Here is a 72,089-nt window from a genome sequence, read left to right as displayed (position 1 = left end):
ACTGATTGTGGAGACTTCACACTAGACCTCCAGCAGCTTGGATTGTGGCCTCTCCACTATTCCTCCAGACTCTGGGACCTTGATTTCCAAATGAAATGCAAAATTTACTTTCTTCTGAAAACAACACTTTGGACCACTGACAACAGTCCAGTTCTTTTTCTCCTTGGCCCAGGTAAGACGCTTCTGGCGTTGTCTATTGGTCATGAGTGGCCGGACACAAGGAATGTGACACTTGTAGCCCATGTCCTGGAGACGTCTGTGTGTGGTGGCTCTTGAAGCAATGACTCCAGCAGCAGTCCACTCCTTGTGAATCTCCTCCACATTATTGAATGGCCTTTTCTTAACAATCCTGTCCAGGCTGCGGTTACCCCAGTTGCTTGTGCGCCTTTTTCTACCACACTTTTTCCTCCCACTCAACTTTCCATTTCCATCTCTACATCAACACATCAGGCTGTAATAATTATAGGAGATAACTCAGGAGACTCTTTGCGTGGAACCAGACAACTACAGGACACAGTTTTATAAGTGGTAAAGTTCATATTATCACACGGTGATTCAAACAGGTGCAGAGAGAAACTCATGTCCACAACACTTGGTGCAAATATCAAATGCAGCTCAGCAGTCTATAGGAAACTTCAGAGGGAAATGCAATCACGCAGAAAGTCTATGAAGCACAATTAATCTTGAGGATACTTGACACGAATAAGTCCTTGCTTAGTCCACAACACAGATAGATATGCTTATAAGGCAGTTCAAATAATATCTTAGCTCAACCAGGGAGGCCTGGGTAATAGTCTCAGGTTCTTGCAAAGCAGAAACAGCTTACATGTCCAGCAAATGCAGATGGAAGTAAACACAAGCAGCAGATGAAGGAGGATTACTGGAACTGGTGTATGCAGCAGGAACTCAGAGCAGAGTAGCAGGATAACCCCACCGGTTCACAGGAGCAGGTATATAGCCAGGGAGTCACCAGAGGTCAGGAGCTGGATGCAAGGCAGAATACTCTGGCACAGACTGAAGGCTGGGGTGGAGGTTTATAGCAGGAAGACACAGTGTACATGAGACCAAAGACGCCATCTTGGAAAAGGGCAGTAATGCACAAAAAGGTAATAAAAAATGTTCAGAGTCCTGACATTACTCCCTCCTTAGAAGCGGCCTCAGGATGATCCTGGACCTGGTTTCTCAGGGAATCTCTGATGAAAACGAGAAACCTTCTGTTGGTCATTGATGTTTTCCACAGGTTCCCAAGAATCTTCCTCAGGGGGATATCCCAGCCATCTGATCAGATATTGGAGCCGATTCCTGCAAATCCTGGAATCAACAATATCCTCCACCACAAATTGTTCTTGCCCATCAATCACCACAGGCTGCGGAGGTGGCACAACACGTCCCTGGAAGGTATTAGGAGATACAGGCTTTAGTAAAGATACATGAAAAACTGGATGCACCTTCATAGTCCTAGGCAGCTTCAGCCGGCAGGCCACAGAGCTCACAATACCGTTGATCTTGAAAGGGCCAATGAATTTCTGTCCAAGTTTTTGTGAAGGAATGTTTAACTTCAGATTCTTAGTTGCTAACCACACGGAATCTCCTACCTTGAACATGGGTGCAGGTTTACGGAATCTATCAGCCGATCTCTTATAACGTTCTTGAGCTGTGGTCAGGGATTCCTTCAGAACCTCCAGATTTTGCCTCATCGCAGTCAGCCTTTCCTCCTCTGCCGGAACCGGAGAATTAATTGGAGACCTAGGTAAGATACACGGATGGTAACCCAGATTGGCAAAGAAAGGTGTAAATTTAGTGGAGGCGCTCTGAGAATTGTTATATGAAAATTCGGCTAATGGCAGCAACTCCAACCAATCATCCTGGAGATGGCTGACATAGCATCTTAAATATTGTTCCAGCATCTGGTTGGTACGCTCAGTCTGACCATTTGTCTGGGGATGGTAAGCGGAAGAGAGACAGACATTAATTTTGAGTGCAGAGCAAAACCCCTTCCAGAATCTGCATATAGCGGATCTAAGGAACTCTAAATTGCGATGGTCAGTTAGCACTATGATCTGTTGTGCTGCTCCTTGCAGATGATGCCTCCATTCTTTGAAAGCCGCAATAATAGCCAGCAATTCCTTGTCTCCCACGTCGTAATTCTTCTCTGCTGAGGTTAGTCTACGGGAAAAGAAAGCACAAGGATGTAGCAGACCCTTCTCTCCAGTTGTTTGGGAGAGAATAGCCCCCAAAGCATTATCAGAAGTGTACACCTCCACAATGAAAGAAAGTGTTAGATCTGGGTGTATCAACAGTGGTGCTGATGTGAAACAGATCTTAAGCCGATCAAAAGCTTCTTGAGCCTGTGATGACCACTTAAAGGGCTTTTCCTTCTTTGTCAAGGAAGTAATGGGACGGACAATATCAGAAAAATTTCGAATGAAGCGTCTGTAGAAATTTGCAAAACCAATAAAACGTTGGACCTCCTTAACGTTATTGGGTACCGGCCAGTCAAGGATAGCCTGAATCTTACCAGATTCCATGTTCAGCCCCTGGGGAGAGATGATATAACCTAAGAACTGTATCTCAGAACGATGGAACTCGCATTTCTCCGGCTTAATATACAGATGGTTCTCTTTCAGACGTCTTAAAACAGTTTTGACATGTTCTTCATGTTCCTGTAGAGAGTCAGAAAAAATTAGTATATCGTCCAAATAGATCACTACAAACTGGTCCAACAAATCTCTGAAAATGTAATTAGCAAGGTGTTGAAATGTTGCAGGGGCGTTACAAAGCCCGAAGGGCATCACAAGAGATTCAAAGTGTCCATACCGGCATCTGAATGCTGTCTTCCACTCATCCCCTGGACAAATACGCACCAAATTATAAGCCCCACGAAGATCCAGTTTAGAGAACACGTTAGCATGGCGGACTCTTTCCAGTAATTCGGGAATCAGAGGCAAAGGGTAACGGTTTCGTACGGATACCTTATTGAGTTCCCGATAGTCAACACAGGGTCTCAGGGTCCCATCCTTCTTTACAAAAAAGATAGGTGCCCCTGCTGGTGAGGAAGAAGGACGTACGAAGCCTTTGGCCAGATTTTCATCAATATACTCCTTTAAGGCTTGAAGCTCAGGTGCCGCCAAAGGGTATACGTTACCAAAAGGAATAGCTGCCCCAGGAAGCAACTCAATGGGACAGTCATAAAGCCTGTGTAGAGGAAGCTAATCTGCATTCTTCTTGTCACAGATGTCAGAGAACTCTTTATATGCTGGAGGTAAAGAAAATACCTGTATATGTGGTTCCGTAGCCGTGGACTTAGGGACAGCTTCTGTTAACGCTGAGTTGCTCCTTGTTGCAAAGATAATCTCCTTGGTCTCCCAGTTGATAATTGGGTTCTGAGAACGCAACCAAGGAATGCCTAAAATCACAGGAAAATGAGGAGAAGAAATTAGCAAGAAAGAAAGTTGCTCCTGATGATTAGGATCCAACAAAGTTTCAAGGGGTCCGGTCTCCTGGTCCACAGGCCCAGAGATTAAAGGTGACCCATCCCCTGTTTCCATGGTAATTGGAGAGGCTCTTTGCTGAATTTCAATACCATGTTCCTTGGCAAATGCGATATCCATGAAATTGCCACCTGCACCAGAGTCAATCATAGCTGCACTGGAAATCCACTGTCCTGAACACAGGATCTTAATAGGGAGAGAACAGTGAGAGTTCTTTTCCTTCAGCTCCTTGGGGGGTGAAGTCATAGAAAGTGAATGGAATACAGCGTTTAAAGGCAGGCTACATTCAGAGATGTCAGATTCATCATCACAGTTGTCATACTCCCCTACTGCTGCTAGCACCTTGTTAGGCCGTCTAGGACACTTAGGACAATTGATCAAGAAGTGGTCAGACTGGACGCAGTAGAAACATAGACTTTCACGAAGGCGATGCTCCCGGCGCTCATTAATCTCGCGCCTCTGAACGGAATCAATTTGCATGGGCACCTCCTCCACCTCCCGAGATGTTTTACCTGCAGGCTCTTTGGAAGGAAGGGAAAAGTTAGAAATACGGTTATATGCAGCAAACTTTTCCTGCCTACGCTCAGTAAGGCGAATGTCAATGCGCACACAATGCTGTATAAATGTCTCTAGCTCTTGCGGTGACTCAGAGCGAGCTAGTTCATCTTTTACAATACTAGACAGACCCCTTTTAAAAATAGGCAATTGTGCATAACTGTCCCAATTGGTATCTACCGCTAATCTCCTGAATTCAGTAGCGTACTCAATAACAGAACGTTTAGCCTGGCGTAAAGACAATAAAGCAGATTCAGCGGTTGCATGGCGATTAGGATCATCAAACATTAATGCCATAGCGGCCAAGAAATCATCCAAGTTATTTAACCGTGGGTCACGAGACTCAATCATGGGATTCGCCCAGGCGAGCGCTCGTGCGGTCAGCAGCATTATTACACACAATACTTTGGATCTATCAGTAGGAAAACGATCAGCATGCACATCAAAATATAGCATACATTGATTCACAAAGCCACAAAATTTGTCGCGATCACCATTAAATCTGAATGGGGGCAACTTAGGTGGGCTAGCTGGTGGCGGTTGCCCAGAGGGAAAAGTCGCTTGTGCAGCTATTTGCGTGCTTATGTCCTGAAAAGCCCGTCCATACTGGGACTCTATACCAGTAAGTTTGTTTTCCTGGGCTGCCATGCGGGTGCTTAAGTCCTGCAAAGTCTGTCCAAACACTTGTTGATTGATTTCAAAGCTTCCAAACTTCTTTTGCAGACCTTCCACATCTTTCTGCAGTGATCTAATTATGGAAAACACCTGCTCTAGTCTGCTTTCTGCAGTCATTGTTCCAGCAGTCTCCTTTTTTTTTAGGCTAGAGTATCCTGTAATATAGGGGATAACTTAGGAGACTCTTTGCGTGGAACAAGACAACTACAGGACAGTTTTATAAGTGGTAAAGTCTATATTATCACACAGTGATTCAAACAGGTGCAGAGAGAAAACCAAGTCCACAACACTTGGTGCATATATCAAATGCAGCTCAGCAGTCTATAGGAAACTTCAGAGGAAAATGCAATCACGCAGAAAGTCTATGAAGCACAATTATTCTTGAGGATACTTGACACGAATAAGTCCTTGCTTAGTCCACAACACAGATAGATATGCTTATAAGGCAGTTCAAATAATATCTTAGCTCAACCAGGGAGGCCTGGTTATTAGTCTCAGGTTCTTGCAGAGCAGAAACAGCTTACATGTCCAGCAAATGCAGGTGGAAGCAAACACGAGCAGCAGATGAAGGAGGATTACTGGAACTGGTGTATGCAGCAGGAACTCAGAGCAGAGTAGCAGGATAACCCCACAGGTTCACAGGAGCAGGTATATAGCCAGGGAGTCACCAGAGGTCAGGAGCTGGATGCAAGGCAGACTACTCTAGCACAGACTGAAGGCTGGGGTGGTGTTTTATAGCAGGAAGACACAGTGCACATGAGACCAAAGACGCCATCTTGGAAAAGGGCAGTAATGCACAAAAAGGTAATAAAAAATGTTCAGAGTCCTGACACAGGCTCTCGCCTACCACGGAAACCTTCAAAAGGAACCTGAAGAGCCACCTCTTCCAACAAGCCTACAACCTGCAGTGATCCTCAGTCTACTGAACCGCCGCACTACCAGCTCTACCCTCTCCTACTGTATCCTCACCCATCTTCTGTTGACTGTGAGCCCTTGCGGGCAGGGTCCTCTCTCCTCCTGCACTTGTGTGTGCCTTGTTTTACTCATGTTTATTGTACTTGTCTAAATTTGTCCAGTTCACATGTAAAGTGCCATGGGATTAATGGCGCTATAAAAATGTATAATAATAATAATAATAATAATAATAATAATATGCTTAGATACAGCACTCTGTGAACAGCCGGCTTCTTTACCAATGACCTTTTGTGACTTCCCCTCCTTGTGGAGGATGTCAATGACGCCTTCTGGACATCTGTCAGGTCAGCAGTCTACCCATGATTGTGGAGCTACTGAAACAGACTAAGGGACCTTTATAAACACTTAGGAGCCTTTGCAGGTGTTTTTGTTAATTATTTTAATTTACTGAGATAATGACTTTTGGGTTTTCATTGGCTGTAAGCCATAATCATCAACATTAACAGAAATAAACACATGAAATAGATCACTCTGTGTCTAATGACTCTATACAATATATGAGATTCACGTTTTGTATTGAAGAACTGAAATAAATTAAGTTTTTGATGATATTCTAATTTTTTGAGAAGCACTTGTACTTTTATATTGCATTATGCCTATCAGCGTGACGCCGGCGGGCCGTGTGACGAGCGGTCTGCTGACAGGCGTCTGGCCGGCGTAGTAAGATAACAGACATGGCATGGGGACTATAGCACAACCCTTCTCGGATGCCTTTGCTGCACATTTGCACCCCTCTGATCATGTCAATGATGAGGCGACAGAAGGAGCCTTCTCCCTCTGTCTCGCTTGTTGGATCCTCGCTATTGATCACCATGATCGCAGATTCCGGCGACGATCACTGTTTTTGCTGGATTTTTAAGCTAACACCCCTTTAGGGCGTCACAATGTAACTTTATTGATTGAGTTTAATGATCCGCAATCCACATGTTACGTGCTTTAATGGAAGTTGTTAAAGGGCGCGATGTGATCTGAGACATCTCGACGATGTGTCGGGTGATCACGTTGGGTTGGACATGACAGATGTTCTCGAATTGCTGTCGATTTCCTCATCTCCATCTACGAGTAACAGACATTTCCCGAGCATTACTATGTGGAAGTCTTGAGTTGGCTCCCAGGCACAAGATCCATGAATCACAAGGGCAGGACACTGCCGAGATGCTTTGTCTTTTTTTCCCTTCTTCCTCCCTTCTTTAAGCAAAGCATATGGAAGGTATAGCATGACTCAAGTGCACTGCGCCTAGTGGAAATCGGGGTAGAAGGAGCTGCAAATCTGTTTAATGCACTGCTCTTGGCACAGGACCCTTCACATTTCATTCTTAGACTTGGCTCCAGTTTTAAATCACTGGAAGAATGCAAACAATTTTCTTCAAACAAGGCAGTGACTCAAGTGCCCCCTCCCCGCTGCGGCCCCTGCACCCGCAGACATCTCGCTCCCGCTGAGATCACTGTCACACACTGACCATATTAATAAGTCTTACCCTAAGGAGAAAGCATCGCCGATGTTATATACAGTGTGACATCTGCCGTTCTGTAATCTTTTTACTTCCATATTCTAGTTTTTTCATTCTTTTTTATTTCCTGTACATTAATATGAGGGGAGGAAAACTTGTCTGAACTTCTGTGTACAGCACTTAAAGAAATGCTCTACAGCAGCCACATGAACCGTAGGGAACAATAGTCTGTGGATGTTTATTAACTTGTATAGGAGCGTGTTGTGGGCATGCTCTGTGACCTCTGCAGAAAGCACTGTGCAGGGAGGGGAGGAGATGAGCTGTCATATCATCTACAGTGGGGGAAATAAGTATTTGATCCCTTGCTGATTTTGTAAGTTTGCCCACTGTCAAAGACATGAACAGTCTATAATTTTATGGATAGGTTAATTTTAACATTGAGAGATAGAACATCAAAAATGAAATCCAGAAAATCACATTGTATAAATTATATAAATGTATTTGCATTTTGCAGTGAGAAATAAGTATTTGATCCCCTACGAACCATTAAGAGTTCTGGCTCCTATAGACCAATTAGACACTCCTAATCAACTCGTTACCTGCATTAAAGACAGCTGTCTTAGATTATTCTTTTTTTATTATTATTATTATTATTATTATTATTATTTATTTATATAGCACCATTGATTCCATGGTGCTGTACATGAGAAGGGGTTACATACAAGTTACAGATATCACTTACAGTAAACTAACAATGACAGACTGATACAGAGGGGCGAGGACCCTGCCCTTGCCGGCTTACATTCTACAGGAAGGTGGGGAAGGAGACAGTAGGTTGAGGGTTGCAGGAGCTCCGGTGTTGGGGAGGCGGTAGCTCCGGTAGTGGTGATGAGGAGGCAGCAGCGGGGTCAGTGTAGGCTGTAGGCTTTCCTGAAGAGGAGGGTTTTCAGGTTCCGTCTGAAGGATCCAAATGTGGTTGGTAGTCAGACTTGTTGGGGCAGAGAATTCCAGAGGATGGGGGATATTCGGGAGAAGTCTTGGAGGCGGTTGGGTGAGGAGCGGATAAGTGTGGAGGAGAGGAGGAGGTCTTGGGAGGACCAGAGATTACGTGAGGGAAGATATCGGGACATTAGTTCAGAGATATACAGAGGAGACAGGTTATGGATGGCTTTGTAGGTCAGTATTAGTAATTTGAACTGGATACGCTGAGGGAATGGGAGCCAGTGAAGAGATTTGCAGAGGGGGGAAGCGGAGGAGTAGCGAGGAGAGAGATGAATTAGTCGGGCAGCAGAGTTAAGGACGGACTGGAGAGGTGCAAGGGTGTTAGCAGGGAGGCCGCAGAAAAGGATGTTGCTGTAGTCGAGGCGGGAGATGATGAGGGCATGCACAAGCATTTTAGTAGATTGACGGTTGAGGAAAGGAAGAATTCTGGAAATATTTTTGAGCTGGAGGTGACACTAGATGGAAAGAACTTGGATGTGCGGTTTGCCTGACAACGCAGAGTCAAGGGTTATTCTGAGGCAGCGGACTTCCGCTACGGGGAAAGCGTGATTGATTGCGATAGATAGGTCAGGTAAGGAAGATCTGTGAGATGGAGGAAAGATGATGAGTTCAGATTTGTCCACATTGAGTTTGAGGAAGAGAGAGGAAAAGAAGGAGGATATGGCTGATAGACACTCTGGGATTCTGGACGGTAGAGAGGTGGCATCTGGGCCAGTGAGACAGATCTGAGTGTCATCAGCATAAAGGTGGTACTGGAATCCATGAGACTTTATGAGTTGTCCCAGGCCAAGTGTATAGATTGAGTAGAGTAGGGGTCCTAGAACAGAGCCTTGACGGACTCCAACAGAGAGAGGGTGGGATGAGGCGGTAGTGTGGGAGTGGGAGACCCTGAATGTGCGGTTGGTGAGGTATGAGGAGATCCAGGATAGGGCGAGGTCTTTGATGCCAAAAGAGGAGAGGATCTGTAGTAGGAGGCAGTGGTCAACTGTGTCAAAAGCAGAGGACAGGTGGAAATGCAAAAACTGAAAAGTGGGGTGTGCAATATTATTCGGCCCCTGTAACTTAATACTTTGTTTCGCCACCTTTTGCTGCGATTACAAGTCCCTTGGGGTCTGTCTCTATCAGTTTTGTACATCAAGAGACTGAAATTCTTGCCCATTCTTCCTTGGCAAACAGCTCGAGCTCAGTGAGGTTTGATGGAGATCGTTTGTGAACAGCAGTTTTCAGCTCTTTCCACAGATTCTCGATTGGTTTGAGGTCTGGACTTTGACTTGGCCATTCTAACACCTGGATACGTTTATTTGTGAACCATTCCATTGTAGATTTTGCTTTATGTTTGGGATCATTGTGTTGTTGGAAGACAAATCTCCATCCCAGTCTCAGGTCTTTTGAAGACTCCAACAGGTTTTCTTCAAGAATGGTCCTGTATTTGGCTCCATCCATCTTCCCATCAATTTTAACCATCTTCCCTGTCCCTGCTGAAGAAAAGCAGGCCCAAACCATGATGCTGCCACCACCATGTTTGACAGTGGGGATGGTGTGTTCAGGGTGATGAGCTGTGTTGCCTTTATGCCAAACATATCATTTGGCATTGTTGCCAAAAAGTTCGATTTTGGTTTCATCTGACCAGAGCACCTTCTTCCACATGTTTGGTGTCTCCCAGGTGGCTTGTTGCAAACTTTAAACAACACTTTTTATGGATATCTTTGAGAAATGGCTTTCTTCTTGCCACTCTTCCATAAAGGCCAGATTTGTGCAGTGTACAACTGATTGTTGTCCTATGGACAGACTGTCCCACCTCAGCTGTAGATCTCTGCAGGTCATCCAGAGTGATCATGGGCCTCTTGGCTGCATCTCTGATCAGTCTTCTCCTTGTTTGAGATGAACGTTTAGAGGGACGGCCGGGTCTTGGTAGATTTGCAGTGGTATGATACTCCTTCCATTTCAATATGATCGCCTGCACAGTGCTCCTTGGGATGTTTAAAGTTTTGGAAATCATTTTGTATCCAAATCTGGCTTTAAACTTCTCCACAACAGTATCACGGACCTGCCTGTTGTGCTCCTGTGTCTTCATGATGCTCTCTGTGCCTCACACAGAACCCTGAGACTATCACAGAGCAGGAGCATTTATACGGAGACTTGATTACACAAAGGTGGATTATATTTATCATCATTAGGCATTTAGGACAACATTGGATCATTCAGAGATCCACAATGAACTTCTGGAGTGAGTTTGCTGCACTGAAAGTAAAGGGGCCGAATAATATTGCACGCCCCACTTTTCAGTTTTTGAATTTCCACAAAAATTTAAACCAATAACCAATAAATTTCGTTCAAGTTCACAATTGTGTTCCACTTGTTGATTCTTCACCAAAAATTTACATTTGGTATCTTTATGTTTGAAGCATATGTGGGAAAAGGTTATATATATATATATATATATATATATATATATATATATATATATTTATAGTTCAAAAAACAATGCTCAGCAAGAGCTAAAATACAATTGGGTCCATATCAGAGTTAAATTGTGCAAAAATAATGCACAATAAAATTATATGCAATCTATCTTATGATACCCTCCTGACGAAGCCGTAGGTGGTGAAACGCGCGTCGAGGCTAGCGCGTCTCATAGACACAGCTGCACATAAGGAGCACCATGTCCCAAGGTATGTTACTGTAGCCTATTACCTTGTCCAAGATCGTTACATCTGACCAGGTTACAACTTCTGTCTTTTATTGCATAACAGATCATTCCCAGTTAAAGTTTAGTTCATTTTGCTAATCTTATTATAGAATGCTGGAACTCCAATTGGAGCTTAGTACTTGGTCTATTACTATGGACAATTTGTGTGGCTGTGTCTATTGAGACTTGTTTTTCTTTGGCACCACATTTTTCCATCCTCATGGTGCTAATTATCTTTTAGCTGTGCTTGACTAATTATACCCCCGTTCTTGTACACTTGTTTTATCTTTGATATATGTTTAATAAAATATACTGTTTGATTACATCTATTCCTCCTTGCTTCATTTGGGTATCATAAGATAGATTGCATATAATTTTATTGTGCATTATTTTTGCACAATTTAACTCTGATATGGACCCAATTGTATTTTAGCTCTTGCTGAGCATTGTTTTTTGGTTTACATGATTGGCCTTAGGAGGTTTATATTCCGTTTTGGCCACGGAAATTTTTTGGTAGGTTCTATATATTTATAGTTGTTTGCTAGGGCCCCGTCCCTTCAAGTGATCACAATTCAAAAGTAAAAGAGATCAACAGGAATCTGATAATTGTTGGAATGAGATTATTTCTTAATTGCAACTTATGATTCATTTCTTAGTTTCGTGTTCCTTTAACAATCTCCATTCCTTCCTGGCAGAGTTACAGAGCCACGATTAGCTCTATTACTCCCTTTTGTTTTGCAGCACATGTGGGAAATGGCTAAGTCTACGTTCACATTTGTGGTCTGCGCCGCAGCGTCGGGAGCCGCAGTGTCGTCGCATGCGTCATGCGCCCCTATATTTAACATGGGGGCGCATGGACATGCGTTGCACTTGCGTTTTGCGACGCATGCGTCACTGCGGCGCACGCGTCCGGGCGCAGAGGACGCAGCAAGTTGCATTTTTGCTGCGTCCAAAATCAACCAAAAAAAGGACGCATGCGTCGCAAAACGCAGCGTTGTGCATGCGTTTTGCTGCGTTTTTGTTTGCGTTGTGAAATGTGAACGTAGCCTAAGAGTGTAGTTCCCCTTTAGAACATTTGCAAACCTCCTAAAATGTATCAATCCAGTGTGGATGATTCAGTGTAAGAAATAGTTACATGTCAAGTTAACAACATCTCATTAGACATCTTCAAATAAGGGAATAGTGACTGTAGGAGCGTGCCGCTCGCCGAACGTTCATGTAAATTTACCGAGCTTCATTCTGACAAGTCTATTGTTACTTATAAATAGCAAAAATTCCGACGCGTTTCGCTGATTGCTCATTCCTAAAATAACTCTACAGTTCTCGTGCCCCTTCGAACGAAATAATTGCCGACGATACATAACGCACAAAGTTTGCATGAAAATCTTCCCCCCCGCCTCAAGAGAAGTCGCCTCTAAATGTCATATTCCTAAGAGGAGGGGGAGGGGATACATAATGATATTTTCGCTCAAAGAGCAGATGCTGACATTGGCATTTACGATGTGAATGTATAAATAGAATATACTATGAGGATATTCATCATTTTATTGGGTGTCCATCAGCTCAAAATCTCGTCAGTTCGCCACAGAGTTTATATCAGGGACAATTATTAGCACCGCAATCTCCGTGTAGAGAGTTGGATTGAACCTGATATAGAAGCAATGAGTAAGGGGTCCTAATTACACTCATTAACCAACCTCCTAATTGGATTTTTCGACAGGCTGAGATGCCTTGAAATAACGGCGTGGTGCAGTGCTACCCTAGTACCAAGTTCTGCTAATGTTCAACCCTCCCCATTGCCGCTAGTACATTATGGTATCGGCATTCCTCCACCCCAAAACCACTGGGTGTCTTACACTGGAGTCAACCAGACAAGGAAAACATCCAATCAAATTGCTTGGTTTAGGACAGCTAAATTCCAATTATTGAAAAGGATCACAGGACATGGAGAACTAACGCATTTCGATCCAAACTCAACATTTTTTAAATAACCTGAGATTTTTGTAGTTAATACTTGTTACGCACATGCCCCGGTCAGTTTGATTATCTTGTGCTCCAGGTCGGGCTTTCAAAGTAGCCTTGTGCGATCCATGTGTTGTATTTCCTGGGCCTTTACAAGGCCTCCCAGGACACACACCTGTGCTTGGTAATGCTCCTAGACTTGTAGTAACTCTCTTACTTCCAGTCCACGTTCAACAAAACGTCTCCTGCTTGTATGTGGCTTCCAGTCCCTGAGTTACTTGTCGGCGGCTTCCAGTAACATGTTACCTACCTGCCTGCAGATTCCAGTAAGGCTACCTACTGTACTTGTCTGCAGATTCCAGTAACCTTGCTACCTGTCTGTGGGTTATCGACCTACTTCATTTTGGTCTCCAGTACCTTTGCTTACCTGCCTGCAGTTTTGAGAATCTCTATCTACGTGCTTACGGTTTCCAGGACATCTTCCTGGTTTCTAAGGTATTCACAATGTTTAGTTTCTCCGGAGTCCTGTCTGCTACCTGTCCACGGTGTTCTTGGACCTCTTCTACGTATCCGCCTGCGGTTTTCAGGACGTCTTCCTGGCTGTGTGCGGCTTCCATGGTAATAGACTTTCTTGTTAATCCAGAGTTCTCCCTGCTACCAGACAGCATCTCCATGTTTGCCAACATATTTCTGTAACTCTGCTATCTGCTCGATGTCTACAGTAACTCTGCAATCTGTCTGTGGATTCCAGAACTTTATATAAAATTTCTACTTTGCACCCTACGTGTCCATGTTTTGCACTCCATTTGGCTGCTGCCTGTGTGCCCACCCTGACCTTGGACGTAGAGGATCCACCCCACCTTATAGTGGTTGTCCACTACTTGTTCGAAATGTTTGGCCTCCATAAAATAATAAAGCCAATACTCACCTCCCGTGCCGGCGCCATTCCCGCAGTGTCGGCACTCGCTCTACCCGGGGCAGTGTTGTGATACGTGATGTTGACACCGAATCTGCACTGGCGTCACTGTCTCCACCTTTGGACAAATCGAACATGAAGAGGAAGTCTGGGCTAAAGCTGATCTCTCATGTACAAAACTTCCAAAGGTGAGGACAGTGATGCACGACATCCCCCTGGAGAGCGAGTGCCGACACCGTGGGAGCGGCGCCTGTACAGGAGATGAGTATGGGCTTTATTATGTTATTGGGGCCATGAGCAGAACTTGTCCAAGTAGTGCGCAACTTCTTTAATGTCTACACCAGATAATTTCTAACTTTTCAGACGTTTTTATAATATTCCTTTGGGGGAAATATAATATATTTGAGTTCCCTCAATAGCTCAATAGTTAGGCACTGATTTGTAGGGCTATGAGCTGATCCCAAAACTGATAAAAATGAATTAAAATGAGAATTCTACTTTATCCTGGGTGAAAGGGGCAGAATGTACAACATTAGGGATTCAGATTTTGTCTTGGCACCATGTTGAATAACTGATCCCTAATAGAATGGTCGTTTCCAATGTTGCGCAGTAATTCAGCAGATTGTCATATAACTGCCTAACAGCATATGACAACTGTGAAGGGTTAATCCATTGCCACACAATCACTCACCATGGTGCAGAACATCCAAAACCACAAAAAAATTCATGATTCTTGATCATTTTGGCTAATTGCAAAGGTCTATTGCATTTCTCCAAAAATGTCCAATATTGGGACCATCGTCTACCACAATGTAACCCATTTGTTCATCCACTCAGTAACGCACAGAAACCATTATTTGCGATGTACATGATGCTTTGATGGTGACAGCCATACTTGTAAAACAAAGACAGGAATAATTTGCAGGAGATCGATAAATTCTCCAACGTTACGTTTCATTTCACAGGACGGTCACACGATTCATGCCGTAACTCCACATCTCTGGATGTAATAGGAAACAAAGTGATGGCCTGGGAATGTTACTGGAGAGCATTTGTGCAGCCACGCTATCAATTTTATACGGGGCAAAGAATAAAGAATAAGGTCAGAAACGCGTTGTAACACTTTGTCCTGCACATATGGGGCCAGTAATTGTCAATGACCCCGTAACCACGTCCTTTCGGGAGCAAATACAGGATTTTTAAAGAGACATTTCCAAGTCCTTTGGTGCTCAATGTAGAGTCATTAAAATGCTCTTCGCCCATTAATATGTTCAGGATTTACAGATGGCGGGTAAACTTGGTTAATACCTAATCTTCCTGGCAGCTTTGGATGCTGCAATGGTTAATAGGGTCTAGTGCAGGACAATTGGCCTATAATATATTTTATTATATATAACGAGATCCACAATTGTTTATGAGTCAGATCTTTGATTTACTGATCCATAGCTCAAAATGTAGCTTCAGAGAGAATGCCCACTGAGCCCCGAACCCGCAGCTGCAGAAATACATATGGTTAATAACCCAAATTATGAACGGGTGGTAACCCTATTATTCCATGCGGTTTAGGAAAAAGCACAGGTTAAAAAAAAAAAACCTATGCGTTTTGTTTCCCATAATCGGATAACAATCTGAGCTCTTTTTATTGATTCATAACTCCAAACCTATTATGTCTCCGCACACAGCCTTTTGCTCTGTTCTCACTGGTGTCAGGGTTTCCATTTATAGCAAAAGCTTGAGTATTGAAAGTCTCCAGTCACATTGATATATTGTAAAAGATATTTACTTCATGGCAAAAGTACTTTGTTACTAGTTTTCTTTCTATTGTAAGGTGGCATCTGGACAGGTCCTGGACAGAAGATATGTGTCACCGAGGTGGTGAGCCTCGGTGATGTGAAGTCCGGAAAAGCAGGCTTTAGCACCATTAGTTCTTAGGGTTTTTTTTTTTAATAAGCCTGGATTTTGGGTCCAGGTTTTAGAAACAGCCAGAATAGCTGGATGGGACTGGCCGTTCCCATATTTCCACTTACAGGATTTGAACAGTTTATTTAAGGCAGCTGAACTGCGACAGTTGTGTCTGGGAGTGAAGGTGGAAAGACCTAGAGTTCACTGGTCAGTTTTGTCTGGAGGTTGACTAGGACTGACCCTAATTGTAAAATGGGTGAGCCCGCATTGTTGAACATTGTACTGCCATATGGACACTTATCTTTCTTTGCTAACTTTGATGACAAATAAGAAGGAGCACTATGTTCGTTTGCTGTAATAAACCTTCCTGTTTGCTATAAAGTCTTTGTGCCTTCCAGAAAGCGATGATTCCTATAGTATATACAATATATGTGTATTAAGACGATACACAAGTCTAAGTGGATCCTTATTTTTGGCTCCAGTTGGGATAATAATTGCTTTGGTTTGAAGTTTTTCATTAATGTAATCAGCAGGAGGATAACGTACTTGTCCTACAGAGTGTTACACGGTAACTGACAACCGCACTTGAATCCGGTGATCCCCGGAGGGTATTTATCATGTGACAGAACACATTTTCCATTTCCCTTCAATTACTTACCATTTATTCTATTAAAAAACTTCACCTCCTGATCAGGTTCAGAAGGATTTGGTTTTAGCTTCCTGGAGGATATTGCTTTAAGGTGCCTTCTAAGACTTCATTTAGAGTAAGCAATCTAAATTGGCTTTCAGGTTCCTTGACTTGATAACATTGACAGAAGGATTCCCACAATATCTCCGCTAAGACACAGGCTCCAATCACTTTAATGTAGCTGAGGTTTTCAATGTTCTGGAGAGGAAATAGGACAATCCAGCGCTGCTGTGACCTAGAAAACCACAAATAATCAATAATAACGCAAAAAATCCAAGGTCCGGCACAAAGCAAATCTTACTAACAATAGACAATACTATCACATGTGACAGAATGATGAAGTTATGGATAAAAGATGAAAGTGTGAAATAAAACAACTCCAAATGGGTAATCTTGTAGTCACGCCGTGAAGCTCAAGAACAATATCGTTTCTTAGAGGACGCTAATAAGATATTTATACTTTTGTGATCAATGCGTCTAAAAGCAACAAATGAAGCAACTCTGCACATAATGTCTATTGTTTTTGGGGTTTGCCAGTCTGATAAAGCTGTGCTTTCAGACTGTGGGCACTTACAAAGCCATCACAGCCTTGCCAAATATTGGCCGCAGAAGCACATGACCTGGCCTGTATAAAGGCGGGTGCCGCCGCCATTCTGTTCTTATTAGTGTGGGGATATGATGCATCTGGAGTGAGGGACAGATTCTAACTGCGCACTCTGCAAAAAAAATGCCGTGGGTACTCTGCAACCCATATCTGTGGTAGTACTGTGCCACTACTGTGCGTACTCTGCACCACCCGACCTGTGGGAGTACTGTTCCTTTAAGCCGCTGTGTATAATCTGCACCCCCCACCTATAGGAGTACTATTCTTTTAAGCCACTGTGTATAATCTGCACCCCCCACCTATAGGAGTACTATTCTTTTAAGCCACTGTGTATAATCTGCACCTCCCACCTCTGGGAGAACTATTCCTCTGAGCCACTGTGTAGACTCTGCACCCGTCACCTGTGGGAGTACTGTGCTGAAAGCTGCTGTGTGTATTCTGCACCCCCCCACCTGTGGGAGTACTGTTCCTTTAACCCGCTGTGTGTACTCTGCACCACCCAACCTGTGGGAGTACTGTTCCTTTAACCCGCTGTGTGTACTCTGCACCACCCGACCTGTGGGAGTACTGTTCCTTTAAGCCGCTGTGTATAATCTGCACCCCCCCCCCACCTATAGGACTACTATTCTTTTAAGCCACTGTGTATAATCTGCACCCCCCACCTGTGGGAGAACTATTTCTCTGAGCCACTGTGTGGACTCTGCACCCCTCACCTGTGGGAGTACTGTGCTGAAAGCTGCTGTGTGTATTCTGCACCCCCCCACCTGTGGGAGTTACTGTTCTTTTAAGCTGCTGTGGAAGATGATGCGGGGGATGATGAGGTCCTAGATCCCAAATGAAGCAAAGGCCATTCTAGTGACGTGCACAGTTCGGAGGAAGAGGAGGTGGCCACACTGCCAGAGTGGCACAGCAAAAGAGGGAGCTAGGTGCAAAGGGACAACGAGCACCCTAGCCAGTACAGTGATTGCTACTTCCCACCATGCCCCTGAAATAAGCCCACCAAATACAGCTCAAAAGAGCTCGTTTGCGTAGCATTTCTTCAGTGAATGTGCTGCCGACAAGCGACAGGTGTCTGTGATAGTAATGTACATAACCAAAAGTCCTTCTAGACATATTTTTCTACTCTTATGCAGAAGTCTGTGATAGCACTGTGCCAAAAGCTGCTGTGTGCATTCTTTAACCCAAATCTGTGGGAGTACTGTGTTTTTAAGCCGCTGTGTGTACTCTGCAACTCTGCCTGTGGGGGGTTCTCTGCTCCTTTGTCTGGGTGTGAAATTTGTCATCTGCTTTCTCAGGGAAATGTGAAAACATGCTCTGTGGGTGAAATTTGTGATCATCTGTTGGTGAAATGTGGAAGCGTGCTCTGCAGGTATAATTTCTTATGAGCTTCTGTGAGATAAACATGCTCTGTGGGTGAAATGTTTAACTGGACTGTGGGTAGCATGCCTTGCTGTGGACCACCAGCTCGATCCATACTACCAGCTTTTCATCTGCGGCATTTGTAACGCACGGTGGGAATGATGTGTGTGTAAACATATTTTTCCACTCTTAGGCCGGCCTCACACTCAGCGTATGTAAATACGGTCCGTTTTTTTACGGCCGTAATACGCAGAAAAGTCCCCAAAATAGTGATCTGTATGTCATCCGTAGGCAGGGTGTGTCAGCGTATTTTGCGCATGGCATCCTCCGTATGTAATCCGTATGGCATCCGTACTGCGGTATTTTCTCGCAGGCTTGCAAAACTGACATCTAATGGATTTATGTGCTCAAATGTTCGTTAAAACATATATATATATATATATATATATATATGTCATTGAGACACATATATATATTCTGTATTTATATTTAATTCAGCGCGAGATATGTGAAAAGCCGGTAATTCAATTGCCGGCTTTTCATTTCTCCTTCACAAACCCGACAGGATATGAGACATGATTTACATACAGTAAACCATCTCATATCCCTTTTTTTTTTGCATATTCACCACTACTAATGTTAGTAGTGTGTATGTGCAAAATTTGGGCACTGTAGCTTGTAAAATAAAGGGTTAAATCGCGGAAAAAATTGGCGTGGGCTCCCGCACAATTTTCTCCGCCAGAGTGGTAAAGCCAGTGACTGAGGGCAGATATTAATAGCCTAGAGAGGGTCCATGGTTATTGGCCCCCCCTGGCTACAAACATCTGCCCCCAGCCACCCCAGAAAAGGCACATCTGGAATATGCGCCTATTCTGGCACTTGGCCACTCTCTTCCCACTCCCTGTAGCGGTGGGATATGGGGTAATGAAGGGTTAATGCCACCTTGCTATTGGAAGGTGACATTAAGCCAGACTAATAATGGAGAGGCGTCAATTATGACACCTATCCATTATTAATCCAATAGTACGAAATGGTTAATAAAACACACACACATTATTACAAAGTATTTTAATGAAATAAAGACACAGGGTGTTGTAATATTTTATTATTCTCTTAATCCACCTGAAGACCATCGTTCTGTAACAAAGTTAAAAAAACAAACAACAATATTCCATACCTTCTGTTGTTATGTCCCATGATGTAAATCCATCTGAAGGGGTTAAATCATTTTACAGCCAGGAGCTCTGCTAATGCACTCGCTCGTGCCTGTAAACCCCCCGGGTACTGAAAGGAAAGCTGGGTGATCTGTAGTCACCTTGAGTTGCGGTGAGGCGCCCTCTGCTGGATGTCCTCATATGAACTCGAGCGTGGGAACTTTTCCAAGGCTCCAGTTCATGAGGACATCCAGCAGAGGGCGCATCACCGCAACTCAAGGTAACTACAGATCACCCTGCTTTCCTTTCAGTACCCGGGGTTTTACAGGCAGGAGCGAGTGCTTTAGCACAGCTCCTGGCTGTAAAATGATTTAACCCCTTCAGATGGAGTTACATCGTGGGACATAACGTCGGAAGGTATGGAATATTGTTGTTTGTTTTTTTTACTTTGTTTCAGGACAATGGTCTTCAGGTGGATTAAGAGAATAATAAAATATTACAACAACCTGTGTCTTTATTTCATTAAAATACTTTGTAATCATGTGTGTGTGTTTTATTAACCATTTAGTAATATTGGATTAATAATGGATAGGTGTCATAATTGACGCCTCTCCATTATTAATCTGGCGTAATGTCACCTTACAATAGCAAGGTGACATTAACCCTTCATTACCCCATATCCCACCGCTACTCGGGAGTGGGAAGAGAGTGGCCAAGTGCCAGAATAGGCGCATCTTCCAGATGTGCCTTTTCTGGGGTGGCTGGGGGCAGATGTTTGTAGCCAGGGGGGGGCAATAACCATGGACCCTCTCTAGGCTATTAATATCTGCCCTCAGTCACTGGCTTTACCACTCGAGGAGAAAATTGCGCGGGAGCCCACGCCAATTTTTTCCGCCATTTAACCCTTTATTTTAGCAGCTACAGCGCCCAAATTTTGCACATACACACTACTAACATTAGTGGTGTGGAATATGCAAAAAAAAAAAAGGGATATGGGATGGTTTACTGTATGTAATCATGTCTCATATCCTGTCGGGTTTGGGAAGGAGAAATGAAAAGCCGGCAATTGAATTACCGGCTTTTCTCTCTAACACCGTTGCGTATTTCTCGCAGGTCACACTGCTGGTCCATGTGTAATCTGTATTTTTCTTGCCCCCATAGACTTTCATTGGCGATTTTTTGCGCAATACGGTGACAAACGCAGCATGCTGCGATTTTGTACGGCCGTACAAGACCGTATAATACGGATCAGTAAAATACGGCTGATAAGAGCTGGGACATAGGGAATCATTGGGCCGTGTGTTATGCGTATTTTACGGACGTAGTTTATGCGCTCATACGTCCGTAAAACTCGCTAGTGTGAGGCCGGCCTTATGCAACCATGTCTGTGATAGCACTGTGCCAAAAGCCTCTGTGTGTATTCTTTCACTCATATCTGTGGGACTACTGTGCCTTTAGGCCGCTGTTTGTGTTCTGCAACCCTGCCTGTGGGGTGTGTGTCTAGGTGTGAAATTTTTAATCAGCTTTCTCATGGAAATGTGGAAACATGCTCTGTGGGTAAAATGTTTAACTGGACTGCGGGTAGCATGCCCCGCTGTGGACCACCAGCTTGATCCAAGATCATACTACCAGCTTTTCATCTGCGGCATTTGTAACGCATATTTTTCCACTCTTATGCAGCCATGTCTGTGATAGTACTGTGCCAAAAGCCGCTGTGTGTATTCTGCAACTCTGCCTGTGGGGTTACTGTGCTACGTTGTCTAGGTGTGACATTTTTAATCAGCTTTCTCAGGGAAATGTGGAAACATGCTCTGTGGGTGAAATGTTTAACTGGACAGCCGGTAGCAAGCCTCGTTACGGACCACCGGCTCGATCCGAGATCATACTACCAGCTTTTCACCTGTGGCATTTGTATCGTACGCTACTGGAGCAGACATTTTGGAGCTGTGAGGGTACTGGCCCAATGGTCTGTGTGAGACTGTTAACCAGACCGGTATTAGCTATGCTCAGTCTCTGTGAGGGCACTGCTAAAATCTTAATGTTATTAATTTCCTTCCTATTTTACACCTTTAAGTCATTTCCTTATCCACATTTGTTTGCAGGGCAATTGTCCTACTCTTTCTCCTATTTTTCTTCCTTTTGCAGCCCCCTAGCCCTTACTCTGACCATTTTACAGCACTGAAGTTCGGGTCCCCAATGATTTATATTGGGATCTCGTTCATCACATCTAGAGGGAAAATCTAGTGCTAAAAAAAATGCCCAATGTGCATAAAAAACAAACTACTTTGCAACTAGCGTTGATTACAGATGTCCCATCCTTTATTGTATACAGCTACAATGCAAAGCTATGTGTCTCTCTATGGTTACAGACTTCAAATAAACCCCGCGTCTTCGGATTCCGCAGTCATGTGGGATTCCACTCCTTCTGCCCGAACATCTTGATAACCTACAAACAGAGAAAAGTAACCCATGATCTCAGCATTTTGCTGCAGTTTTCCTGCTGCTCCCTTCACATAAAATAGCTGCGTGCCGATGTATGAAACATTTTTTGCAAGGTCACTTGTCAGTTTTTATTGCACTTGCAAAAAGTTTTATGAGATTGAAATTTTTGTTACGTGCATTTTTCCACCACGTGAGCAAAGTCAGCAGAGCCGTCCGTCACGACACGACAGAATGCTGATCCAGCACATCTTACTGCTGACATTGTATCAGCTGGAATCAGCATCGGGGTTCAAGGAGTTCAGGATTTTGGGGAAGCTTGGCTCGTCCTTGGATCCTTCCAATGGGTGTGACTTGGAAATACCTCATAAATTCGCTGCAGACATGTGATATGGAAAAGTCAGGGGTGTTGGGACTACTTTATAAATAGGCTGTTTATGTGATACTTTTATAGGATGAGTAAGGGGCAAACAATAGCGCAAAGGGGGGATGGGATGGAGACATTATCCATTGTGAGACCACAGAGCAGGATGGGCGCGTTTGGAGACGCTTCTAATCAGAAAAAGGCTGAAAATCCGCAGGAAAGTGCACGCGGAGTTGAGTTTTATTGCTCTTGGCCTTGGATTTCGAGGGAAGTTTTCGATGCCAAGTTTCCAGACAGGACATTAATCTAGAGGACAAAGCAAGAAAGCCTTGTTCAGAACGTTACACCTGCGAGTAGTGTGGTACCACGACACACAGGGAGGAGGTGCCAAAACTAATGCAAAGGAAAGTTTAAGATTTGCACAAATTGATACTAATCTATCATGCACAATTTCTTAATCTACTCGATGATGCAAAAAGTTCTAGATCCCAACATCAAGTATCGTCCAAAGCCAGAAGAGGGGTGCTGGAGTATTACTGGAACACAGTGACCTGTGACCGGCCCCTAGTACGTCACGTTCACACATGCAGAATGTTGGTTTTTTTCTGCTACTTTATTGCACGGTTTTTGTAGGTGCTCCCAGCAAAATACATAAATGAAATCTGCTTAGTTTATTGTAATTTTTTGTTGATTTTTTTTATCGGTTTTAGCTTTTCTTTTTGTATGTCTTTGAAGCAGATTGGATGTTACTTGTTTACTTGTAGAGAAATGCTGTGATACTTTACTTTTCCCACTCATTTTTTCATGTTCTTTTATAGAAATGTCAGGCCATGTGCTTCTGCTGTGTATTTTGTTTGCAGAAGATATGCTGCATTCAGCAGTTTAAAGGAACCTGACAGCTTTCCCATGTCCCACAGACGCGGGGAAAGTGACGTCACCACTGGCTCCCTGACAAAGCACAATAATTTGGATGTGTGCACCCCAGCTTCATTGCCACCCCTCTCCCTGGCTTCATCTGCACCCCTGTCCCTGGCTTCATCGGCACTCCTCTCCCTAGCTTCATCAGCACCCCTCTCCCTGGCTTCATTGACACCCCTTTCCCTGGCTTCATCGACACTCCTGTGACTGGTTTCATTGGCATCCCTCTCCCTGGCTTCATTGGCACCCCACTCCCTGGCTTCATCGACACTCCTGTGCCTGGTTTCATCAGCATCCCTCTCCCTGGCTTCATCGGCTCCCCTTTCCCAGGCTTCATCGACACTCCTGTGCCTGGCTTCATCGGCACCCCTCGCCCTGACTTTATTGGCATTTCTCTGCCTGGATTCATTGGCACAACTCTCCCTGGCTACATCTGCACCCCTCTCCCTGACTTCGTCATCTCTCTCCCTGGCTTCATTGGTACCCCGCTCCATGGTTTCATCGGCACTCCTTTCCCTGGCTACATTGGCACTCCTGTGCATAGCTTCATCGGCACTCCTCTCCCTGGCTTCATCGGCACTCCTCTCCCTGGTTTCATCGGCACTCCTCTGCCTGGTTTCATCGGCACTCCTCTCCCTGGCTTCATCGGCACTCCTCTCCCTGGCTTCATCGGCACTCCTCTCCCTGGCTTCATCGGCACTCCTCTCCCTGGCTTCATCGGCACTCCTCTCCCTGGCTTCATCGGCACTCCTCTCCCTGGCTTCATCGGCACTCCTCTCCCTGGTTTCATCGGCACTCCTCTGCCTGGTTTCATCGGCACTCCTCTCCCTGGCTTCATCGGCACTCCTCTCCCTGGCTTCATCGGCACTCCTCTCCCTGGCTTCATCGGCACTCCTCTCCCTGGCTTCATTGGTACTCCTCTCCCTGGCTTCATCGGCACTCCTCTCCCTGGCTTCATCGGCACACCTCTGCCTGGCTTCATTGGGACCCCTTTCCCTGGATTCATCGGCACCTCTTTTCCTGGCTTCATTGGCACACCACATCTGCCCATGGAAGCAGCCATAGGACTCGTTACCACTGGATCTGCAAATATCACATCGAGTTGTATCCTATGTCACCCCTGCCTCCCTGGGCATATGCAGTGCACCAATGAAGCTAGGGAGAGGAATGTACACTTGGGAATACAGCTTTAGGGGCCAAATTGCAACAGTGGGCATGCGGCTTTATAAAGTCACATCCAGAGTTACACTTTATGGGAACTTGGACTCACTGTATCAAGCCTGGGGTCCGATGACCGATCCTAGTTTTTCAATTGCCATTCTCATCTTGCCCCTAAGGGCTCATTCTCAAGACTGTAATTTCGGTCTGAGAGCCATCCATGGGAAAAAAAAACAACAGAGAACACTAGGTCCAATGGTGTTCAATGGCGCAGTGTAGATGAGCGATTTATTTTTCACTGACTGAATGTACCTTAACTAGTTTCTTCCTAAATCTGATGAGACTCAACCATTCAAGTCTGTAAGTGGGCAAAAACATTGACTGTCATACGGAGCCACAGTACAGCGTCCAATGTTAACAGATACATTGCAATTCTGTAACCTAGGAAACTGTAAATGGTCATGTAAATGGTTAATAGCTGATGCTGTAAAAAAAAACAAACGGATTGTACACAGAGGACAAGTGAGAAAAAAATATTCTGTTTCTGGATGAAACGCTGAAATTATTATATGCTCATGTGAACCTAGACTTACCATAAGATGAGAGCGCTCACATTGCACTGTAATTGTGGTGGGACTCTAGAATTCCTCTTGGTAACAGACCTGACACTTCTCACAGCTGAGGTTTTGTTACAACCATATCCAGTGTATTTAGTGTGAGGCAGATTAGGAGATTCAGAAGTTAAAAGTCTCATAAAAAACTCAAATGAAGTCACCAGAAGGAAACCTGACGATTTATGGTTTCCCTTACAGATTTTCATTAGGTACCAGGGGCTTCAACTTAACAGAAATCTGCGCAAAACGGCTGCTCAGATACAACATGTCACTGGCACTGATATGACACATTGTAGCAAAAGACATATTGGTGCCTGCTGCTGATGTATCTGTCACTGGATGCAACTGTAACAATCCCTCAGCTGTGAGAACTATTAGGTCAGGACAGGTTTTTACCCTTTTTACTTAAAGGAGGCGGTTGTCATTTACTGACTGCAAGCAGAGATCTTGTAAAAGGTAAGAAATAGTGATGAGCGAGCATTTTTGGATAAGGTGCTATCTGAGCATGCTCGGGTGCTAACCGAGTGTCTTTGGTGTGCTCGAATAATATGTTCGACAACAGCAACAAAAGCAGGGGATTGCCTAACAAGCAGGGAATCCCTGCCGTGAGACACGCAGCCGCAGGGACTGGAACATATTATTCGAGCACGCCGAAGGCACTCGGTTAGCACACGAGCATGCTCAGATAACACCTTATCCGAGGAGATCAGAGTGGGTGCTCCTGCAGCACTTGGCAGAAAGGGGAACCATTATCCCGAACCCATCAGAGTGCATCAGCGCTGACATGCTCGGTCCCCGCTCCAAGCTTTCCATATAAGACTCAGTATTTTGCAGCAGTCCTGTAAGGAATGAATAGATCAGCAAGTGGAGTACGGCCGCTTCCTTCCAAAAGGGATAAAAGTGCGATTCCTACCAATCGGTGCTGATCCCAGCGGTCAGACCCCACTAATAAATCAGCTCCCCCTACCCTGTGGATAGAAAACTTGCTCTAAACATACAAAAGTATCTGTATACAAATAACAACTTTGTAATGAATATGTAGAAGACCCAAAAATCCCAGCAGTGTAGGGTCGATCAGACCCCAATACCAGTACAGGGTGTGAACTTCCCCAGTGAGTGACCCTGACGCCGTGCGCGGAGTGCTCTCTGGGTTCTGTGCCAACAGTAACACCGATAAGACACTCGTAAAATCATTTCTTACTTTTTCCACTTTAGATTTTATTACGTTGTAACATTTCCTAGAAAACGACCAAAACAATAATAATTGGTGTGAATGCAACATAACATTACTGGGGAAAGGCATGCTGGGAGTAACCAAGCGAGACAGGGAGCATAACATGGAGACAAATGGCCGTAAAATGATCAGAGAAAACTGGAAAGAGTCAAAGTGTGAAAACAGAGAATAAGGAACGTACACACAATGGCGGGAGTTATATTTGTATACCTAGGGGCAGTATTATAGTAGTTATATTCTTGTACATAGGAGCAGTATTATAGTAGTTATATTCTTGTACATAGGAGCAGTATTATAGTAGTTATATTCTTGTACATAGGGAGCAGTATTATAGTAGTTATATTATTGTACATAGGAGCAGTATTATAGTAGTTATATTCTTGTACATAGGAGCAGTATTATAGTAGTTATATTCTTGTACATAGGGGCAGTATTATAGTAGTTATATTCTTGTACATAGGAGCAGTATTATAGTAGTTATATTCTTGTACATAGGAGCAGTATTATAGTAGTTATATTCTTGTACATAGGAGCAGTATTATAGTAGTTATATTCTTGTACATAGGAGCAGTATTATAGTAGTTATATTCTTGTACATAGGAGCAGTATTATAGTAGTTATATTCTTGTACATAGGAGCAGTATTATAGTAGTTATATTCTTGTACATAGGAGCAGTATTATAGTAGTTATATTCTTGTACATAGGGGGCAGTATTATAGTAGTTATATTCTTGTACATAGGGAGCAGTATTATAGTAGTTATATTCTTGTACATAGGGGCAGTATTATAGTAGTTATATTCTTGTACATAGGGGCAGTATTATAGTAGTTATATTCTTGCACATAGGGGCAGTATTATAGTAGTTATATTCTTGTACATAGGAGCAGTATTATAGTAGTTATATTCTTGTACATAGGAGCAGTATTCTAGTAGTTATATTCTTGTACATAGGAGCAGTATTATAGTAGTTATATTCTTGTACATAGGGGCAGTATTATAGTAGTTATATTCTTGTACATAGGAGCAGTATTATAGTAGTTATATTCTTGTACATAGGAGCAGTATTATAGTAGTTATATTCTTGTACATAGGAGCAGTATTATAGTAGTTATATTCTTGTACATAGGAGCAGTATTATAGTAGTTATATTCTTGTACATAGGAGCAGTATTATAGTAGTTATATTCTTGTACATAGGGGGCAGTATTATAGTAGTTATATTCTTGTACATAGGGAGCAGTATTATAGTAGTTATATTCTTGTACATAGGGGCAGTATTATAGTAGTTATATTCTTGTACATAGAGGCAGTATTATAGTAGTTATATTCTTGCACATAGGGGCAGTATTATAGTAGTTATATTCTTGTACATAGGAGCAGTATTATAGTAGTTATATTCTTGTACATAGGAGCAGTATTCTAGTAGTTATATTCTTGTACATAGGAGCAGTATTATAGTAGTTATATTCTTGTACATAGGGGCAGTATTATAGTAGTTATATTCTTGTACATAGGAGCAGTATTATAGTAGTTATATTCTTGTACATAGGAGCAGTATTATAGTAGTTATATTCTTGTACATAGGAGCAGTATTATAGTAGTTATATTCTTGTACATAGGAGCAGTATTATAGTAGTTATATTCTTGTACATAGGAGCAGTATTATAGTAGTTATATTCTTGTACATAGGAGCAGTATTATAGTAGTTATATTCTTGTACATAGGGGGCAGTATTATAGTAGTTATATTCTTGTACATAGGGAGCAGTATTATAGTAGTTATATTCTTGTACATAGGAGCAGTATTATAGTAGTTATATTCTTGTACATAGGAGCAGTATTATAGTAGTTATATTCTTGTACATAGGGGGCAGTATTATAGTAGTTATATTCTTGTACATAGGAGCAGTATTATAGCAGTTATATTCTTGTACATAGGGGCAGTATTATAGTATTTATATTCTTGTACATAGGGGCAGTATTATAGTAGTTATATTCTTGTACATAGGAGCAGTATTATAGTAGTTATATTCTTGTATATAGGGGCAGTATTATAGTAGTTATATTCTTGTATATAGGAGCAGTATTATAGTAGTTATATTCTTGAACATAGGAGCAGTATTATAGTAGTTATATTCTTGTACATAGGAGCAGTATTATAGTAGTTATATTCTTGTACATAGGAGCAGTATTATAGTGGTTATATTCTTGTACATAGGAGCAATATTATAGTAGTTATATTCTTGTACATAGGAGCAGTATTATAGTAGTTATATTCTTGTACATAGGGGCAGTATTATAGTAGTTACCGGTATATTCTTGTACATAGGGGCAGTATTATAGTATTTATATTCTTGTACATAGGAGCAGTATTATAGTAGTTATATTCCTGTACATAGGAGCAGTATTATAGTAGTTATATTCTTGTACATAGGAGCAGTATTATAGTAGTTATATTCTTGTACATAGGGGCAATATTATAGTAGTTATGTTCTTGTACATAGGTGGCAGTATTATAGTAGTTATATTCCTGTACATAGGAGCAGTATTATAGTAGTTATATTCTTGTACATAGGAGCAGTATTATAGTAGCTATATTCTTGTACATAGGGGACAGTATTATAGTAGTTATATTGTTGTACATAGGGGCAGTATTATAGTAGTTATATTCTTGTACATAGGGGCAGTATTATAGTAGTTATATTCTTGTACATAGGGGCAGTATTATAGTAGTTATATTCTTGTACATAGGGAGCAGTATTATAGTAGTTATATTCTTGTACATAGGGGGCAGTATTATAGTAGTTATATTCTTGTACATAGGAGCAGTATTATAGTAGTTATATTCTTGTACATAGGAGCAGTATTATAGTAGTTATATTCTTGTACATAGGGGCAGTATTATAGTAGTTATATTCTTGTACATAGGGAGCAGTATTATAGTAGTTATATTCTTGTACATAGGGGGCAGTATTATAGTAGTTATATTCTTGTACATAGGAGCAGTATTATAGTAGTTATATTCTTGTACATAGGAGCAGTATTATAGTAGTTATATTCTTGTACATAGGAGCATTATTATAGTAGTTATAATCTTGTACATAGGAGCAATATTATAGTAGTTATAATCCTGTACATAGGAGCAGTATTATAGTAGTTACAGTCTTGTACATAGGGGCAATATTATAGTAGTTATATTCTTGTACATAGGGCAGTATTATAGTAGTTTTATTCTTGTACTTAGGGGAAGTATTATAGTAGTTATATTCTTGTATATAGGGGCAGTATTATAGTAGTTATATTCTTGTACATAGGGGGCAGTATTATAGTAGTTATATTCTTGTACATAGGGGCAGTATTATAGTAGTTATAGTCTTGTACATAGGAGCAGTATTATAGTAGTTATATTCTTGTACATAGGAGCAGTATTATAGTAGTTATATTCTTGTACATAGGAGCAGTATTATAATAGTTATATTCTTGTACATAGGAGCAGTATTATAGTAGTTATATTCTTGTACATAGGAGCAGTATTATAATAGTTATATTCTTGTACATAGGAGCAGTATTATAGTAGTTATATTCTTGTACATAGGAGCAGTATTATAGTAGTTATATTCTTGTACATAGGAGCAGTATTATAGTAGTTATATTCTTGTACATAGGGGGCAGTATTATAGTAGTTATATTCTTGTACATAGGGGCAGTATTATAGTAGTTATAGTCTTGTACATAGGAGCAGTATTATAGTAGTTATATTCTTGTACATAGGAGCAGTATTATAGTAGTTATATTCTTGTACATAGGAGCAGTATTATAGTAGTTATATTCTTGTACATAGGAGCAGTATTATAGTAGTTATATTCTTGTACATAGGAGCAGTATTATAATAGTTATATTCTTGTACATAGGAGCAGTATTATAGTAGTTATATTCTTGTACATAGGAGCAGTATTATAATAGTTATATTCTTGTACATAGGAGCAGTATTATAGTAGTTATATTCTTGTACATAGGAGCAGTATTATAGTAGTTATATTCTTGTACATAGGAGCAGTATTATAGTAGTTATATTCTTGTACATAGGAGCAGTATTATAATAGTTATATTCTTGTACATAGGAGCAGTATTATAGTAGTTATATTCTTGTACATAGGGGCAGTATTTTAGTAGTTATATTCTTGTACATAGTAGCAGTATTATAGTAGTTATATTCTTGTACATAGGAGCAGTATTATAGTAGTTATATTCTTGTACATAAGGGCAGTATTATAGTAGTTATATTCTTGTACATAGGGGCAGTATTATAGTAGTTATATTCTTGTATATAGGGAACAGTATTATAGTAGTTCTGCTTCTTACACATAGGAGCAGTAGTATATTGACCACTTTCCGGACGGTCGATTTCTCTTACCCCCGTATCTCACCCTCAGTTATGAGTGATGTTAGGTCAGGAAGAGTTTTCAACTACTTAATGTATCTGGGATGTTTTCCTAAACTGACATGAAGCAGAGATTGTGAAAATGGTGAGCTCTGTATCTTTCTTACAGAACACTACCATGCTTTCTTGCCTTGGAGATGTCGTCCTCCTTCCTTGTTCTGAGGTTGATCCATACTTCCGTATATGAATCGGGGATTATATGACCCATGTAAGTAGAGAGCAGAATGAAGACAGATGGTGGTGGCAGAGGCCATATGACGCAGTTTGTCATTTGGGGCCATTTGGAGAGTTCATTATGTTCTCTTAAGTGAGATAAATTCTAACAATTGGGAGCGGTAATCGTCCAAAAACTCCTATTATACAAAACTGTAAATTAAAGCCAAATGGCGTCCTGTAGCTGCACATGTGGATCACTGTTCAATGAGACATCATCTTGGCTCGTGTCCTCTGTCATCAGAGTCTTACTAACTCTGCAATCACATCGTGCCCAGATTCAGGACTAGTTTTCCTTATTCCAGACAGCGTGACATGGAGGAGCTACGGCCGCTTCCACGATTTATACGCAATGTGGAAACCTGGTCACATGGTTCTAATTGTCGTGTAACACAGAGTATTTCAGGAGAAGAGTTTGCTGATTCTGTGGGGGGTGGGCACTGGGCAGAGTACTTACGAGATGATATTAATGATGTCAGGGCTGCATGTGACAGGGCAGAGTTATGTTGTGACAAGAAAATTGGAAATAAGTGGGAGGTTTCATGGACCAAATTGTAGGACCAGCTCAGCAGCACAGAGTATTTTAGGACTAAAACATGTGTTAATCAATGTCACACCATAAGCTAGATCTGAGGCCTGAGCTTATTGACTCCTGGTGTCTTATCTTGTTTTGTGGATGTCTCATACTTGCTCGGCATTGGACCGGACTAATGTGGTGCCCGATGGAGGTGTCGTCTATGACTCTTCAGGTCCTTCTCTTTCCTCCGATGCTGCAGCTGGAAGGATCATTCATCAGCGGTAACTAGTGTTGAGCGATACTGGAGCGCCCCCACTGCCGCAGGGCCGAGGGGTACCCGGTACCGGGTCTCTCTGTCTCAGTTCTGGGGTTGTCACGGTGGCTAGACCCGGCCCGTGACCCTGCTGAGGGGCGTCCAATGAAGGTGCAGAGTGATACTGTTGTGGTGTGGTGCCGGTCGCAGTAAATAACGAGGACACCAGGTTGCAGTCTCTTTACCTCTTTACTGAAGGCTTCAGGATCCTCAGTCCGGAATACGGTTAACCGGGCTACCTGAGTCCGGCCGGTCCGATGGCACCTCCAGAGTTCCCTTTGCAGGTGGAAATCTGTGCCGACCTTCTAGCGCTTGTGTGTTGTAGTCCTTCCCTGCTGTGCTTACGGGATAGTCCTCACAACTGTTGTGTCTGTTTCTGAAGTTCCCTCACAACTCGATTATGATGTTCTGTTTCGTCTTCCAGATGATATGGCTAGGACGCACCCGTATAACGGGTAGGCCTGGAGTTCTAGAGTCGCCCCTCTCCAGATCTTGCCCCCTGTGTCTGCTTAGGTGATTTTGGGTGAGACAGCCCGCCTAGAACTGACTGTCCTGCCATAGGTTTGAAGTAAGGCCTGGAGCTCAATACTTTCTCGGCATTCCGGCCACCGGCTACGCGCCTCAGTAGGATGTTGCCTCGTCTTACAGCACGACTCCTACTGGTGATTCTCCTTGTTGTGTTGGTCTCGTTTCTCACTCAGCACAATAAACCTCGCTTCTTGTCCTCTCTTGGGGTACCACCGCGATGAAGTGCAGGCGCGGTCCCGTAACGCTCTTTCTGTTCGCTAGGCCTCTGTCAGGATCCCACCCCTGACAGGGACCCCCCTGAATCTTCCCTTGCAACACCCTCTGCCACAGGATGTTGCCTGGTTCCAACCCAGTCAGCTTCTCCCTAACTTCCTATCTAACCCCCAGTTTTACCAGATTGTGAGGAGTGGCCTAATACATAGCACCCTTAGCTCCCCCTGGAGGCCAGACTGTGAAGTGTATTGGTGACTGTGATACCTGGTCAGGTGAACTCCTTCAGTGCCATCAGACGTACCATAGCCCCCCTTAGCGGCGGAGCATCAGTACTGCAACGACCAGGACTCTGGGGCGCTGCACTCCCCCCCGGTTAAATCCAGTACTCCTGGACTGGGAAGAAAACAACAATACATGTCAGCAAAAAGACATACAATTTTGAAATGCAATAACAAGTAAACTTTAACAAGGCTTCCCTTTATGGGAGGTGAGGACACTTGAACGTTACAAACATGGTTAAATATTTTAAATAACATACTAGAAATAACTTCTCTTAGGCTACTTTCACACTAGCGTTAACTGCAATCCGCCACAATGCGTCGTTTTGCCGAAAAAACGCATCCTGCAAAAGTGCTTGCAGGATGCGTTTTTTCCCCATAGACTTACATTAAGCGACGTATTGCGACGGATTGACACACGTCGCAACCGTCGTGCGACGGTTGCGCCGTGTTGTGGCGGACCGTCGGGACCAAAAAACGCTACATGTAATGTTTTTTGCTCATGACGGTCTGCTTTTTCCGACCGCGCATGCGCGGCCGGAACTCCGCCCCCGCCTCCCCGCACCTCACAATGAGGCAGCGGATGCGCTGGAAAAATGCATCCGCTGCCCCCGTTGTGCGGCGGAGACAACGCTAGCGTCGGGAACCTCGGCCCGACGCACCGCGACGGGCCGAGCCCAACGCTAGTGTGAAAGTAGCCTAACCCAACCGGGTATTCTACTTAGTGCAATTTCTGAACAATAATTTAACGTTGCCTTTAAGGACGTATACGCTGAATCCACTAAAGACCTTCTTATAAAACGCTATAAGGCTAATCAACTTTTCTTCATTTTCCACCTTTACATCTGCAGGACCGCCTGTCTATCTGCCCTGTTGTGAATTTGGATTCTGGGCTCCCCCGGTGGCTACTGGTGGAATTGAACTGGTGTTTTCATCTTCTCTGTTCACCTGTTCCCATCAAGATGTGGGAGTCGCTATATAACCTTGCTGCTCTGTTAGTTGCTTGCCGGTCAACAATGTTATCAGAAGCCTCTCTGTGCTTGTTCCTGCTCCTAGACAACTACTAGATAAGTTGGACTCTTGTCCATGTTTGTTTTTGCATTTTTGTTCCAGTTCACAGCTGTAGTTTCGTTACTGTGTCTGGAAAGCTCTTGTGAACAGGAATTGCCACTCTGGTGTTATGAGTTAATGCCAGAGTTTTAAAGTAATTTCTGGATGGTGTTTTGATAGGGTTTTCAGCTGACCATGAAAGTGCCTTTTCTGTCTTCTGCTATGTAGTAAGTGGACCTCAAATTTGCTAAACCTATTTTCATACTACGTTTGTTATTTCATCTTGATTCACCGCCAATACATGTGGGGGGCCTCTGTCTCTTTTCGGGGTATTTCTCTAGAGGTGAGCTAGGACTAATATTTCCCTCTGCTAGCATTATTTAGTCCTCCGGCTGGTGCTGGGCATCTAGAATCAACGTAGGCATGCTACCCGGCCACTGCTAGTTGTGTGTTAGGTTTAGTTCATGGTCAGCTCAGTTCCCATCTTCCAAGAGCTAGTTCCTATATATGCTGATGCTATGTTCTCTTGCCATTGAGAACATGACAGTTTGACCGGACCCACTAAAGGGTTAAAATCCTTGGCTAAGAAAGGAGAGAAATAAGAAGTCTGCTGAGAATTTTTTTTTTTTTTTTTCTCCTTCTAATCTTTGAATGGCTCTGTGTCCACCTGTTGTAATGGATCTTCAGAGTGTAACTGCAGGTTTGAATAATCTCGCCACGAAGGTACAAAATTTGCAAGACTTGGTTTGTCATGCACCTATATCTGAGCCGAGAATTCCTTTGCCGGAATTTTTCTCGGGGAATAGATCTGGGTTTCAGAATTTTCTAAATAATTGCAAATTATTTTTGTCCCTGAAATTTCGCTCTGCCGGAGACCCTGCACAGCAGGTCAGGATTGTGATTTCCTTGCTCCGGGGCGACCCTCAAGACTGGGCTTTTTCATTGACACCAGGGGATCCTGCGTTGCTCAATGTGGATGCGTTTTTTCTGGCCTTGGGGTTGCTTTATGACGAACCTCATTTGGAGCTTCAGGCAGAAAAAACTTTGATGTCCCTATCTCAGGGGCAAGATGAAGCGGAAATTTACTGTCAAAGATTCCGTAAATGGTCTGTGCTTACTCAGTGGAATGAGTGCGCCCTGGCGGCGACTTTCAGAGAGGGTCTCTCTGATGCCATTAAGGATGTTATGGTGGGGTTCCCTGTGCCTGCGGGTCTGAATGAGTCCATGACTATGGCTATTCAGATCGATAGGCGTTTGCGGGAGCGCAAACCAGTGCACCATCTGGCGGTGTCCACTGAGAAGTCGCCAGAGAGTATGCAGTGTGATAGAATTCTGTCCCGAAGCGAGCGGCAGAATTTTAGACGGAAAAATGGGTTGTGTTTCTATTGTGGTGATTCTACTCATGTTATATCAGCATGCTCTAAGCGCACTAAAAAGCTTGATAAATCTGTTTCCATTTGCACCTTACCGTCTAAGTTTATTCTATCTGTGACCCTGATTTGCTCTTTGTCATCTATTACCACGGACGCATATGTCGACTCTGGCGCCGCTTTGAGTCTTATGGATTGGTCCTTTGCCAAACGTTGTGGGTATGATTTAGAGCCTTTGGAGACTCTTATTCCTCTGAAGGGGATTGACTCCACCCCATTGGCTAATAATAAACCACAATACTGGACACAAGTAACTATGCGTATTAATCCGGATCACCAGGAGATTATTCGCTTTCTGGTGCTGTATAATCTACATGATGATTTGGTGCTAGGATTGCCTTGGCTGCAATCTCACAACCCAGTCCTCGACTGGAGAGCTATGTCTGTGTTGAGCTGGGGATGTAAGGGGGCTCATGGGGATGTACCTGTGGTTTCCATTTCATCATCTATTCCCTCTGAAATTCCTGAGTTCCTGTCTGACTATCGTGACGTCTTTGAAGAATCCAAGCTTGGTTCATTACCTCCGCACCGAGAGTGCGATTGTGCCATAGATTTAATCCCGGGTAGTAAATACCCAAAGGGTCGTTTATTTAATCTGTCTGTGCCTGAACATGCTGCTATGCGAGAATATATAAAGGAGTCCTTGGAAAAGGGACATATTCGTCCATCGTCATCTCCCTTAGGAGCCGGTTTTTTCTTTGTGTCAAAAAAAGACGGCTCTTTGAGACCATGTATCGATTATCGGCTTTTGAATAAAATCACTGTAAAATATCAATACCCATTGCCGTTGCTGACTGATTTGTTTGCTCGCATAAAGGGGGCCAAGTGGTTCTCTAAGATTGACCTTCGTGGGGCGTATAATTTGGTGCGAATCAGGCAGGGGGATGAGTGGAAAACCGCATTTAATACGCCCGAGGGCCACTTTGAGTATTTAGTGATGCCTTTTGGTCTTTCAAATGCTCCGTCAGTTTTCCAGTCCTTTATGCATGATATTTTTCGCGATTATTTGGATAAATTTATGATTGTGTATCTGGATGATATTCTGATTTTTTCGGATGACTGGGACTCTCATGTCCAGCAAGTCAGGAGGGTTTTCCAGGTTTTGCGGTCTAATTCTTTGTGTGTGAAGGGTTCTAAGTGTGTTTTTGGGGTACAGAGGATTTCCTTTTTGGGATATATTTTTTCTCCCTCTTCCATTGAAATGGATCCTGTCAAGGTTCAAGCTATTTGTGATTGGACGCAGCCCTCTTCTCTTAAGAGTCTTCAGAAATTTTTGGGCTTTGCTAACTTTTATCGTCGATTTATTGCTGGTTTTTCGGATATTGCTAAGCCATTGACCGATTTGACTAAGAAGGGTGCTGATGTTGCTGATTGGTCCCCTGACGCTGTGGAGGCCTTTCGGGAGCTTAAGCGCCGTTTTTCCTCTGCCCCTGTGTTGCGTCAGCCTGATGTTGCTCTACCTTTTCAGGTTGAGGTCGACGCTTCTGAGATCGGAGCTGGGGCAGTGTTGTCGCAGAAAAGTTCTGACTGCTCCGTGATGAGGCCTTGTGCCTTCTTTTCCCGTAAATTTTCGCCCGCTGAGCGGAATTATGATGTTGGGAATCGGGAGCTTTTGGCCATGAAGTGGGCTTTTGAGGAGTGGCGCCATTGGCTTGAGGGGGCCAGACATCAGGTGGTGGTATTGACTGACCACAAAAACTTGATTTATCTTGAGACCGCCAGGCGCCTGAATCCTAGACAGGCGCGCTGGTCATTATTTTTCTCTCGGTTTAATTTTGTGGTGTCATACCTACCGGGTTCTAAGAATGTTAAGGCGGATGCCCTTTCTAGGAGTTTTGAGCCTGACTCGCCTGGTAACTCTGAGCCCACAGGTATCCTTAAGGATGGAGTGGTTTTGTCAGCCGTTTCTCCAGACCTGCGGCGGGCCTTGCAGGAGTTTCAGGCGGATAGACCGGATCGTTGCCCACCTGATAAACTGTTTGTTCCTGATGATTGGACCAGTAGAGTCACCTCTGAGGTTCATTCTTCTGCGTTGGCAGGTCATCCTGGCATTTTTGGTACCAGGGATTTGGTGGCAAGGTCCTTCTGGTGGCCTTCCCTGTCACGAGATGTGCGAGGCTTTGTGCAGTCTTGTGACGTTTGTGCTCGGGCCAAGCCTTGTTGCTCTCAGGCTAGTGGATTATTGTTGCCCTTGCCTATTCCTAAGAGGCCTTGGACGCACATCTCGATGGATTTTATTTCAGATCTGCCTGTTTCTCAGAAGATGTCTGTCATCTGGGTGGTGTGTGACCGTTTCTCTAAGATGGTCCATTTGGTTCCTCTGCCCAAGTTGCCTTCTTCTTCCGAGTTGGTTCCTCTGTTTTTTCAAAATGTTGTTCGTTTGCATGGTATTCCTGAGAATATCATTTTTGACAGAGGGACCCAATTCGTGTCTAGATTTTGGCGGGCATTCTGTGCTAGGATGGGCATAGATTTGTCTTTTTCGTCCGCTTTCCATCCTCAGACGAATGGCCAGACCGAGCGGACTAATCAGACCCTGGAGACATATCTGAGGTGTTTTGTGTCTGCTGACCAGGATGATTGGGTTGCTTTTTTGCCATTGGCAGAGTTCGCTCTCAATAATCGGGCCAGCTCTGCCACTTTGGTGTCCCCATTTTTCTGTAATTCGGGGTTTCATCCTCGATTTTCCTCTGGTCAGGTGGAATCTTCGGATTGTCCTGGAGTGGATGCTGTGGTGGAGAGATTGCATCAGATCTGGGGGCAGGTGGTGGACAATTTGAGGTTGTCCCAGGAGAAGACTCAGCTTTTTGCCAACCGCCACCGTCGTGTTGGTCCTCGGCTTTGTGTTGGGGATTTGGTGTGGTTGTCTTCTCGTTTTGTCCCTATGAGGGTCTCTTCTCCTAAGTTTAAGCCTCGGTTCATCGGCCCGTATAAGATATTGGAGATTCTTAACCCTGTTTCCTTCCGTTTGGACCTCCCTGCATCCTTTTCTATTCATAACGTTTTTCATCGGTCATTATTGCGCAGGTATGAGGTACCGGTTGTGCCTTCCGTTGAGCCTCCTGCTCCGGTGTTGGTTGAGGGTGAGTTGGAGTACGTTGTGGAGAAAATCTTAGACTCTCGTGTTTCCAGACGGAGACTCCAGTATCTGGTCAAGTGGAAGGGATACGGCCAGGAGGATAATTCTTGGGTGAATGCATCTGATGTTCATGCCTCTGATCTGGTTCGTGCCTTTCATAGGGCCCATCCTGATCGCCCTGGTGGTTCTGGTGAGGGTTCGGTGCCCCCTCCTTGAGGGGGGGGTACTGTTGTGAATTTGGATTCTGGGCTCCCCCGGTGGCTACTGGTGGAATTGAACTGGTGTTTTCATCTTCTCTGTTCACCTGTTCCCATCAAGATGTGGGAGTCGCTATATAACCTTGCTGCTCTGTTAGTTGCTTGCCGGTCAACAATGTTATCAGAAGCCTCTCTGTGCTTGTTCCTGCTCCTAGACAACTACTAGATAAGTTGGACTCTTGTCCATGTTTGTTTTTGCATTTTTGTTCCAGTTCACAGCTGTAGTTTCGTTACTGTGTCTGGAAAGCTCTTGTGAACAGGAATTGCCACTCTGGTGTTATGAGTTAATGCCAGAGTTTTAAAGTAATTTCTGGATGGTGTTTTGATACGGTTTTCAGCTGACCATGAAAGTGCCTTTTCTGTCTTCTGCTATGTAGTAAGTGGACCTCAAATTTGCTAAACCTATTTTCATACTACGTTTGTTATTTCATCTTGATTCACCGCCAATACATGTGGGGGGCCTCTGTCTCCTTTCGGGGTATTTCTCTAGAGGTGAGCTAGGACTAATATTTCCCTCTGCTAGCATTATTTAGTCCTCCGGCTGGTGCTGGGCATCTAGAATCAACGTAGGCATGCTACCCGGCCACTGCTAGTTGTGTGTTAGGTTTAGTTCATGGTCAGCTCAGTTCCCATCTTCCAAGAGCTAGTTCCTATATATGCTGATGCTATGTTCTCTTGCCATTGAGAACATGACACTGCCCCAGGCCTACTGCCTCTCGCTCTGTTGCAGGACCGCCCCATCTCTCATCCGGGCCTACTGCCTTTCTGCTACTATACACAGTATAGAACTTATCATCCTTCTCTCAGTTCAAGATTGCTGAGCCATCTCTGTATGGCTCCTAGGAGGACTCACCGACTAACCCCATACGGGTTCACTTCCTGTCCTCATTCTCTAACACATTATTAAGCATTTCTTACAATTAACTAGCTATCTACATATAACTTTGACATGTAAGCATTATTCGACTTTAAGTGCTATTGGTGAACGTCCCCTTTAAGAGGGGACCAAGTCTTTCGGAGGTAGTGCAACTTCTCAAGCTGCAAGTTCGTATACAGCAAGGACTCCGTTGCTGTTTCCAAGAACAGTTTCTTCGAAAAGAGTCCCTTTCTTTGTAAAACCAGTAGAGGGCACCTTTAAGAAGGTGCAAACTATTTACAATAAGTTTGTAATCATGCAGTGTTCATGATCCAGCAGTCTTTATAACATGGGGGAACAAGGAGCAAAAAGGAAAATAAAAGCAAAAATTAAAAGCAATATGGATCCCGGGTAAACAAAGGGATCCCTTTAAGAATAACCCTAGTCGGGTTTAAAGCAGCAAAAAGCAGGGAAACAAACAGTTAACTATTTACATGTTCAGCTTTCTGAGGTTTAGTTGGATGGCTTCCAGGGCTGCACCTGGCACTTAACCCTTCTTGGCCTGGGAAAAGTGAGGTCCAGGGTTACACCCAGTGCTGGACAAACGCCGTTAATCCGTATTTCATGTACAGTTAAATCATGCGCAGCGATGGAGGTCTGCGCAGCTTGAGTATGGGCATTTGCTGCAGCAGAGGTAGCGGCTGCTGCAAGATCAGTCACTGGAACGGAGTCAGCAGCTGTGGCACTAGCAGTCACTGGAGTGGTGTCGGTCGTCAGGGCAGGGTCGTCCTTCATACCTGCTTCAGATGCGGTCCCTCCGGTGCCGGTCTGCTCCATCTACGCTGGGGTCTGGAACGCTGGTTGCGGGGCCTTGTGCTGCGACGTTGTCATCTCTGCTTGCAGCATTCCACTTTCCGGCAGGGCCTTGCTTTCCAGCTTCGGAGCGCTGGAACTTCTTTCCTGCTCCGGACCAGACGAGGCTGCCGACAGGCGTCTGGCGAGGCTCCCGATGAAGGTCTTCTTCCACCCGGCCTCAGTGCTTAGCTGCGTCCGCAGGAGTTGGTCGCCGAGCTCGTCCACTCCGGCCTGCAGGAAGTCAGGGCCATCAGGTGATGCCTGGCAGCGGTATCTCTCTGGGTAGCTGGGGGAGTCCTCTGCTCCGACCCCATGCTCCAATCCCGGGCGGCTGGCCATGGCGTCTCCCACGTGGCTCACTTCTTCTTCCTCGTCCTTTTCCCGCTCTCTCCTTCATGGGCGGTTTCGTTTCCTCTGCCTCCGCCCACCATTGAGGATCAGGAGGCGGAACTCAGCTGCTGACGGACACGTCCTCACGGTGCAATATTTAGACTGGGCGGCCATTGTCTTTTCGCGCTGTTTAGCTGATCCACGCCTACTCCACGCCCCTCTTCTCCTCCTGCGCTCTCCTTAGCGCTGTAATGGCGGCGGTTCTTGGCGGGAACTTTTGGTGGCAAGTGGCAATACACAGTCTTTGCAATAAGTCACAGTCCAAGTATAATAAATCACAGTTCCAAGGCACACATGACCTGATTCTTCAGGCTTAAGTAGATCCTGTTCGTGATGCCAAGTTTGAGCGCCCCCACTGCCGCAGGGCTGAGGGGTACCCGGTACCGGGCCTCTCTGTCTCAGTTCTGGGGTTGTCACGGTGGCTAGACCCGGCCCGTGACCCTGCTGAGGGGAGTCCAATGAAGGTGGAGAGTGATGCTGTGGTGGTGTGGTGCCGGTCGCAGTAAATAACAAGGACACCAGGTTGCAGTCTCTTTACCTCTTTACTGAAGGCTTCAGGATCCTCAGTCCGAAATACGGTTAACCGGGCTGCGTGAGTCCGGCCGGTCCGATGGCACCTCCAGAGTTCCCTTTACAGGTGGAAATCTGTGCCTACCTTCTAGTGCTTGTGTGTTGTAGTCCTTCCCTGCTGTGCTTACGGGATAGTCCTCACAACTGTTGTGTCTGTTTCTGAAGTTCCCTCACAACTCGATTATGATGTTCTGTTTCGTCCCCCAGATGATATGGCTAGGACGCACCCGTATGACGTGTAGGCTTGGAGGTCTTCCGGGACCCTAGAGTCGCCCCTCTCCAGATGTTGCCCCCTGTGTCTGCTTAGGTGATTTTGGGTGAGACAGCCCGCCTAGAACTGACTGTCCTGCCGTAGGTTTGAAGTAAGGCCTGGAGCTCAATACTTCCTCGGCGTTCCGGCCACCGGCTACGCGCCTCAGTAGGATGTTGCCTCGTCTTACAGCACGACTCCTACTGGTGATTCTCCTTGTTGCGTTGATCTCGTTTCTCACTCAGCACAATAAACCTCGCTTCTTGTCCTTTCTTGGGGTACCGCCGCATTGAAGTGCAGGCGCGGTCCCGTAACGTTCTTTCGGTTCGCTAGGCCTCTGTCAGGATCCCACCCCTGACAGGGACCCCCCTGAATCTTTCCCTGCAACACCCTCTGCCACAGGATGTTGCCTGGTTCCAACCCAGTCAGCTTCTCCCTAACTTCCTATCTAACCCCCAGTTTTACCAGATTGTGAGGAGTGGCCTAATACATAGCACCCTTAGCTCCCACTGGAGGCCAGACTGTGAAGTGTATTGGTGTCTGTGATACCTGGTTAGGTGAACTCCTTCAGTGCCATCAGACGTACCATAGCCCCCCTTAGCGGTGGAGCATCAGTACTGCAACGACCAGGACTCTGGGGCGCTGCAATACCTTCCGATATGCAAAGGTATCGGTATCGGATTGGATCGGCCGATACCCAAAAAATATCGGATATCGCCAATACCGATACCCGATACCAATGCATATCAATGGGACACAAAATATCGGAATGGTTCTGCAGCGCCCCAGAGTCCTGGTCGTTGCAGTACTGGAGCTCCACCGCTAAGGGGGGCTATGGTACGTCTGATGGCACTGAAAGAGTTCTTCTGACCAGGTATCACAGTCACCAATACACTTCACAGTCTGGCCTCCAGGGGGAGCTAAGGGTTCTATGTATTAGGCCACTCCTCACAATCTGGTAAAACTGGGGGTTAGGCAGAAAGTTAGATCAGAAAGCTGACTGGGTTGGAACCAGGCAACACCTTGTGGCAGAGGGTGTTGTAGGGGGAAGATTCAGAGGGGTCCCTGTCAGGGGTGGGATCCTGGCAGAGGCCTAGCAAACAGAGAAGAACGTTATGGGACCGCGCCTGCACGATATAGCGGCGGTACCCCAAGAAAGGATAAGAAGCGAGGTTCATTGTGCTGAGTGAGAAACGAGATCAACGCAACAAGGAGAATACCAGTAGGAGTCGTGCTGTAAGACGAGGCAACATCCTATTGAGGCGCATAACCGGTGGCCGGAACGCCGAGGAAGTATAGAACTCCAGGCCAAACTTCAAACCTACGGCAGGACAGTCAGTTATAGGCGGGCTGTCTCATCCAATTGACCTAGGAAGACACAGGGGGGTAACAACAGGAGTGGGGCGACGCTAGAGTCCCGGAAGAGGTCCGAGCCTCCCCGTCATACGGGTGCGTCCTAACCATAAGATCTGGGGGACGTGGAAGAACATCAGAATCGAGTTGTGAGGGAACACGAGAAACAGACACAACAGTTGTGAGGACTATCCCGTGGTGCTTAGCAGGGAAGGACTACAACACACAAGCGCTAGAAGGTAGGCACAGATTTCCACCTGCAAAGGGAACTCTGGAGGTGCCATCGGACCGGCCAGGCTTGCGCAGCCCGGTTAACCGTATTTCGGATTGAGGATCCTGAAGCCTTCAGTAAAGAGGTAAAGAGACTGCAACCTGGTGTCCTCGTTCTTTACTGCAACCTGCACCGCACCACCACAACATCATCACCATCACGCACACCATTCCCTCTACCTTTATTGTACGCCCCTCAGCAGGGTCACGGACTGGGTCTAGCCACCGTGACAACCCCAGAACAGAGACTCAGAGGCCTGGTACCGGGTACCCCTCGGCCCTGCGGCAGTGGGGGCGCTACAACTTGGCGTCACGAACAGGATCTACTTAAGCCTGAAGAATCAGGTCATGTGTGCCTTGGAACTGTGATTTATTATACTTGGACTGTGACATATTGCAAAGACTGTGCCGCGCCACTTGCCGCCAAAATCTGCCGCCATTACAGCGCTGAGGAGAGCGCAGGAGAAGAAGAGGGGCGTGGAAGTGGGCGTAAACAGGCTGGAGAGCGCGAAAGACAATGGCCGCCCAGTCTAAATATTTTTGCATCCTGAGGACGTGTCCGTCAACAGCCGAGATCCGCCTTCTCATCCTCTTTGGAGGGTGGAGACCATGGAGACGGGGCCGCCCACGAAAAAGACCGCGGGAAGAAGACACTGGAGAGGAAGCGAAGATGGCGACGCCGGGAGCACAGCGTGGGAATGACCCGACTCAGCGAGAGGCTGCACAACCCGACACAGCCCCGGATACGCCATCGTTGAGGGAACTGACCCTTGCGGAGTTACCGATGGGCCGACCCCCCTGGCCGCCGTCCGAGGAGTGTGTGGCTGCAGCCGAGGCTCGGCAGATAGCCTACCGCCTGGAAGCCGACGCCCGTGTGATCGCTCGGCTGGGCCAACCTACGGAGGTCCGCCTGTCTCCGGTGTCCCCCGCTTCTTTCATCCCGACCGCGGTGGAGTGTGAGCTGCAGGCGCAGGGCTTGAGGATCCTGCCGGAGGCAGAACACCTGCGATGCCTGATGACAGCATGGTGAAACAGACCCCAGCCTGCAGTCCAGGTCGATCTGACCAGCGTCGAAGAGACCCCGCCATCACACTGGGGTGTTGTGGTGTCCTTCAACTCCCGGAAGGGAAGGGGAGTTATCCAGGAGATCGGGGAGCCGCTACAGGTCCGTGTTGACCGGGAAGAAGTGGAGCCCTGCGGGGGAAGGTACGATTGCGACCTGGAACCTGGCGACGCCGTGACCTATACCCGGTGGAGGAGGGAAACTGGCGAGACGGGCTGGATGGCTCGGGGCGTCCAGCGGTGTGTCGCACTCCAGGCTGCTACTGGGACATCTGAGGACGAGCCTCCTGCAGAGAAGGTGATGGAACCTGTCTCCGTGGAATCTCCAGAAGTCCGGGCTCACCGTGTGCCCCTGGGTCGCACTTGCCCACGAGTAAGGAGGGCATCCCGGCGAGGGATGTTGTCATTGCTGGAGCCAGGACCGGCCCTTGCTACACCAACGCGACCCATTGGCCGAGTGAGGCCTGGAAGGAGACTGCCCCCTGCACCGCCAGAAAACTGAGTAAGCAAAAATGCTTTATTGATTGTAAATAGTTCATTGTTTTCTGCTGTTATGCTGCTAAAACCCGTCCAGGGTTAACTCTTAAAGGGATCCCTTTGTTGATCCGGGATCCCTATTGCTTTTTGGTTGTTTCTACTTTTTTGCCTTAGTTATCAAGAGACTGCCGAATCATGGACGGTGAATGATTCAAAAACTGATGTTGTAAATAGTTTGCATCTTCTTAAAGGTGCTCTCTACTGGTTTTATAAAAGAAAGGACTCTTTGCGAAGAAACTGTTCCGGGGAGCAGTATCGGAGTCCTTGCTGCATACGGACTTGCAGCTTGAGAAGTTGCACTACCTCATAGAGACTTGGTCCCCTCTTAAAGGGGATGTTCATCGATAGCACTTAAGGAATGATGATGCTTTAAAAGAAGAAGTAATAATGCTGATATGTAAAAGTTATATGTAGAAAGCTAGTTAATCGTTAGAAATGTTTAATAATGTTGATAAAGAAAGAGGACAGAAAGTGAACCCGTACGGGGTTAGTCAGTGAGTCCTCCTAGGAGCCATACAGAGATGGCTCAGTAATCCTGAACTGAAAGATGGATGATACGTTCTATACTGTGTATAGTAGTAGAAAGACAGTAGGCCCAGGCAGAAAGGGGCGGTCCTGTAACAGAAAGGAGAGGCAGTAGGCCTGGAGCAGTTAGGACAGGCGGTCCTGCAGATGTAAAGAAGGAGAATGCATAAAAGTTGATTAGCCTTATAATGTTTTATAAGAAGGTCTTTAGTGGATTTAGCGAGTACATCCTTAAAGGCAAAGTTAAATTATTGTTCAAAGAATTTGCACTTAGTAGAATACCCGGTTGGGTAAGAAAAGTTATTTATAGTATGTTATTTAAAGTATTTAACCATGTTTGTAACGTTCAAGTGTCCTCACCTCCCATAAAGGGAAGCTCTGTTAAAAAGTTTACTTGTACTTGCATTTTCAAAATTGTATGTCTTTTTGCTGACATGTATTGTTGTTTTCTTCCCAGTCCAGGAGTACTGGATTTAACCGGGGGGGAGTGCAGCACCCCAGAGTCCTGGTCGTTGCAGTACTGGAGCTCCGCCGCTAAGGGGGGCTATGGTACGTCTGATGGCACTGAAAGAGTTCTTCTGACCAGGTATCACAGTCACCAATACACTTCACAGTCTGGCCTCCAGGGGGAGCTAAGGGTTTTATGTATTAGGCCACTCCTCACAATCTGGTAAAACTGGGGGTTAGGCAGAAAGTTAGATCAGAAAACTGACTGGGTTGGAACCAGGCAACACCTTGTGGCAGAGGGTGTTGTAGGGGGAAGATTCAGAGGGGTCCCTGTCAGGGGTGGGATCCTGGCAGAGGCCTAGCAAACAGAGAAGAACGTTACGGGACCGCGCCTGCACGATATAGCGGCGGTACCCCAAGAAAGGATAAGAAGCGAGGTTCATTTTGCTGAGTGAGAAACGAGATCAACGCAACAAGGAGAATACCAGTAGGAGTCGTGCTGTAAGACGAGGCAACATCCTATTGAGGCGCATAACCGGTGGCCGGAACGCCGAGGAAGTATAGAGCTCCAGGCCAAACTTCAAACCTACGGCAGGACAGTCAGTTATAGGCGGGCTGTCTCATCCAATTGACCTAGGAAGACACAGGGGGGTAACAACAGGAGTGGGGCGACGCTAGAGTCCCGGAAGAGCTCCAAGCCTCCCCATCATACGGGTGCGTCCTAACCATAAGATCTGGGGGACGTGGAAGAACATCAGAATCGAGTTGTGAGGGAACACGAGAAACAGACACAACAGTTGTGAGGACTATCCCGTGGTGCTTAGCAGGGAAGGACCACAACACACAAGCGCTAGAAGGTAGGCACAGATTTCCACCTGCAAAGGGAACTCTGGAGGTGCCATCGGACCGGCCAGGCTTGCGCAGCCCGGTTAACCGTATTCCAGATTGAGGATCCTGAAGCCTTCAGTAAAGAGGTAAAGAGACTGCAACCTGGTGTCCTCGTTCTTTACTGCAACCTGCACCGCACCACCACAACATCATCACCATCACGCACACCATTCCCTCTACCTTTATTGTACGCCCCTCAGCAGGGTCACGGACCGGGTCTAGCCACCGTGACAACCCCAGAACAGAGACTCAGAGGCCCGGTACCGGGTACCCCTCGGCCCTGCGGCAGTGGGGGCGCTACAGTTCCCAGGGTCTGAAGGAGAGGAAATAAAAATAAATAAAGAATAAAAATAAAAAATATTGATATACTCACCCCTCGGACGGCCCCTGGCTCTCACCGGTCCAAGCGTCTGCCTCCGTTCCTAAGAATGCAGAGTGAAGGACCTTCGATGACGTCGTGGCTCGTGATTGGTCGTGTGACCGCTCATGTGACCGCTCACGCGACCAATCACAAGCTGCGACGTCATCGCAGGTCCTACACTCACTGCATTCTTAGGAACGGAGGCTGCCGGTTACATCGCTAAGGTCCAGGGTCCGCCGGAGGGGTGAGTATATCCATATTTTTTATTTTTATTCTTTATTTTTTACATGAATATGGATCCCAGGGCCTGAAGGAGAGTCTCCTCTCCTCCAGACCCTGGGAACCATACACTGGGAACTTCCGATTCCGATTTCCGATATCACAAAAATATCGGAACTCAGTATCGGAATTCCGATACAGCAAATATCGGCCGATACCCGATACTTGCGCTATCGGAATGCTCAACACTAGCGGTAACACAAACCCCTCATTTATCTCCAGGAAGCTCCCCAAGATCGGACAATGAATGTTCAGATAGAGACTTGTCTGGATGGGTCGATGGTCACAGGACTGCCACTAGGAATTTCGGGGCCCCATACTGGCAAAATTTTCGGGGCCCCCTTGAGACTCCGCCCAGGCTCCACCCCAGCCCTGCCTCCACCCCTCTTACCATCCACAGTCCCACTGCCCTCTCTTGCAAAAACTCCACTTCTGCACCACATCCTCACCAATCACACATTTACAGTTCCCATCACCACATACATGGCCGGCAGCTTTTGTTTTGGCCAAAAGATTTTTTAATCCACCACCAAGACAAGGTAGACTCTTCTGGCTGGGCTCTACTCTACTGTAACTTAATAAACATTTGTTAAAATATCCAATACAATTTAGGCATATTTTTATTTATTTTCCAATTTTTAAATGACCAATAATATCACAAACAAGGAAAAATACCGCCACACCATGATCAGACACCATATTACTACCACATAGTGACCTATAATACCACATACAAGAAACAAATAACGCCACACCATGTCCAGACCACATATTACCACCACAGTGACCGAAAAATACCACATACAAGGGACAACTACCACCACACCATGACCAAACCACATAATACCACCACAATGACCAAATAATAGCACATACAAGGGACAAATACCGCCACACCTTGGCCGGACAACATATTACCACCGCATAGTGACTGAATACTGCAATACTGATCATTAATAAAAAAAACCCCACACTACTATCACCATAAGTGCCATTATACACCGGAGATCTGTACTTAGTATTCAGTGTCTGTGTACAGGTAACACACTAACTCACCACTGACGTCTCTTGGTGAAGTCCTACAGTCTCGCTTTCCATCTTCATCCAGCACAGACCATCTTCCAGCCAGGACTCGTCTCTGCAGGAAATAACATAGTTATCTAGAGCTCCGCTTGCAGAACACATTGCTTAATTTTTTCCCGACTTCTATACTACACCAGATGAAGAAAAAAAGGCGACCTAGTGTCGCTCTGCACAGTAACAGGACCACCTCCCCATTTAAAACAGTATCCTCAAAAAATAAAATTAATACATCACTGCAGTAATAATATCCCTTAATTAGCCCCTATGGTAATAATATCCGCATCCTGGCCCCCGTGTATCTCATTCCTGGCTCCAGCCATATGTTCTCCCATCCTGCCCTCATGAGTATCCATTCTACCCCATATGATCTCCCCATCCTGCTCCATGATCCTGACCCATCTGTCCCATTATCCTGCCGCCCCATCGGTCTCCATCCTGCTCCGTGATCCTGCACCATGATCCTGCCCCATCTGTCTCCATTCCGTCTCACATCCTGCCCCGTCTCACATTCTGCCCCGTGTCTCACATCCTGCCACCTGTCACACATTCTGCGTCCCTGTGCAGTTTCCATACCTGCCCCCTTGTGTCTCACATTCTGCCCCGTGTCACACATTCTGTCCCCCTGTGTTGTTTTCATTCCTACCCCGTTGTTTCCATTCCTGCCCCCTGTGGTGTTTCCATTCCTGCCCCCCTGTGGTGTTTCCATTCCTGCCCCCTGTGGTGTTTCCATTCCTGCCCCCTGTGATGTTTTCATTTCTGCCCCCAGTGTTTTCATTCCTGCCCCGTTTTTCATTCCTGCCCCCCTGATTTCATTCCTGCCCCGTGTTCTTTTCTTTCCTGCCCCTGTGTCCCCCATCCTTCCTTCCTGTCTTTATCATGCCCCGGGCTTGCTGCATTCAGTAAAAAAAAAAACACCTTACCTGGCCGCTGTCCAGTGCCGACATCCATCCCGGGCATTTCAGCGCGGTTTTGCTGGCGAATGACGATGACGTCATACGCCGGCGACGTGCGCGCTGATGTCAGCTGCCAGCTTCCGATTGGCTGGCGGCTTTAACTGTTGCCTTGCGGGCCCAGACGGGCCCGCAAGGCAACAGAGGACACTGAACCTGCGTCTCAGACACAGGTTCAGTGTACTGTCAGAAGCCTGCCGCTGGGGCCCGGGCCCAATGGGCAGATGAGACGGGGCCCAATGCGGGCCCCCTCTGCCCACCGGGCCGCATACGCCACTCAGGGCAGTAATGCCCTGATGGCGGCCGTGGATGGTCAATGCTGACAGATTAAAGTCATCTGAACCTGCTGATGTTGTTAGAATCGGTCAATCATCTAACATGTATGTCAGAAGAGTCTGCAGGGAATATAGGAGTCTAGAGGTTACACAAAGGAATCGGGAGGTGACACACAGGAGTCTGAAGGAGGAAAGAGGAGTATGGATTAAGATAGAGGAGCCTGGACGTGACAGAGGACTCAGGTGGGGACAGAGAAGACTGGAAGAAGACAAAGGGGCATGGAGGGAACAGAAAAGCCTGAAAGAAGATAGAGGAGCATGGAAGGAACAGTGGGGAGTGGAAGAAGACAGAGGAGCATGAAGGGAACAGAGGAGCCTGGAGGAAGACAAACAGGCCTCAATGAAGACAGAGATGCTTGGAGGAAGACAGAGGGGCCTGGAGGAAGACAGAGGGGCCTGGAGGAAGACAGAGGGGCCTGGAGGAAGAAAGGGGATTGGAGAAAGACAGAGGGACCTGGAAGAAATAGAGGAGCCTGGAGAAATACAAACAAGTCACAATGAAAACAGAGATACTTAGAGGAAGACAGAGGGGCCTGGAGGAAGACAGAGGGGTCTGGAGGAAGACAGAGGGGCCTGGAGGAAGATAGAGGTGCAAGGAGAAAGACAGAGGGGCCTGGAGGAAGACAGAGGGGCCTGGAGGAAGACAGAGGGGCCTGGAGAAAGACAGAGTGGACTGGAGGAAGAAAGAGGGGCCTGGAGGAAGAAATAGGGACCTGAAGAAAGACAGAGGGGCCTGGAGGAAGAAAGAGGGGATTGGAGAAAGACAGAGGGACCTGGAAGAAATAGAGGAGCCTGGAGAAATACAAACAAGTCACAATGAAAACAGAGATACTTAGAGGAAGACAGAGGGGCCTGGAGGAAGACAGAGGGGTCTGGAGGAAGACAGAGGGACCTGGAAGGGACAGAGGAGCCTGAAGGAAGACAGAGGAGCCTGGAAAAGGGTAAAGGAGCCTATAGGAAGACAAAGGAGCGCAGAGACAAACAGAGGTGCCTGGAGGAAGGCAGAGGGACCTGGGTGAAGGCAAAGGGGCCTGGTGGGGACAGAAGATCCTGGAGGAAGACAGAATGTCCTGGAAGAAGACAGAAAACCCTGCAGGAAGACAGATGAGCCTGGGGTAAGACAGAGGACCCTGGAGGAAGACAAAGGAGCCTGGAGGGGATAAAGCACCCTGGAAGGTACAGAGGTACCTGGAGGAAAACATCAGATCCTTGAGGAAGACAGTGGGGCCTGGAGGAAGACAATTGAGCCTGGAGGGGATAGAGCACCCTGAAAGGGGCAGAGGAGCCTGTAGAAGTCTGGAGGATGATAAAGGGGACAAAGAGTCTGAAGGGTTTGGAGAAGGACAAATTAGTTTGGAGAAGGACAGAAGAGTTGGGAGGAAGACAGTGGAGCCTGGAAAAGATACACAGGAGTCTGGAGGAGGACAGAGGGTCCTGGAGAAAACTAGATGGACCTGGATCGAGGACGTATGGAATGGACAGAGGGGTCTGGAGGGGACAGAACAGTTTGCCGGCGACAGAGGATTTGGAACCATTACATTATGTACTGTTTATCTACCTTTCTCATATGTATGTACTGTATGTTCAGAACTCTTTACATCATTCCGCATTATCGAGTGACGGATTAGTGGAGTTGTTACTATTAGCGTCTTGTATTTTTCTATTTCCTCCTTGTGTTGTGATCCTCTGGAGCCTCCGATGTATTATCGTCCTGCGCTGCTGCCAGCTAATCAGTCTTTGTTAGAAGATGGAAACATAGAATAGTTTTAGCCGTTCCAAATTAAACAAACACATTGAGCGATCGTCACTAATCAGCGCCAAAGCTGCGGCTGCGAGAAATAATTCTATTACAGAATACAGAAACCATCAGTCATTAGAGATGCGGAATATTGCTTGATTTAGAGCGATCTATAAAAGTAAGTGGAGCCATGAATTACAGGCGTATAATAAGATATCGGCGCCACGTGGTAAGGATAGGACAAAGCTCTGTAATATCCAGCCCAGAGGAAACGCGCCATTAATAACCGTCTTCTGATAATCGCACTTCATGGAGAACCAACTGGCAGAGTCCAGGGAGCAGTCTACAAAAGTTAGTGACACAGGCACCACCGCTTTTACGTAAGATAAGCCCCCAACCCCTGGCATTTCTGTCAAAACTAGTGTTAACACAACCCAAAATTACTGCACCCCAGATCAGACCCATTAACATCTACAGACTCCAGAAATACCTACCCCATAATATACCAGAGCCCCTCAAAAATATGAACCACAGACCTGACACCTGATCTCCTCTGTACAAACCCGTACCCTACACCGGACTCTGTAAATCAAGACAGTCTCAGACCAGACCCCCTAGATAAATACAGAACTCACAATCCCTACATAAATTCAGCCCCCAGACCCCCAAAAATACAAACCCTACACCAAATGTCACAAATAATCACAGACCAGACACCTAAAAAGTCACAGATAATAGATCCTCTAAATGTCACACATCCTAGACCCCCCTAAATAAATACAGCCCCCACACCAGACCCCCTAAATAAATACAGCCCCCACACCAGACCCCCTAAATAAATACAGCCACTACACCAGACCCCCTAAATAAATACAGTCCCCACACCAGACCCTATAACCTATAAATAGTGACCACACCAGACCCCCTAAATAAATAGTAACCACACTAGACCCCCTAAATAAATACAGTCACCACACCAAACCCCCTAAGTCAGTACGGATCTTAGAACCTTTAACCCCTTAGTGACAGAGCCAATTTGGTACTTAATGACCGAGCCAATTTTTACAATTCTGACCAGTGTCACTTTATGAGGTTATAACTCTGGAACGCTTTATCGGATCCCACTGATTCTGAGATTGTTTTTTCGTGACATATTGTACTTCATGTTAGTGGTAACATTTCTTCAATATTACTGGCGATTATTTATGAAAAAAACAGAAATATGGCGAAATTTTTTTAAATTTTGCAATTTTCAAACTTTGTATTTTTATGCCCTTAAATGAGAGAGATGTGTCACAAAAAATAGTTAATAAATAACATTTCCCACATGTCTACTTTACATCAGCACAATTTTGGAAACAATATTTTTTTTTGTTAGGGAGTTAAAAGGGTTAAAAGTTGACCAGCAATTTCTCATTTTTACAACACCATTTTTTTTTAGGGACCACATCACATTTGAAGTCATTTTGAGGGGTCTATATGATAGAAAATAACCAAGTGTGACACCATTCTAAAAACTGCACCCCTCAAGGTGCTCAAAACCACATTCAAGAAATTTATTAACCCTTTACGTGCTTCACAGGAACTGAAACAATGTGGAAGGCAAAAATGAACATTTTACTTTTTTTTGCAAACATTTTACTTCAGAACCATTTTTTTTTATTTTCACAAGAGTAAAAACAGAAATTTAACCATAAATGTTGTTGTGCAGTTTCTCCTGAATACGCCGATACCCCATATGTGGGGGTAAACCACTGTTTGGGCGCACCGCAGAGCTTGGAAGAGAAGGAGCGCCGTTTGACTTTTTCAATGCAGAATTGGCTGGAATTGAGATCGGATGCCATGTCGCGTTTGGAGAGCCCCTAATGTGCCTAAACAGTGGAAACCCCCCACAAGTGACACCATTTTGGAAACTAGACCCCTTAAGGAACTTATCTAGATGTGTGGTGAGCACTTTGAGCCCCCAAGTGCTTCACAGAAGTTTATAAAGTAGAGCCGTGAAAATAAAAAAATCGCATTTGTTTACACAAAAATGATCTTTTCGCCCACAAATTCTTATTTTCACAAGGGTAACAGGAGAAATTAGACCACAAAAGTTGTTGTGCAATTTCTCCTGAGTACGTCGATACCCCATATGTGGGGGTAAACCTCTGTTTGGGCGCACCGCAGAGTTTGGAAGAGAAGGAGTGGCATTTTACTTTTTCAATGTAGAATTGGCTGGAATTGAGATCGGACGCCATGTCGCGTTTGGAGAGCCCCTGATGTGTCTAAACAGTGGAAACCCCCCACAAGTGACACCATTTTGGAAACTAGACCCCTTAAGGAACTTAACTAGATGTGTGGTGAGCACTTTAAACCTCCAGGTGCTTCACGGAAGTTTATAGCGTAGAGCCGTGAAAATAAAAAGTCGCATTTTTTCTACAAAAATTATATTTTTGCCCCAAAATTTTTATTTTGACAAGGGTAACAGGAGAAATTAGACCACAAAAGTTGTTGTGCAATTCTCCTCAGTACGTCGATACCCAATATGTGGGGGTAAACCATTGTTTGGGCGCACCGCCGAGCTTGGAAGAGAAGGAGTGCCGTTTTACTTTTTCAATGTAGAATTGGCTGGAATTGAGATCGGACACCATGCCGCGTTTGGGAGCCCCTGATGTGCCTAAACAGTAGAAACCCCCCACAAGTGACCCCATTTTGGATACTAGACCCCTTAAGGAACTTAACTAGATGTGTGGTGAGCACTTTAAGCCCCCAAGTGCTTCACATAAATTTATAAAGTAGAGCCGTGAAAATAAAAAATCCTTTTTTTTTTCCTCAAAAATTATTTTTTTTAGCCTGCAATTTTTTATTTTCTCAAGGGTAACAGGAGACATTGGACCTCAAAATCTGTTAACCAGTTTGTCCTGAGTACGCTGATACCCCATATGTGGGTGGGGGAGCACTGTTTGGGCACCCATGGGAGCTCGGAAGGGAAGGAGCACCGCTTGGAATGCAGACTTTGATGGAATGCTCTGCGGGCGTCATGTTGCATTTGCAGAGCTCCTGATGTACCTAAACAGTAGAAACCCCCCACAAGTGACCCCATTTTGGAAACTAGACCCCCCCAAAGAGCTTATCTAGATGTGTAGTGAGCACCATGAACCCCCAAGTGCTTCACAGAAGTTTATAATGTAGAGCCTTGAAAATAAAAAAAATCATTTTTTTTCCACAAAAATGATTTTTCACCCCCAAATTTTTACTTTCACAAGGGTAACAGGAGAAATTGGACCACAAAATTTATTGTGCAATTTATGCTGAGTACACTGATACCCCAGATGTGGGGGTAAACCACTGTTTGGGCGCTTGGCAGAGCTCGGAAGGGAAGGAGCGCCGTTTTGGAAAGCAGACTTTGATAGAATGGTCTGCGAGCGTCATGTTGCATTTGCAGAGCCCCTGATGTACCTAAAAAGTAGAAACCCCTCACAAGTGACCCCATTTTGGAAACTAGACCCCCCAAGGAACTGATCTAGATGTGTGGTGAGAACTTTGAATGCCCAAGTGCTTCACAGAAGTTTATAACGCAGAGTCGTGAAAATAAAAAATATATTTTTTTTTCCACAAAAAAGATTTTTTAGCCCCCAAGTTTTTATTTTCACAAGGGTACCAGAGAAATTGGACCCCAAAAGTTGATGTCCAATTTGTCCTGAGTACACTGATATCCCATGTGTGGGGGGGACCACTGTTTGGGCGCACGGCAGAGCTCGGAAGGGAAGGAGCGCCGTTTTGGAATGCAGACTTTGATAGAATGGACTGCGGGCGTTATGTTGCGTTTGCAGAGCCCCCGATGTACCTAAACAGTAGAAACCCCCCACAAGTGACCCCATTTTGGAAACTAGACCCCCCAAGGAACTTATCTAGATGTGTTGTGAGAACTTTGAATGCCCAAGTGCTTCACAGAAGTTTATAATGCAGACTGGTGAAAATAAAAAAAATAAAAAATTTCCACAAAAAAGATTTTTTAGCCCCCAAATTTTTATTTTGACAAGGGTAACAAGAGAAATTGGACACCAAAAGTTGTTGTCCAATTTGTCCTGAGTACACTGATACCCCATGAGTGGGGGGGACCACTGTTTGGGTGCATGGCAGAGCTCGGAAGGGAAGGAATGCCATTTTGGAATGCAGACTTTGATAGAATGGTCTGCGGGCATGATGTTGCATTTGCAGAGACCCTGATGTACCTAAACAGTAGAAACCCCCCAAAAGTGACCCCATTTTGGAAACTAGACCCCCCAAGGAACTTATCTAGATGTGTGGTGAGAACTTTGAATGCCCAAGGGCTTCACAGAAGTTTATAATGCAGAGTTGTGAAAATAAAAAATATATTTTTTTTCCACAAAAAAGATTTTTAGCCCCCACGTTTTTATTTTCACAAGGGTAACAGGAGAAATTGGACCCTAAAAGTTGTTGTCCAATTTATTCCGAGTACGCTGATGCCCCATATGTGGGGGTAAACCACTGTTTGGGCGCACGGCAGAGCTCGGAAGGGAGGGAGCACCATTTGACTTTTTATGCGCAAAATTGGCTGTTGCGTTTAGAGACCCCCTGATGTACCTAAACAGTGGAAACCCCCCAAATCTAACTCCAACCTTAACCCCAACACACGCCTAACCCTAATGCCAACCCGATCCATAATCCTAATCACAACCCTAACGATAATCACAACCCTAACCCCAAAACAACCATAACCCTAATCAGAACCCTAAATCCAACACACCCCTAATCCTAATCTGAACCCCAACCTCAAACCTAACCCTAATCCCAATACACCCCTAATCCCAACCCTAACCTTAACCCCAAACCTAACCCTAATGCCAACCCTAATCCCAACTCTAACCCTAACTTTAGCCGCAACCCTAGTCCTAACTTTAGCCCCAACCCTAGCCCTAACTTTAGCCCCAACCCTAACCCTAGCCCCAACCCTAACCATATATTTAGCCCCAACTCTAACCCTAGCCCTAACTTTAGCCCCAACCCTAACCCTAGCCCTAACCCTAAATTTAGCCCCAACCCTAACCCTAAATTTAGCCCTAACCATAACCCTAAATTTAGCCCCAACCCTAACCCTAAATTTAGCCCCAACCTTAACACTAACCATAAATTTAGCCCCAACCCTAACCCTAACCCTAAATTTAGTCCCAACCCTAACCCTAGCCCTAACCCTAACCCTAAATTTAGCCCCAACTCCTCTAGCTGCCGGCCGGCAGATCATGGCGGGCGCACTGTGCATGCGCCCACCATTTTCTTACCGATGGAAGAAGCCGGAGGCCAGGAGAGGACACAGGAGGACCCAGGGACACCTGTAAGTATGATAGGGTCCCCGAATCCCCCTATTTCTCTGTCCTCTGATGTGCGATCACATCAGAGGACAGAGAATTACACATCGCTTTTTTTTTTTGTGCAGTCGCCGGTAAACAGTTAATTACCGGCGATCGCAAAAAATGGGTCGGTAAAAACCGACCCCGATCATGTTCTTTGGGGTCTCGGCTACCCCCGGCAGCCGAGACCCCAAAGATCTCCCGGGTGCCGGTTGGCCGGAAGAAGATGGCGGTGCCAATCGGGAGCCACGAGGAGCACCGGGGGAGACAGGTGAGTATCGGGGGGCTATCAAGGGCGATCGGGGACCCCATTTCTCTGTCCTCTGATGTGCAATCACATCGGAGGACAGAGAAATTAAATGGCAAATCGCGTTTTTTTTTGTTTTTTTGCGACCGCCGGTAAACGGTTAATTACCGGCGATCGCAACTCGGGGGTCGGTAAAAAACAGAAATGTATAAGGTGATAACCCCAAATTAGTATTTAACAGAAATTTAACCAAGAACTAATTTAAACAATATCTTTATTATAATATTAGGATAAATAAACCAACACAACCCCTTAAAAAACCCTTCTATTGTAGACAGGGTTACCTGGTATGTGTATACACGGGCAGAGGGGTAGGGTACCTATGTACGATCTGACACCTATGCGTCCCTATAGTGTCCCCTACCTATTTTGCGGAGGTTGGCACCCTCTTGGACGCAATGTGGCGCCCCCGCTCCTCGACGACTGACCCTTAATGCCCTATGGATCCCTGGTACACCGTAATTAGGGACACCTAACGACTGCCCACACTTAGGGCCCACACCTAACAAAACACATACCAAATGAAATTTTCACCCAAATACCACAATGTCAAAAAGATATGCCGTAGCAAAAACTTATACGGCACAATAGACAATCTATTCTAAACCTCCTTCACCGGCTATTATACCCTTGTGCGTCCCTATCTGCACTGCCCTGCCTAACAGCGGAGGTTGGCACCCTCTTGATCGCAAAGTGGCGCCCCCGCTCCTCGGCGGCTGTCCCTTGGATGCCCTTAATAGGTCCCTACAGATAATTGAGTCCCCCTAGGGAAAGGTGCCTATGGGGCTATATTAGTGGGCTATACTCTGAGCACAAGGTCATTGCAGTACCAAAAAGCACAGTGAAGGAGACCTAGTGTCCGCATATACCAGCTATACTAATGATTTATTCACACAAAACAAAAAATAAATAACAATATTCTCTACGTACCAAAGATGCATATACACATTAATGGCATTGCTATATCAGATAATATATGGTGAAAAGATCAAGATATTAAATGATTAAAAACTCTGGTGCACTTATCTGTGCCCGGATCTCGCCTCTACGCGTTTCCCCCCCATGATATGGTTCCTCAGGAGGCACATGGGAAAAAGAACCGTGTGTTACCACATCGGTGATATGCTGTGCCTGGTTGTAGGTCGGTAAAAAACCCCCGAATCATGTTCTCTGGGGTCTCGGCTACCCCCGGTAACCAAGACCCCAGAGAAAATCCGACTCTGGGGGGCGCTATTCACTTTTTCCACAGCGTCGTTAATTAACGGAGCTGTGGTTTAAGTACCCTTAACTGCCGCCGTTCAAAGGCGTATCGGCGGTCATTAAGGGGTTAAATAAATGGAAACACCAGGAATCCAAAATAAACACAGATCCCAGACCAAACCTCTTAGATAAATACATAAGTCGGGACCAATAAATGAATTCATATTCCTGACCAGACCCCCCAAAAAAAGTACTAACCTAAGACTTCTTGAATAAATACAGACCCCAAACCTGACTTCCTAAACCAATACAGACCCCAAAAATGCAGACCTGGTTCAAGATAAATAGTGATGCTACCCCAGATGCCAAGTCCACAGTCTCTAAATAAATACATTTTTTACGTCATTTCCCACCCCAGACCAGACCTGTTTTGCAAATGGACCTCCTAACATGATGATAATTAATATGTCGGCCAATATAGCTTGGCACATGGGGGAATATATGGCGCTAAGGTTCCCCTTCTGCAGATTAAATCCCATACTTACCAATTTCTGCACTTTGTAATTTAGGAAAATATTCCTTTTACATTTCACCTGATTTTTTTTGCCCGTGACCACACTTGGTTCCCTGCTTCCCAAAACATGCAGATGGACACCGGGCACTGGAACCTACACGTTTGCTGGTTTCCTGGAGGTTTCGTCTGGGTCCAGGAGATTTGCTGAGTCTATCACTAGTCCTGGAGGTCTCCCCCTTTTTTGGAAGCCTCATGGAAGTTCTTGTAGAGTTGACAAGTATGGAATAATATCTCCAATTGGGAATGTGGAAAAGCTGGAATATGTGATCACAGAGGCGGAGGGAAATAATCCCAGTGATGTTAATAGAATCTCAGTCTCGAAAAGGGGCTGTCATGTCACAAGATACTGCTGCATGGGTCATCATTATCAGATCGGTGGGGCCCAACACCTGGCAATCCCACCCATCTGATATTGATGACCAGACAAGACATAGATATATCCGTTTCTGGAAAATACAGGTTTAATCTTCATCTACCACTTTTTCACAGCACATATATTCTTTGACAAAAACCATGTAGAAAAGCATGGTTGACTGACCTCTGTCCCACAAAATAAAGTAAAATTGTTAGTGAATAGTGTTGAGCATTCCGATACTGCAAGTATCGGGTATCGGCCGATACTTGCTGTATCGGAATTCCGATACCGAGATCCGATATTTTTGTGATATCGGGTATCTGTATCGAAACAACATTAATGTAAAAATGTGTAAAAGAGAGAATTAAAATAAAAAATATTGCTATACTCACCTCTCCGACGCAGCCTGCACCTTACCGAGGGAAGCGGCAGCATTCTTTGTTTAAAATTTGCGCTTTTCTTTCCTTTACGTGAGTCCCGGCTTGTGATTGGTTGCGTGCCGCCCATGTGACCGGGACGCAACCAATCACAGCAAGCCGTGACGTAATTTCAGGTCCTTAAGGATTTTAAAATTACGTCCCGGCTTTGTGATTGGTTGCGTCGCAGTCACATGGGAGACGCAACCAATCACAAGCCGGGACGTCACGGGAGGCTGGACACGCGCCCATTTTAAAAAGCGCGCGTGTCCAGCCTCCCGTGACGTCACGGCTTGTGATTGGTTAATGGCGGCCATGTTGCCGGGACGCGGACCAATCACAGCAAGCCGTGACGTAATTTCGTCACGGCTTGCTGTGATTGCTCCGCGTCCCGGCAACATGGCGCCGTGACCAATCATAAGCCGGGACGTCACTGGAGGCTGGACACGCGCGCTTTTTAAAAAGCGCGCGTGTCCAGCCTCCCGTGACGTCACGGCTTGTGATTGGTTAATGGCGGCCATGTTGCCGGGACGCGGACCAATCACAGCAAGCCGTGACGTAATTTCGTCACGGCTTGCTGTGATTGGTCCGCGTCCCGGCAACATGGCCGCCCTGACCAATCACAAGCCGGGACTTCACGTAACCAAGTAAAAGCGCGAATTTTAAACAAACAACGCTGCCGGTTCCCTCGCTGAGGTCCAGGCTGTGTCGGACAGGTGAGTATAGCGATATTTTTTATTTTAATTCTTTCTTTTACACATTTATATGGATCCCAGGGCCTGAAGGAGAGTTTCCTCTCCTTCAGACCCTGGGAACCATCAGGAATACCGTCCGATACTTGAGTCCCATTGACTTGTATTGGTATCGGGTATCGGTATCGGATTGGATCCGATACTTTGCCGGTATCGGCCGATACTTTCCGATACCGATACTTTCAAGTATCGGACGGTATCGCTCAACACTATTAGTGAACATAATAGTCTAATAGGTCCAGGAACTATCAAAATTTTCCTGTCCCGGTTGGTGCCATCTGCTTTTTCTTAGTAGGCAGTTTCTTTTCATCGGCCAGAACTATAGGTGTTGGGGCTTTTTTTCCTCTCATTTTCCAACATGCATTGTGACTGCCATTGACCAATGGCTTGCCTGCTTTCAATTGAAACACCACCTTTCTGTTATGCATGTATGCAGTTTAATAGATATTACAGCGGGAGTAGAGGAAGACCCCCACTTCTTGTAGAGACAAAGATCCACCCCCACTTGCCGTAGAGACTAGTGATGGGTTGTACGCAAGCCACTAAAGTCTATGAATCACACTAACTGGAGATAAATTATGGTGTTCGGCTGCCAAAACCCCTCCTACCCAAACGTGAACGATTGTGGACCGGATTTAAGCTGCATTAAGTTCATCTTGAATGTGTGTTCACCTGCAGGTGCACATATACAGTGCCTTGCTAAATATTGCCATGTGCATATGTATTCACCCCTTTTGCTATTAAGCCCCTAAAAATTTCTGTTGCAAGCAATTCCTTTGACAAGTCCCATGCTTAGTGACAGGAGGTCCCCTCGTGTGCAATCTGAGTGTCACATTGTGTCAGTATATACACTTTACCTTTTCTGAAAGGTCACAGAGGCTGCAACACCATTAACAAGACAAACCACTAACCAAACAACACCATGAAGAGCAAGGAGATCTCCAAACTCCACCATGAACACCAAGGAGATCTCTAAACAACACCAAGAAGACCAAGGAGATCTCCAAACAAAACCATGGAGACCATGGAGATCTCCAAACAACACCATGAAGACCAAGGAGATCTCCAAACAACACCATGAAGACCAAGGAGATCTCCAAACAACGCCATGGAGGCCAAGGAGATCTCCAAACAAAACCACTGAGACCAAGGAGATCTCCAAGCAAAACCACGGAGACCAAGGAGATCTCCAAGCAACACCATGAAGACCAAGGAGCTCTCCATACACCACAATGGAGTCCAAGGACATCTCCAAACTCCACTATGGAGACCAAGGAGATTGCCAAACACCACCAAGGAGATCTCCAAACAAGTCAGAACAAAGTTGTTGAGGTGTACAAGTCAGGGTTGGGTTATAAACAAATATCCCAATCTCTGATGAGCCCCAGAGCACAATCAAATCCATTATCATCAAATGGAAAAAACATAGTACCACAACAAACCTGCTAAGAGAGGGCCGCCCACCAAAACTCTCAGTCGGGGCAAGGAGGGCATTAATCACAAAGGTAGCACACAGACCAAAGGTAGCCCTGAAGGAGCTGCAGAGATCCCAACCAGAGACTGGTGTATCTGTTCATAAGACCACAATAAGCTGTACACTTCATATAAGTGGCCTTTACGAAAGAGGGGGCAGAAAAAAAGCCTTTACTTACACACAAAAATTGTAAGGCTCGTTTTGACTTTGCCAAGAGACATGTGGGAGACTCCTCAGATGTATGGAGGAAGCTGCTGTGGTCAGATAAGACCAAAATTGAACTTTTTGGCCACCAAGGTAAACGCTATGTCTGATGCCAAACCAACACAGCTCATCACCCCAAAAACACAGTCCCCACAGTGAAACATGGTGGTGGTGGCAGCATCATGCTGTGAGGATGTTTTTCAGCAGCAGAGATATGGACAATGGTCTGAGTCAAGGGTAAGATGGATGGTATGGAATACAGGGATATTCTTGAGAAAAACTTGTTTCAGTCTGTCAGTGATTTGTGACTGGGACAGAGGTTCATCTTCCAATAAGACAATGACCCAAAGCATACTGCTCAAGCAACACTCAAGTGGTTTAAGGGAAAACGTGTAAATGTTTGGGAGTGGTCTATTGAAGCCCAGACCTTAGTCCAATGGAGAATCTGTGGTCAGACTTGAAGATTGCTGTTCACCAGAGGAAGCCATCTAACTTGAAGGAGTTGGAGCAGTTTTTCTTTGCGGAATGGCAAAAATCCCAAGATGGCAAGATGTTCATGGAGACTTAACCAAAGTGACTTGCAGCTGTAAAATGAGGCTCTACAAAGTACTGACTTTAGGGGGGGCATAATTATGCACACTGAAGTTTTCAGTTATTCTGTCCCATTTGTTGTTTGCTTCACAATAGAAAGAAAACAAAATGTTCACATTTGTAGGCACGTTCTTTACATGAAATGCTGCAAACTCTCAAAACAACTGTGAAACTCCAGGTTGTGAAGTAGCAAAACACAATAAATGCCAAAGGGAGTGCACACATTTGCAAGCCACTGTATTTTATAGGGATTAATTTAGGATTCAAAAGAGCATGTGTTTTGGTAAGCAGAGCCAAGTGATCCAGGTCACCAAAAAGTGCCCGACTGCCCATCACTAGTAGAGACAAAGACCTGCCCCACTTTCTGCAGAGACAAAGACCAACCTCCACTGCATTTTGAGACAAAGATCCGTATCCACTTCCTGCAGAGACAAAGTTCCGTGCCCACTTCCTGTAGTGGCAAAGATCCACCCCCAACAAGGAGCTTCCCCAACTTTCTACAGAGAAAAAACACCAACCCCCACTTCCTGTAGAGACGTATAACTGCCCACACTACCTACAGAGAGATATAGACCCACACTCTCTTCTTGTAGAGACAAATACCTAGAGATAAGGATCTGCCCCCACTTACAGGTGAGGCAAAGACCTGCACCCAATTACTATAGAGACAAAGACCTGCCGCCACTTACAGTAGAGACAAAGACCTGCGCCCACTTCCTGTAGGGACATAATCCCCCCAAAATTCATGTAGAGATAAAGACTCACCTCTCTACCTAAAGAGAGATATAGATCCACCCCCTCTTAATGTAGAAATATAAGCCCACCCCTAATACCTATAAAGAGAGAAAGACTCAACTCCACATCCTGTAGAGACAAAGACCTTCCCCGCTTATGACGCACCTGTCTCATCTTCAGAGCTGAGCTCCCCTCGCTTCCTGTATTACTGCTGCCCTTTGATGTGCTCCATGTCAGGTCTTGTAAGTGGCCCAACGTTCCTCAGTGACATTATATCCCAAAGTCTTTTAAGGCCTAATTAGTTACACCCGTGTCTGAGTATTGACGCTGTGACATGTTCAGTTGTTTTTCGGAGATTACCTACATCTTGTTTCTTCTATTGCCATCATTTTCTCAGACGTTTGTGATTTCCATCATTTGAATCTGTCACTGTTAACCTTTCATTTGCTATAAGCATCACAACTTGTTATTAGGGTCTGTTCACTTCACTGCATCTGCTGCTGGTTAACCCATTATTTACTGCAAGCATCATGAGCTATTATTAGAGATGGTTCTCACTTCCTTACAATCTGCTGTGGATTCTATAATCTGCATCTTCTTTGATTAACCCATTGTTTGCTCTAAGCATCGCAAACTGTTATTAGAGTCTCTTTACATTATTTCTTTACCTGCTATGGTAAAAAATTGCTACCTACATTTGAGTATTGCTTCAGGCCTGACATTTTTCTCTTCTACTGCCCTCCTGGTTCTATGGCTTGTCTTGCTTGTTTATCCAGCATAACCTGTTGTCCAATTCCTCGCTCTTTACATATGCCTTCTAGCAGACTGTGCCTCCGCTCTGGCTCCATGTGTCCATCCTGACCTGCGACATTGTGAATCTAATCTAAAAATCTTTTCTTGTTTAGATAAATAAATACTCACCCCCACTTATTGTAGAGACAGAAACCTGACCCTCACTCCCTAGAGAAAAACAGACATGTCCCAACTTCTTATAGTGACAAGTACCCGCCTCAACTTTTCGTAGAATCAAAGACTTATCCCATTTGCTGCAGAGAGTCAATTACCTGCCCAACTTCAATGAAATATATCATGTCCTACCCCACTTTGTGTTAATTGACAAAGACCCTCCCACTTCCTGTTAATTGACAAAGGCCCGCCCACTTCCTGTTAATTGACAAAGCCCCGCCCACTTCCTGTTAATTGGCAAAGACCTGCAACTTAAGGTATATTGACCATATAAGTGTTTTCCCAGTTTTCTCAGACTCTAGCATAGAAGACCCCCATATTTTCAGTGATACATTCCTGCTTTTCTATTGCTGCAACACTACCCATATTTGCCATTCTAGACCCAGGGAAAGCTGGATAATTTTTGATTTTCAGAGTGAAGACTCTTTAATCCATCAAAGTATCTGATTTCCAATCCCTGAACCACCATGAACCAGTAATAAAGATGTGAGCGCAGATGTGGAGGGGAATAATCGTGATTTAGATCTTGATGTTTTAATAGAGAATCCATCAGAGAGGATGATTTAGTGGAGCTCAAATTGCAAAAGTTACACTTTTCCAAAACTTTACAATTTTAGAAGAAAAAACAAAATCTGTCTATTGGATTTATATAAACATTTTTAAAATTACATTTTACAGATGTTATTAAAACATCCAGATCAGTGATGGACCTAGGGGAGACCTGAGGAGGGTTGGGGGGATGAGATGGTTAAATACATGATTCCAATTTTCATTAGGAGGAGAGGTGGGGGGTCAGTGACTCCGCTGCATGGATTTTTCCATCAGTTTTCTCTGTCTGAGACTTACAACGTGTAATCTCGACGCTTTTATCTGTTTCTGAAAATAGACAGGAATTTTTTCCACAGCGCTATCCAATCTGGCCGTATTGATGTGAAAAAGGATTACGAGGATAAGTTCTCGTTTCGGCAGTCGCCGCGCCTCTCTGCACAAATGTTTGGCCCGATGCAACAGTACCAGATTAACGGGACGCTGTATACCTGCAAACTGCAAGCAGAAAACTGACACTTGGCAAAAAAGCCAGAGGGAAAAATCAGCCCCTGCGCCCCCCGGAACAAGACCCCAGAAGTACATAAGCCCCATGATATGAATTCACTGAGCCGCTATGCATCCATAGCTGCAGTCATATCTCTGCACTGGGGCGATAGATATGAGTGTTTCTGTATATTTCTGTATTTGGTTGTGTCTGAGGTTGATTAAAAAAACTACTTTTTTTTACAGCAGAAATGCCGAATTCTAAATCACAAATAATACATATAAACTTTGTATCCGTCCAGGACTGTTCCGATTTATTTTTTTTACACAAAACTAAAAAAGGCAGGATTAATCTGATAACTGCCCACGAATGGGCATTCCCAGGTGGGATTGTGTGTAGTCACAGGAGAAATTGGAGGTTGGAGCTAAAATGTGCCTAATTGCCAATATCAGTGTTGGTAACTATGTACAGGTGAATAAAAGCCGAGGCAGAGAATGCAGCTGCCACTTTGCAGAGAATCTGAATAGTGAGAGGACATCACAGCTCTCAGATCAGTCATGGAAATAGGTACATGTACTGATGGCTTACCTTCAAGACACACCTAAATGTATAAAGGCCATACCCCAGACCCTCTAAACTGTTACAGGGAGCAGATCAGGCTATTAAAAATACAAATAGCAAACACCCTTCATACAGACCAAACACCAAACCCCCTAAATAAGTTAAGACCTCACACCCCTAAATAATACAGAAATAAGACCTGCTGATAATACAGATCTCACATCAGACCCCTTAGATAAAGACCCCCAGACCAGACCCCCAAATAATACAGACTCCAGACCAGTCTATTGAGAGACCTTAGACCTTGCTCCAGGATTTCTCTCATTGTTTGCAGAGATGAGTGAATTGATTAGATGCAAATCAAATTTGAGTCAAATTTTACAAAATTTACTGCACCTGTCGAGTTTGAACTATTCAATTTGATGTTTATGAATTACCCAAAAAATTCCTGTCAACATTTTACAGAAAGCAGAAGGTTGCTGGCTGCACGTGTTCGCACATGATGTTTTACAGCTAAGGACTATCATAGCCTGTATAAAAGCCGAGGCAGGGAATGCAGCGGCCACTTTGCAATGAATCTGAATATTGAGAGGACGTCACAGCTCACAGCTTAGTCATGGAAATTGTGGCATCTTTCTGCGCATACATAAGCCCTTTGCCCCCCACAGGTGCAAGATTTTGCTGACTATGGGGATGGCGGAGGATCAGAGGGGCAAGGTTTACAGGTAAGGATAGTCTCCCAATTGGTGGCAATTACCATTCAATCAAAGAAAGGTGGTGGCGATGGATTACAGTGGGGAAACCTGGAGACAGGTTCCTTTTAAGCATTCCAATTTTGGATACTTACATCATAATCCAACTATGGGACTTTGAGAACGGGAACTTGTTGCACGTCAATGGAAATGTGGAGGTGACAGCGCATGTGTCCAAAAAGTGAGATATGCCATAAACGTCCAAGATGGGAATACGCGGTGAACAAACTCTCCAAGCCGGCCCTTCAACTTGAAGGAAACCTTACTGTAGCACAATGAATGAATTATAAGAAGACCAAGCTCAATAGAGAAGACAACCAGGAACAGGTCGTTGAGTAGATCCATCCAGAAGACGAATATCAGTCATGTGGGAATCGCCTGGAGTCTACACACTCAATCCTAATATTAGGGATACATCTTAATCAATTTTTTAAAAATTCCAAAAATATATAATCAAAAATAGCTGAAAATTCAAAATTTGTAACCCAAAAGAGTTCTCGAAATGCCAGCCTGGAGAATTTCTACTATCATAGGACCATCCGGTGGAGTTACAATAAATCCTCCTCCATCAGCCTTATCATCATCGGAAGGTCAACATTTGCAAGGACAAGACCAATGACACCTGAAGCATCATCAGCCCTGACATTATTCGGAAGGGCTCACTGTAATAATTATCTTTCACCAGTATAATGATGTGGAGAAGTGTCCTCCTGAGGTCGTCTTCAAAGGCTTTTTCTACATAAGGAAACTTATCTTCAACGATAAAGGGGCATGAGAAGAAGAATAGAACCTATAAAGATGGATTTTCTGTCATTTCAGGTGACTGCCCAGAATAATCTGTCCTGTGTCTAGCTGAGGAACAACACCATTTCGGGTCATTATATGTCTTGTATTCTGCATTTTCCCCAGTTTTGTTTCCTTCTGCAGGTTCTATTTCTACATTTTCAGTTGTCTTTGAGCAGGTGGGCGGAATCGAGCTGTTCTAATGTCCTCCATTCCCAGCACACACAAACATGACGGATTACTGATCTCCTGTCTATGTAGCACATGTTCATAAGCAGCCGAGGCCTGGAGGACATTATACAATAGTACTGAGCAGTGTAGCTGTGAATCCAGTTCTGTGTGAAACCTGACACCTCACCAATCCATTTTGATTTGGTCAGGATTGATCTCAGCTGTTTTTTTTGGAGTAAATGATGAGTTCAGGAAGAGGTGGAAGGAGAAGTTGCTCAAAATTTGAGAAAGAAGCAATTTCTCTGATATGTTACAAAGTTTCTTATAGTCACTTAAGTTTGTTGGAGTGACAGATCATTTAAGAAGATTCTTTATTCCATCTGCATTCCCTTGTGATGGAAGCTTGGTACAGACCTGGAAATTATTAAAGGGATATGGCCACCTCTGGGATCTGCACCTATGTGCTGTGCAGCTGTGAATCCAGAGGTGGCTGTGCACTCGCTGCTCTCGTTCTCAGCCCTTTTGAGAATTCTCATAGAAGTCAATGAAGAACACTCTCCTCAGCACAAAAGACGCTAAAAAAGATGTTTCAGGGAAAACACAGCTGGCATTTTCCTGAAGCATCTTCCTCCTGCATCTGCCAATAAAATTCCAATAATCAAGAACAAAATGTTGTTTCCTGTTAGTCCGGTACAGGGATAATTTTTTCACATGGCAGATTAGCAGTAGGATTTACTTTTGGATTTTTGTACTTTTCCTAAACTTCTCTGAGTGTATGTTTTGTGATGCGCTGCAGACTTCAGGATTACTGTGTTTTGCCTGTCACTTTCCACACAGGTCTGTATTCTACGTCTAAGATTCGCTCATTTTCTTATCTCGCATCTCAGGAGCTGATGGAAATTACTCTCTATTCATACCCAGGAATTAAGTCCTGCAATTACAAGTCTTATTTCACGCTTCTCACTTGCAAGAAGCGTTTTGATGAAGACTGAGGGATCTGTTTACAGAAAGTGTTCTGACACCGGGATACCTTGTGCCACCATCAGATAGCTGCAATCAAATCTGACAGCGTCGATTCACAGGTCGCCCCCGATACTGGCACAAGCAAAAATCAGCCCCCTACGACGGAACAGAAAAGTGTGAAAAACTCAGGTATTGAAAAGGAAAAAGTTTCTGAGAGGGTCAGAAGAGTGCGGGTTCTAGTAGTTCTACCCCAGCAACATCCATATTTATATATCTTTACATATACCGTGACATTGTGCCCTACAACTCCTGGATAAATAGTGCCCAGATAAATAGTGCTGCACAGTGCCCAGATGAATAGTGCTGCAAAATGCCCCAATAAATAGTGCTCCACATTGCCTTGATAAACAGTGCTGCACAGTACTCCAATAAATAGTGCTGCACAGTGCCCAGATAAATAGTGCTGCACAGTGCCAAGATAAACAGTGCTGCACAGTGCCCAGACTAAAAGTGCTGCACAGTGCCCAGATAAACAGTGCTGCACAGTGCCCAGATAAATAGTGCTCTACAGAGCCCAGATAAACAGTGCTGCACAGTGCCCAGACTAAAAGTGCTGCACAGTGCCCAGATAAACAGTGCTGCACAGTGCCCAGATAAACAGTGCTGCACAGTGCCCAGATAAATACTTCTGCACAGTGTCCAGATAAATAGTTCTGCACAGTGCCCAGATAAACAGTGCTGCATAGTGCCCAGATAAATAGTGCCACACAGTGCCCAGATAAATAGTGCTGCACAGTGGACAGATAAATAGTGCTGCACAGTGCCCAGATAAATAGTGCTGCACAGTGCCCAGATAAATAGTGCTGCACAGTGCCCAGATAAATAGTGTTGCACAGTGCCCAGATAAATAGTGTTGCACAGTGCCCAGATAAATAGTGTTGCACAGTGCCCAGATAAACAGTGCCACACAGTGCCCAGATAAATAGTGCTGCACAGTGGACAGATAAATAGTGCTGCACAGTGCCCAGATAAATAGTGCTGCACAGTGCCCAGATAAATAGTGCTGCACAGTGCCCAGATAAATAGTGCTGCACAGTGCCCAGATAAATAGTGCCGCACAGTGGACAGATAAATAGTGCCGCACAGTGGACAGATAAATAGTTCTGCACAGTGCCCAGATAAATAGTGTTGCACAGTGCCCAGATAAATAGTTCTGCACAGTGCCCAGATAAATAGTGTTGCACAGTGCCCAGATAAATAGTAAAAAAACAACCGTCCACATGTGTCCCATAACAATGCAAACTACTGGGGCAGATTGTCCAAAAAGGATAAAATATATAATATGCTGGAAATGCTTCAGGAATGTGCTACAAACCAATGGTCTGTGACCACCACCCCCAGCATCTCTGGATGATTAATTACACCCCTTTTCCAAAAAATGTCCCTTTTTAATAGCAGTTAAATTGCTTCCTAATTCTGGAGATGTACACAGACGCCTATTAATAGCTGGTTTACGACTTCGTGTCTTACATCGTGTTAACAGTTCACATTCCAGCTCTAAATATACCCGCAATATTATCTGAGAAACCGGAAAAGCTGCGCAGAAACTGAAATCCTCGTCTGAAGGGCCTGTAAGAAATCAGGGGCGGCCGAAATGAAAAACAATATGGTTTGCGGTAGTGAAATTGATGCTATTGCGCTCATCCTGAACCACCTGGTTCATGAATAAAATGCCAGAGCTACACACTGACAGCACCAACGGCCCTAAGAGGCTCTAATCTGGCTGCGTCAGCGTTATTTGCACCAAACTTATGTCTGATACATTAGGTGAAACTTTCTGTGCAGAGCAGATCTTCCACATTATACTCCCCACTACGTCTCTACTGGAAAAAGTCTGCAACTTAATTTGTGACTTTTTAAAAAGTTGCAATTCATAAAGCCGGCTCATGACTGGAAGATTTCTTTTATTTTTCAGTTTCCGTTTTTGTCCTCCCTCTTTTTTTTAATTTTCCATCAATGACAGCCATAGAAGGCTGGGTTTTTTGGAGGGACGAGTTCTAGTTTTTAATGACACCATTCCCTTTACTATATAATGTCCTGGAAAACAGGAAGAAAAAATTCCAAATGCAGTGAAATAGTGAAAAAACAATGTAACTCTTTCATTTTTCCAAAGACGGAGCCGCGTGGGGGCTTGTTCTTTTTTGTGGGGCGAGATGTCATTGCTCTGATACAATTTTGAAGTACATACAACATTTTGTTATTTTTTGTTGCATTTTTGTGGGAAAGGTGAGGCAACCAAAAAATGGCAATTCTGGCATTTCAATTTTTTTATTCTTCCTGAGGTTTGCCGTTTTGGTTGCGGTAATTTTTATATTTAGCATGCACTTTCAGGGTACGTTCACACAGTGCTTTTTTGCAGTGCAGTGTTGGCAAGAAACATGCTGCTTACATTCCTTGCGTTTGTTTTTTTTTGCACTTAATAATGGGTAAAAAAAACTGCAAAAACGAAGAAAGAATCAAAAAATCGATTTAAAAAAAAAAAAAAAACCCTAAAAAAACATAAGGGGAAAAAAATGCTTGTCAGTGAGATTTGAGACAGTTCATGTATGTTGCTGCTACTATAAAATGCTATAGTTTAGTTTTTCCACATATTTGTTCTGAACAGGCAACTGTTGGAACTGCAGCCAGTGGTTGGCTGCAGCGGTCACATGACCAACAGGAGTGACGTCAGTACTGCAGAATCAGCGGTATAAGGGTATGTTCCCACGGTCAGTAAATGCCGAGGGTTGGATGCTGCGTACATCCACAGCGTCCAACACGCAGTGTCCAGATGTTACAGCATAGTGGATAAGATTTCAAGAAATCCCATCTCTACTAAGTATGCACCAGCGGCTGCGGCTTCTCTGCGGAGACGGACATGCGGCGCTTCTTTCCAGACTGCAGCATGTCTATTTATCTTGTGCAAATTATGTTTCTGATTAATTAGGACCCAAATCGTTAAAAATCTGTCATTTAAAAAAAAAATGAAAATTGCTAATTTGGCAAGTAATGGGTTAAGCAAAAAATGAGGCTGCAAAAAAAAACAACGACTTTAATATTTAACATTCCCCTTCATCCCAATTTACTCCCTTTATGTCTAACCCTTTAAAAATCTTATGAATTCCTGACCCGGCAACATTTTCCATTTCAGAAGGGAAATTATTTGGTGGCGGAGGTCGGCACAACGCATATTTTAGATGTAAACGCTTCCTGCGTAGATCGGTCCTTGTAATTTATAGCATGTCCCGCACTCTATATATACACATCTGTATACAATGGCTGACAGCGACTTCCAGGGAAGTGGAGCTTTCATGGGAACGTTTCATCTCCCCACCGTGCACTCAGTCCCCGGCAGCTGCCATAAAGCTCAAGCTTGCATCTTCTGTCTTGTCACCTTTTAAAGCAGTATTTTTTATATGGAAATACTTTCTATATTTATACAAAAACAAAGAAACAGGCAAACCTAAAATATAAACTTGTGAGTCCCTTAATATTCTAATCCACCATTTGAAAGGCTCGGTGTGAATACGTAGGAATCGAAAGAGCGCCGTGCAATACCATATTCTTCCAGCAGTGGCCACTGCAGGAGAAATGAGCAGCTCTTGCTGGTAAGACCACCTTAATTTTGTGGAAGGACAACCC

At 44.9% G+C, this 72,089-nt stretch overlaps 1 long non-coding RNA gene across 2 annotated transcripts; it reads right to left on the bottom strand.

Moving 5' to 3' along the window:
* Positions 1-15,255: 15,255 nt before the first annotated feature.
* Positions 15,256-49,225, bottom strand: LOC143809036 (uncharacterized). 2 transcript variants are annotated; one of them, XR_013222039.1, is made up of 3 exons: positions 49,115-49,225; positions 48,168-48,249; positions 15,256-16,541 (listed from the first exon to the last, which is right to left on the bottom strand). It is a non-coding gene; the product is annotated as an uncharacterized LOC143809036 (long non-coding RNA). The 2 variants fall into 2 exon arrangements; XR_013222038.1 differs by lacking the exon at positions 15,256-16,541 and adding an exon at positions 21,735-21,869.
* Positions 49,226-72,089: the final 22,864 nt, after the last annotated feature.

The sequence above is a fragment of the Ranitomeya variabilis genome, chromosome 2, assembly GCF_051348905.1.
Source record: "Ranitomeya variabilis isolate aRanVar5 chromosome 2, aRanVar5.hap1, whole genome shotgun sequence".
Taxonomy (NCBI): Eukaryota; Metazoa; Chordata; class Amphibia; order Anura; family Dendrobatidae; genus Ranitomeya; species Ranitomeya variabilis.
This window is presented reverse-complemented; position numbering and strand designations above follow the sequence as displayed.